Genomic DNA, 72,089 nt, shown 5'->3' on the forward strand with positions numbered 1-72,089 from the left:
AAAAAAACTGAGTGATGTACTTCATAATTTTTAATAGGTTTAAATGTACAAAAGTTTCTTCAATATTGAGGCTACAGTTTGATGAAAGTTCTGAAGCTGTAGCAAGTATGGTTGATTTGTTATGAATTTTCAAAAGGTTTGAACTTTAGACGCTTGCTGTAGCACCACCATCAGGGGGGTATTCCAGAAAGCGGGTTTTGTGAAAACTCTGAGTTTGTTAACCCTGAGATGAGAGAAACTCTGAGTTTTCAGTTCCAGAAAGAGAGATAACTTAAACTCTAGGTCTGTTACCGCGGTAACTGACTCTGTGAACATAACCTGCTCACTGGCAGGTTTACCTGAAGAAACCCTGAGTCTGACGGAGCTGTCTGACAGCGGCTGTCCTTTCCTTCAGTCCGATCATGTTGAAGCAGAAATAATTCACATAGTTTTACACCAGGAGGAGAATTTAGATTAATTTAGATGAGCTCTCACTCCCTGACGAGGACTGAACCGAACAGTAGACAGCTCCTCATCAGTCCGTCATTTATATTCTCCGGCCGCACAGCGAATATCAGGCTACACGTCATCGCTGACGTGCTCTCAGATCTGAACCATCCTCTGCGTTGTTTTTTTTTTGATTTTTTGTTTTTTTAATCACTTCGCAGGTTAATCAATCACCTTCAGCAGCCAGAAGGAGGAGGAGCCATCGTGAGACTGTTTTTATAGGTAGGCCTAGGCTATTTCATTTTCAGCCGATTTAAATTAAATAAAATAGCCTAAAATAAAACATTGAACAACATTCAACCACTTCCCCAAAGGCTAATATGAAAGAAACTGATGTTAAATTCCAAATGAAAAGACGACCGCATCTAAAACTCTGTCAGTGATTTTCATTACGGCCGCAGCCGTGTTACTTTTTTTTTTTTTTTTTTTCCCAGAAAATGTCTGCTTCCTGTTTTCTCCCCTGTTGCCACGGTGAATCACAGTATCGGAGCTCCATTGATGATGGCTTTTTACTAGTCGTCAGGCACGAGCTCAACTCAGAGTTAACATACTCAGAGTCGACTTACCTAACTCAGATCAGCTGTTCTGGAACTGAAAACTCAGAGTTTCACTTCACAGGGTAAGTCAACTCGGAGTTCAGGGATAGACTCAGAGTTTGTTGAACCTCCTTTCTGGAATACCCCCCAGGACTATTGGCTTGGGTTTACAGCTGAGGTAATCTGGCATGAGACTGGACCTTTGTGCAAAATTTGGTTAGCTTTCATCCATGGTCCAGTCCAAGCTCTTTGTTTTTATTTAATTTAGAGGCTTGCTGTGACGCCACCGTCAGGACAATGGTCTTGTGTTTTATGTTGAGAACATCTGACATTTTGATCTGTCATCATCATCATCTTTGCTGGGTCTTGAACCCACAACCCCTGATAACAAACACCAGCTCCTAACTCACTGAGCTAATTGGCTGGAAGTGAGACCTGCTGTGTGGCTTCATTTGTCGACTCAGGGAGTCACTGTCCGGGCAGCTGTTGTCAAGGCAGATTTCAAAATTGATCAAAATGTCAGAAATTCTGTTACCTGAACAAAAATCTGATAATACATAAATTGCATCTTGACAGCATGGAAATGTTGGTGATTTGTTTTTAACTTAAAGTGTTTTGCTTCATAAGAGAAAATTTGATGTTTAAAAATGCCACTCTTACATTGACTCCAGTTGTTCCCATGAGAGCAGAATTCAAAATGTTCTCAAAAATTCAGTTTTTGAGATAAAATTCTGATATTTGCCAAACTCCATCAACCATGACTCCAAAATATTCTCAATTTTTTTCAGGAAGATTGAAAATGTATTTAGCAAGAATTTGATAGTATATGTTTACAGTACTGTTTACAGTCAAACATTTTGATGCACTGTAGGCTTAATTTTTGATAAATCAAAAATCCGAGAAACAAGTTTTGTGGAGGACGGTCTGAAGATGCTCTCTAGCAAGTTTGGTGACAATTGGGCAAAAATTGTGGGAGGAGATAGGTTTTATAAGTTTTACAGGTTTTGAAAAAAACTGAGTGATGGACTTCATAATTTGTAATGAGTTTAAGTGGACTAAAGTTTCAGCAGTATTTGGGGCTACAGTTTGGTGAAAGTTTCAAAACTGTAGCATGTACTGTTGATTTTGTAGGTATTTTTAAAGTTTTTAAATTTAAACGCTTATTGTGCCCCCCCCAGGAGGAATATTGACATGTCCTTGGAATTAAGTAAATCTGGCATGGGGCCGGACATTTCTGTAAAGTTTGGTGAGTTTTCGCCCATGGGAAGTATGACTTCCTCGGAAGAAGAAGAAGAAAGAAAGAAAGAAAGAATTATAGCTGCTGCGCAGCGATGGGTCGGGTCCGGGCTATTTTTGGCAAATTTAGGCAATTCTGAGCAACAAACAGGAGAATAGGAAGACAAGACAGTTGACAACAATGTTCATTTTGGACCACTTGAGTATTGAACCCACAACTTCTGGAACCAAAGACTGTCATCTATCGCTCTGAGCTAATTGGCAAGTGGCAATACAACAGTGGCTTCACAAATTGACTAAGCCATTCACTGTTGTGCAGGCAGATTTGAAACCACTGTAAAAAATTCAGTTATCAAGACAAAAATCTGAAAATACACATATTGCAGCATGGAGATGTTGGTAATTTTAAAAATGATTGATTTGCTCCATAAGTGAATAACTGGTGTTTAGCTATGTCATCATTGCATTGACTCCAGTTGTTCCCATGAAAGAAAAATTTAAAATGCTGTGAAAAATTCAGTTTTTGAGGGTCAATTTTTCATAAATCAAAGGAGGAGAGAGGAAATAGGTTTAAGAAGTTTTACAGTTTTTGAAAAAAAAACTGAGTGATGTACTTCATAATTTTTAATAGGTTTAAATGTACACAAGTTTCTTCAATATTGAGGCTACAGTTTGATAAAAGTTCTGAAGCTGTAGCAAGTATGGTTGATTTGTTATGAATTTTCAAAGGTTTGAACTTTAGACGCTTGCTGTAGCACCACCATCAGGACTATTGGCTTGGGTTTACAGGTGAGGTAATCTGGCATGAGACTGCACCTTTGTGCAAAATTTGGTTAGCTTTCGTCCATGGTCCAGTCCAAGTTATTTGTTTTTATTTAATTTAGAGGCTTGCTGTGATGCCACCGTCAGGACAATGGTCTTGTGTTTCATGTTGAGGACATCTGGATCTGTCATCATCATCATCCTTGCTGGGTCTTGAACCCACAACACCTGACACCAAGCACCAGCTCCTAACTCACTGAGCTAATTGGCTGGAAGTGAGACCTGCTGTGTGGCTTCATTGGTCGACTCAGGGAGTCACTGTCTGGGCAGCTGTTGTCAAGGCAGATTTCAAAAATGGTCAAAATGTCAGAATCCTGTTACCTGAACAAAAATCTGATAAAACATAAATTGCATCTTGACAGCATGGAAATGTTGGTGATTTGTTTTTAACTTAAAGTGTTTTGCTTCATAAGAGAAAATTTGATGTTTAAAAATGCCACTCTTCCATTGACTCCAGCTGTTCCCATGAGAGCAGAATTCAAAATGTTCTCAAAAATTCAGTTTTTGAGATAAAATTCTGATATTTGCCAAACTCCATCAACCATGACTGCAAAATATTCTCAATTTTTTTCAGGAAGATTGAAAATGTATTTAGCAAGAATTTGATAGTATATGTTTACAGTACTGTTTACAGTCAAACATTTTGATGCACTGTAGGCTTAATTTTTGATAAATCAAAAATCCGAGAAACAAGTTTTGTGGAGGACGGTCTGAAGATGCTCTCTAGCAAGTTTGGTGACAATTGGGCAAAAATTGTGGGAGGAGATAGGTTTTATAAGTTTTACAGGTTTTGAAAAAAACTGAGTGATGGACTTCATAATTTGTAATGAGTTTATGAGCAGCTTAGCTGCCCGGACCCTAAAGAAAGAATTCCTAGGAATACAATAGTGTCCTGGCAGCTTAGCTGCCCGGACTCTAACAAGCAGAGACCCTTTATCTTCCATTACAGTTTTATTTATTATATCATGACCTATTTATACTGTTGACTCCCAGTCAGTCTCAGTGGACGGCCCCATACCAACTACACAAACCAGCCTCCTGTGAAAGCTACATAGCTGTTTGAGACTTTAACTTGTGGGAAACAAAATCCACTTAATACAATAACTTTAAAGTGAAGAGAGCCCTCTGCTGAGCTTTATCTTTAACACCAGCGTTGACAAATCAGAGCTTTTCTTTCAATCACACATACAGAGACAGAATGACAATCAGTAACACACATTAAATAACAAACACAAATCAAACAGCAGCTCTTCATTTCAGTTTAAACTGCACATTACAACAAGAAAAGGTTAAAACTCCAGGAGAGAAAGTTAAATCTGTTTAGAAAATATGGACGGTCACAACTGAAAGATTCATTCTTAAAGCAAAAAAAACTTAAGATACAAAAACAACACAAACAGAAACATAACACGAAGTGCATATAGAGGGATCATGTATCACAATATCAAAGAAAATTATCTCTTTACAGATTTCTAATGTTTCAGTGGTTCACAGTTCTTCAGTTCATTTAATGTTTTAACATGTAATTTCTGTTTTGAACTGCTGAATGTTCTCTGCTCTAAAGTTCACCTGATTCTTCTTTACATCCTGCAGGAGGCCAGTACAGGATATACAGGATATACTGTCAATGTCATATCTTATTAAGGGCTAATTCATCATATAGCGCTATAAATGAAAAAGGTAACAACATAAAGTGCACAGAGTCGTTCCACATGGTGTACGAGGTCAACATGTTTAGCAGCATTATCTCAGTAAAGTGAACACAGAACAGATTCATATTCAAATTCATTCAGATGATCCAAAAAAGCTGCTGAATTGAACCTGTTAATAAAGTTCTACTGACTTCTACCCAACCAACTTACCAGAGATGTTGAGCCAACATTCACCAAAGTCCACACCATAGTTTGTCCTCACATCACACATTTAGAGGCCTGAGTCCTCAGTCCTGAGTCTGTACACATAAAGTCTGAGTCGTCTGTATCTGAGGACACCTTTGTCCCACTGGACACGTCCTACAAACTGTTGATCCCAAGACTCTGGGACCACAACACCTCTACGTAGTTCAGACAGGAGTTGGGGGAAGTGTCAGTTGTGGTTGTGAACATCCATTCCAGTGTGATGTTGTGGTTCAGTTGTGTGAATGGGTCCAGTTGAAACGTCCTGAAGAAGAAGAAAGCTGAAACATACAAAGTCAAAACAATTTTTTTGAGGATTGAACTTTACTAAATGTGCAGCAGAATAAAAGACAAACATGTTGAAATCCAGCGGCTGATAGTAAAGTTCAGTAGAGACAAAACAGAGTCAGTTATAGACTTACGACGACTCCATCCCAATCCACATCACTGTCATACAGGACATCAGGAGCTCACAACTGACTGTTTGACTAAATATTGATGAATGAATGTGTTTAACTGTAGATGAAGGTAGAGGTAAATGTCAACACAGACTCTGTTTAGTTTCATCAATAAAATCTTTTTTTTCTTTAAGTGTAAATGATGTTTCTGATAGAATGTCCTTCATACAGCTGACTGACTCATCTGACTTCAACAAACATGATTACTTACAGAGAGGAGCTTCTGATGTCCTTGATCACTGAAACGTTGTGAAGAGACAACAATAGGTGTTGCAAGCATCTACTCTGCAATACAGGACTGTCCATGACAGCTGACAAGGAGGGCCCTTATGTCTTTCAGCAAGTAATGATGCAAATGGAGTGTTGACATCCAACTGCAGAGTTTGTTTTGGGTTATGCAGTGCAAGTGGAGAAGTTGGAAGTCTGGTATACTTGCATGTGACTCAGGAGTAATGACTACTTATTGTTTCTAATGAGTTTTCACTGTCACCAGTCTGACAACCTGACTGTTATGGTACAATGCTACGTGTTCAGGTTTGGAGTAATATCACAGTTGTTTATGTTGTTCCTTTTCCAGCTTCCTCTCGTATATATCGATATGTGTTTGAAGCATCAGAATTAAATCATAAAGACAGCTGCAGATTTTTCTCTTCTCTCCACAGAATACAGTGCATGATGGGAAACATCGACTTTTCCCCTGATGGAAAGAAGTTTGATCTGAAGTTTTCTTTATGTTTAAATGTAACTACATTATTTTATTTGACCCATTAAATGATAACATGATAACATGACAGGATCAACTTTAAACATGAAGAACTGACACATGAAAAGAAACATCTGAATGTTTCGTATTTAATGCTGAATTTACTAGAACGCATCAATGATTTAGAATGTGTTGCGGCTGTTTGACAAAGTTTGTTGACTTTCTCCTCATGAACCAATTCTTAAAATCACATGATTTGTAAGGGGAGTCTGGTGATATTGCCCTCACTGGTCACTTCCCTTTTACCATCCAAATCTGTGACTTTCCCCCACAGATTAAAAGACTCAGGTGGGTACTGCTCCTGCTCCTGCTCCTGCTCTCATCCTCTGCTGGGATGGACTGGGAGACTGAGCGGGCTTGGGGCGCCCTCTGCTGGTCAAGGTTCTCCAGGACCAGGTAGGAGCAGGGTCACAGATGGAGGTGAATTTTAATCTGCTTCCATCAATAATCTCTCTCTTCACGGATGTTTTGTTCAGTTTAAAGACAGTGAGAGTTGTTCTGGCTGAGACAGGGTGAAACACTAGAACTGTCGCAGTATTATAAGAGAGCTGTGCAGTGGGTTAGTGGAGCTGTCTGTGATGAATTAAATAGAAAATGTAACTTACAAAGTATTCTGTTCTTCTTCAAACAGTATTTTGGGAACTTATTTTCCTCTGAGAACAGCTTGTTTATTCACTTATGAATAAAATACATATTTCTGAGTTTGTGTTATTACCTCATTGCAAACCGTCAGTACAGCTGATCCAACTTTACTTTCACTTTGACCAAAATAAACAACACTGCAGCCCAGTGGCGGACTGGCACCAAAAAGAGGCCTTGGCAATTTTGACAGAGAGAGGCCACGTTTGTCTTCTCAGGTCATCTGCAACCAACAGAAACATAAACATTACACTGCCACAGAACATAATAGTATAGCTTAACCAGAACATGAAAAATAAATGTTTTACCTTTAGTTACATTAGCAGGTTGCGCAATAATTTGCTTTTCTCTGTCACTCTATCAATCACATCATCCGAGTCCAGTCTCATGAGGATCTCCTTCTCTGATGCCATCAACATGAAGGCTTCCAAATTTTCCTCTCGCATTCTGCTCCTGAGACGGCTCTTAATGAACTGAAGTGTCGAGAAGCTTCTTTCACATGCCACTTGTGTGCAGGACAAGGTCAACAAAAATTTGTAGGCCAACTGTATTTTGTGGTAGCCTACGCATGTGAAAAAAACTTCAGCTGCTGGAGGAGGAAGTAGCAACTAGGCCTGTCACGATAACACATTTTGCTGGACGATAAATCGTCCTAGAAATTATTGCGATAAACGATAATATTGTCGCTTTGAGACCATTTTTCAACTAATATAATGATAATGGCATAATAATGCAAGTACACCCTTTCAAAGATCAATAAACCTTAATTTCTAAAGAATATTTAACATTGGAACGTGAAGAAGACATTTTAAATATCCAAAGTAAATAAAGATGGAGGTTGTGTCCAGCCAAGATTCCTTATTGCAGCAACAATGTTAGCACCATTGTCTGTAGTGATGCGGAGGCGTGACGATTCACGTGATGATGATGACGTATGTTTTTTCCAAGGTGTTTCCCCGTGTCCCCCTGTTAATCTAAACATGTACCAGCTGTCTGTTTATAATCTTATGATGCTGTTATAATGTGTTGTGATTGAGATCCTGACTCACCAAACATCCTGGAAAGTGACAAAGTTACGTTTTTCTATAATTTACATAATAACATAATCGCCATCAGTAAACAGGACGCTGTCTGACCATTTCACTCGGGGAGTTCACGAAGTTCATTAAGTCTCAGTCTGGAGGGCTGACCGTCAGCCAACAACAAACACTTGGTGAGTTAAAGTTTTCTGCCGGGGACAGACGCTGTTTTTCGGGCAGAGATGTGATGAAGAGTCGGCCGGACCGACAGGCTGACAGACACTTCTCCACGAATAACTGCGGTATTATTTTCCTCATATAAGTTGCCAAAGACACGACCAGTTACTACTGTTGTATGGTAATGTAACGTTGCTTTGTGGGACATTTATCTTTATTTTGTTGAGTGAAGGATCTGTACAGTTATCAGACACCAACACCATCAGACCGACACACCCTCGCTCCGCGCCGCCGGCTCGGTTCGCCGAGTTGTCCTTTACAGGAAAAATAAAAAACGTCATTATTTTTATTTAGTTTAGTATGCCTATTATTTGTCAGAGTCAACAGGCCGTTTTGTTTGTTTGTTTGTTTGCTTTTTTCCCTTTTTTTTGTGGCCGCCTTCAGCTCCGCTTTGGTTTTTATTATTATGCGCCTCGCGGCCGCATCACCGGACGGCCGCAGTGGCATTTGCCCACATTGCCCAATGGCCAGTCCGTCCCTGCTGCAGCCTCATGATCACGAGTTGAGCTGATGCAACAACGCGTAACAACTCTTCCTCCTCACTTCAGACACTTGTTGCTAAAGAGAAGCACTTCTTCCTTCTAGCTCAGAATTAAATACTTCAGCTGACACAAAGTGAGACAGCTCGCTCTCATACAAACACGTAAGTAACTCAAAACATGTTGTGTGCTTTAGTTTGTGTTTTTGTGTTTCATCCACTGTTTGTTTTTATGTGACTGACGCACATCAGTTCACCGACGACACCGATCGGAAAACTGATTCAAATCAGCCTCAAGTTTTTACATTCGCTTCTTTATTCAACTAGTTATTGTTAGAGGGAGAAACCTCCTCCAGGATTGAATATTCACAGTCCAGAGAATTAATAACTGACAGGATACTGCGCACATTCAGCAGGGACAAGAACAATACAACAACAAGGAAGTGCAGCTTTAACGTGATGATTGGCTCCCTTTAACTTCTCAAATAACATTAACTATCTTTACATTTTTATTCATTTCTATTTATAATTTATTTCGTCAGTGTCATAAATACACAAATAACACTGTTGTTTATCTGAGTCAAAAGAGTTCATGGATCCTGAATCTTTAGTCACCAGACTCCCTTACAAAACGCTCAATTTTAAGACTTGGTCAATAGAAGGAACTGTATAAACATTGTGAAACGCAATCTACAACACATTCTTATCTATTTGGGCTTACTTGGTCATTCAGCAAACATTTCACATGAATATATTTCTTTATTTGTGTAAAAAATGTTTGTATCCGTTTGTCCTGGTGCACCTGCTCCACTAGGATCCTGTGTATCTCTGTCCCAACATTTGTTAGGGTTAGGCTTACTTTTACAGACCCCCGCAAAGCTCAGATTATAACTCTAACTCTGGAGAAAAGGTTGTTTATTTGACAATTGTTTGTTATTTCAATGTAATAATTCTGTTTAAAATAAAAAACTGTCATCAGAAATGATCATCACAAGCCTTAAAAGGTATTTATTATCATTATTATTATTATTATTATTATTATTATTATTATTATGTGTAACTCAGTGTAAATGCTGACAACATGAACTGAGTGACCACAGTGCAGCTCTGTGTGTGTTTTCTTCTTCTGTGTTCTTCATCAGTCACTTCCTCCTTCAGAAAATGAACAACTGTTATCTTTCAGTTCAGAATCAGACTGAGGCAATGCATCCAGGAAGTTGCTCAGCAGGAAAACTGTGTCTTCATCTTCTTGTTCATACGCTTGTGGAGGTGTTCATGGTTCCTGGGAGCAGCTGACCGATCGGCACACCTGTAACACAAACACACAAACAGGTGGGGTTTTATTTTAACACTCAGGCTACCGATTGCAATAACTGTACACTGAGATTATATGAAACAAGACACTGCACTCTAACGTTAACAGGTGCTTTTAAATCTAGCAGCTAACAGTATATACAGTATAACAACTAGCCTATAAGGACGACATTGAGTTTATTAATAGAGGACCAGGACTACCAAAATAAAACATAAAAAAGTAGCTCAATAAATAAATTAACATGCCATCAAATACACCAAAATAACTAACAATAAATGTAGAGAATCATTTATCTAATAAATCATTGTTTTTTAATTTACTCATTTATTTATTTGTCTGTTTTAATTTTCCTTTTTATTTACATTCTCAGTTTGTATTTATTGTCATTAAACATTATTTGAAGGTTGAAATTATTTATTGTCTTCAAGCAGATCTGTTAAATTAGAGTCGTGATAACTTATGACTGAGATAAAGTGTGAGAGCTGAAACATTATAAGTTAGTTTATAAGTCTAAGTAAATAAAACGTATTGTCACTTGATCCATTGGGACGTGGGATAGAACACACACTCTCTGAAGTTTAATAGACCCAAAAGTACTTTTTAAATTTTAAAAACAGTTTATAATTTAATCTTTATTATTAAAACCTGTTTGATGAAGTCAAATCTTCTTCCTCTAATAAAACTGTCTCTCCTCTCTGACAGGAAGAAGATGATTTTGATCGTTCTGCTCGTCGTTCTGACCTCCTCTGTCTGTGGTCAGTAGTCCTGCAACTCACAATTAATGTTATTAATAGTTGACTGATAATATTCCTTGATTGATTAATCATCTAATTCTTGCAGTTCTATGTGCTGGTTTAATGTTAAGTACTTTTAAACCATGGTCTGGGTGAATTCTCGGTTCTGATTGGCTGCAGGGTGTCAATAAACCCCTGATAAACCGACACATATGAAACTACTCAAGTAGCTCCAGTGAACGTTTCCATCACAGAAGAACCTTAAGGGATGGTTTGATTGTTCCAGCTATTAGTCAAACCCTCAGGTGATGCCAGGAGGTTATTGTTTATGAAAAACATAATATTGTCATCACAAACTGCCTGAAAATATAAATAAATGATCTTATTTTTATCTTTGGCAAGTGACCAACGTATAACCAGACTAATGCCCTTCAAAGTGTCTGTTCTGGCCTGATAATGGACAGCTCAGCAGGCATTGTCCTATACTTGACTCCTGGTGGACACTATGAAGACACAGTAAAATCTAAATCTAAATTGCTTCATTAGTTCAGACTATAAAGCCATGTGGCTCCAGGATCTCTCAGTTCTTTGATAGAAATGTTTCAGGCTATTATGAGGTAAAGCTTGATGTAACTCCACATGATGTCTCTCTTTGTCCCTCTCTCTTGTCTGCAGAGATGTTTGCTGTGAAAATGGCCACAACCTTCTATCAGGCAGAGGAGGACGATAACATCACCATCAGGTGGGACAGTCGCACCAAAACTGACATGTCTCTCACCAACATGGCTTGTTTCCTGCTGTCAAAGCCTCTGAAGCTTTTGTATGAAATGATTAACGGCGTCGAGGTCCCAGAGTCTCAGGATCAACAGTTTGCGGGACGAGTCCAGTGTGACAAAGACGCCCTCAGAGACGGACGGATCAGACTTCATGTGTCCAGAGTCAGGACTGCAGACTCTGGAATCTACTGGTGTGATCTGGCTGCTAATTATAGCAAGATGACGAGGAGATGGGTGCTGCTGGCGACCACAGGTAAGCTGAACTCTGCTGTAGTGCAGGATGGAAACATGTTACTGCCACACAGGTCACACATCAGAGTCTAACAACCTCCCGATTTACACCCACAGAACATTTTGTCTTGAATGTGACCTCTCATGGAGGAAACAGCAATGTGTTCACACCAGCATTAACTGAAGGTAGGTCACTGTGGTTTCTCATAGAGAAATAATACATCATGGGAAACTGGCACCAATACTGATACCCGACCGACACCTTCAACCATGCAGACTCTCCTGGCTACACCACTCGTTGGTTGTCTGCTACGGGGTTTCAAACTGGACCAACATGGCGGCACGTTTGGAAACTTCCTCCAATATTACAAAAACAGCTCAGTGAAGTGTATTTCTGAAGACATTTAAGCCATGCAGATGCCAAATCTGTCTTCATTTCAACTCGACAAAGGTTAACTTTTATAACATTTTTCAGAGGCAGCGAGTCCTGCTGGATGCTTTAGCAACTTTATGAGTTATTTCTTGCTAAAATGTCTCCAGAAATTCATTTCCTTGAGCTGTTTTTAAGATATAAGAGGAAATTCACAGACGAGCCACCACATTGTAGGAGGTAGTCGATTAAGCGTCCAATGCTGCCACAAGTCCTGTGAGCGTACAGTAACCACAAGTTGTGTAGTGTGCTTCATTCTGAGCCTGATGCCCTGTCTCCATTTTCAGTCCTGTCGTTCAAATTGAAAGTATGTTATGCATGAGAGTTATTTATACAAACACTGTGTCCTATTACTAGAAAAACCTACATAAGGAACCAGCTGGCTGAAGGGAAATCACCTGTTAGTGAAACTTTATGATAAATAAAATGTCTGAAATGTATTTAAAGGTGAAATATGGAAGAATTGGCCACCTGTCAAATTCATACCCAAACCAATAGGGGGCAGAATATCCCTAAAATAACCGCTAACTGCTGCTAACTGTAGCTGTTGTTGGTTCATCCACTCAATTAGCCGTGCAGTGTTTGAAGCATGGGGGGGATGATGGTGATAACGATGCCAGAACAGGAGCTTTGGACTGGGATGGGCCGTTGCTAGCTGGTTAGCATGCTTACAGTAGATATCTCTGCATAACAACATATTGATGTCATAACGTCAAACTGTTATTTCGACATTCTGTTGATAATTTTCGTTATTTTTTTTATGTTAGATTCTTACATATTACACCTTAAATTTCCCAAGGAAAAACTTCTAAATATCACAGTGAAAAAGTAGAAATGTAGGAAGACTCACTCATCTTTTACTTAAGTGGTTAAGTCGCCAATCTGATCTCCAGCACACAGCTAATAGTTACATGCTTTGTTTACATAACTGAATAAATATTTTATGACGTGATGACATGTGTAACGTGTGCTGTGTAGATATCTACTCAAGTTAGCATGCTAACAAGCTAGCAACACCTGTTCCTGCGCAACATTCCTGTGCTAGCGTTGTAAACACAAATCTTCCCCTGATGCTCCAAGCTACTCGAGCTAACTAGCCCACTGCAGTTACAGCTAGCAGCAGTTATCGGTCACTCTGGTAATTTGCTGCCTCCTGTTTTTTTTTATTATGAATTTGACAGGTGGCCAATTCTTAAATATTGCACCTTAAACAGTTGTAGTGTGGACAGCGAGTGTCTGATGCATTTAAAGCAACAAAATGTAACTTCCTGGAGAAAGATGGTTGATTGTTAAGGTTCATCCCCAGTACCCCCCAAGTACTGATGCGTCAACCCAAGTCTCATCTCCAGGTATTTGATGACCTGGAGATGAGACTTAACAATCAGCTATCTTTCTCCAAGAAGTTACATTTTGTTGCTTTAATGTCACTAGTTGACCTTTTATCACATAAACCACTGTACCGTGTAGTTAATATGAACTTCATTGTTAAAGCTATTTTAAAATCTCTGTACACTGATTTTAAAAGTGTATCAACATGAACTTAGAGGAAAAAATATTTAGACTTCCACATTTTGGTGACACGTAGTATAAAACCTGAGGAAGCAGAAACATTACATGAAGCACAAAACGTTGGGTAATTCAATATGAACACGCTGAAATAAATCTCACTTGAGCCAAGTAAAATTCAGAAGAACAAAGTTTGTTTCTGTTCAGCAGGTTTTGGTAAATAAGTCAGTGAATTTGCTACAGTGCCACCATGTGGCCATGTGGTGTAATTTCTGTTATGTGACCAGCAGCTGGTTGTGAGACGGATATTTACTTGTTACCTGTTTATTTAGTCACATATTGTCTCATTTCAACGTTTGCTGACTTGGTATAAATGTTCTTGATGTGGTGGTTTGACTCTGATGTGTTGATGCTCCTGATATCAGATACTAACACTGGTTTTCTGTCTTCATGCAGATGCAGAACACACACCAGGAGGGCTGAAGAAGGGAGTGACATCACACGACTGGAGCAAAGTTAAAACGGTTCTCGGAGTCATTAGCTGTGGAGTTGTCATAGTTGCTGGTCTATTAGTTGTCCTCGCTGAAGCTCAAAGTTATCTGGCAGCTCTCATTCGTCAATGTAATAAAGGTGTGTTTGCTCATCATATTGTTCTGAATGGAACTATTTTGTGTCTTATGATGTGATTGTGTCAGTGCTTTGTTTGAACTTACTTTTCTCTCATGTCAATCACACAGATCAACACCAGGACAGATGTGCCATCACTGAGTTCGTGATAGAGATCAATACAGTTCATCGTCTGAGCAACATACATCCACAGCTGCTCCGATGTGAGCAGATGTAAAAACTCGTCACTTTTTACATTCTGGGTCCCAATTAGGCATCAATTAAAGTATTATGTATTAATTAATCGTTTAAACCATGTAACAAGGGCTGGGCGATACAGCCCTAAAATAAGACTGTAATATTGTTAGGCCGTATGGTGTATCAAATATCACAATATTTTTGATCAAATGACTCAAGGTGGACGACTATTGGTGCTTTCACACAATATTAACATGATGATTTCTGATCAATAATCATCAGTAACGAGAATATAATGACTAAGTGGGTAAAGACAAATATTGGAACAAGTAGAACAGTGTGGTAAGGTCAGAAAATGACATCACTACACTGTAATGCAGCTTTTAAACATGGAAAATAATATTGTAATGGCTAAATGCTAATTCGCTTTACTTACTTAGTTCTTGATACTGATAGTTGTAAATCTCTACCCTCCATCCCACGTAGCATAGCAAAACATTTATCAGCTTTCAATAACTCTGAGATGTTTACAGCTGGATAGCTAACTAGCTTAATTTGCAAGCTTAGGGCTAATAAGGCTAACGTGTGAGTTTAGCTAGGTTGTGCTAAAAGCTTTGTAATTTACTTTGGCCCACTCCGTCCTGGTCAGAAGAGATTTAGTTAATAACAGACCTAAAGATTTAATTTTAATGGGGATACAAACAGCTGTTTTCACTATCAATTAAAATATTGATTAAATATTGATTAATAGTTTATTCCGTGCAACATAGAGTAAAATATCATGTAATTTTGTGTTAAGGCGCTAAGTGAACTACATCATCTCGCTCAACACATGTCACTAACACTAACATGGCCGCCAACTGGGCTCAGAAAAGGTCGTAAACAAGATGGAAATCAAAATAAATCTGCTCACATTGACAACTGCAGTTATGTGAAAGGAGAGCTGCTGATATACAGGAGCAGCTCTACAGTGTTTAAGTTACAGGTTTTGGTGAGCGTTCAATGATACTACGTCACTAATGAGACTGTTGGCTGTGTCGTCTATATAATGACGTATTTTCACAGTCTGATATTTAATTAGTTTGATGATTGACATTGACTAACATCATTTGTGTGATTCATGACTCAATTCAAACAGGACCAGTAAATTATTTGTCTCTCTTCAAACCTGAAGGGATGTGGCGTCAGCTCTCTATAGCGATACACAATATATATCTTGATATTGATATTTATATATTAACATTTATTATATATAATCAAACATCACAACAGAACAAACATCAGTCTTACGTTGAACCAAACATGTTTGTAATGATTTGTTTACTCTAACAAGTTTCTGTAACTTGTTTCTCAAACTGCACTGAAACAAGCTTGTGCTCCATACCAGCACTTTTATCTGCTAACATTGACTTTATTTCATATTATTCTAAGTACACTGTAGTGGTCAGTGTTTGTATATATTTCATATTTAATACAGTAATCATACATGTATGTGAATGTGTCTGACAGCAGGCAGCCCCTTGAAACTGGAGTCAGTGAATGTCGGGTCTCATCATGTTGTACTGCAGCTGTCAGGTCAAAGTGCAGAATGATTTGAAAAGGATCCACTGCATTATGACTCAGCTTAACTGAAACATTAATAGCAGGCATGATATGGAAGCAGTTCACCAGCATAAACACATTAAACACTGTTTAAAACTTGTGATGCACTTAGTTTTGCGATAATTTGTGTAAATCCACAGTTATATTGTGTGGGAATAAAACCACAGAACTCACTTCTGACTCTGTGAAGCACTTTCTAACTTTGTGTTGAAACATGAAATGTGTCTGTTTTATATGATGCTAAAATAAACATTTTCACTGTCAAACTCCTGTGTGTCTAAAGAAAATAACGTTTATCAAATATTAAGAAAAAAGGGATTTTCACAAAACATCCCCAGTCTTGAGGGACTTTTCTAACTTATTTTAACATTTGACATCTGAATATTTAACTCATGTGTAATAATGAACTTGTTGAATGAGTCTAATCCAGGAGGACTGCATTTCTTATGAAGATAATCATTTCTCAGCTTTTGTACTTGATCTCTAATAAAGTCCAGCAGGTCAGCAGGCAGCATCGCTTCTTTGTGTCCTTCAGACCTCAAACACACAGATTCTGTACAGAGAGGAGTGTCCAAGGTCAAACTTTGACAGCCAACAGGAGTGTTTGATCGCAATAATATCTCAAAATAATGACCTGCCCAAAAAGCTGTACCTAAGCATTTACACCAAGTGTATTAAAGAATAAAACATATTGATGATAAACATGTCAAATTTTACAAATACAGTTAACAGTAATTAATAAAAGCTGCTTCCTGTGGTCTGTGGAGAAAGTCACCAGACTCCTTTAAAAAGACGAGAGAAACTTTATAAACCTTGTGAAACGCTGTCTACAACACATTCTTAACTATTACAGCTTTCTTGTTAAAAACATTATGGTGGTAAAAATGAACATGGTCAAATATAATCATCTAGTTACATTTAAACATACAGAAACAGAAAAATCTGCAGCTGCATCAAACACATACAGACCCTTTCCAAAAAATTTGAATATCATGGAAAAGTTTATTTATTTCCATAATTCCATTCAAAAAGTTAAACTTTCATAGATTATAGATTCATGGCCCACAATTTAAACGATTTCAAGTATTTGTTTATTTGTACATAATTTGGGCTTTCAACTCATAAAACCCACAAAAACAGGAATTCAAAAAATTAGAATACTGTGAAGAAATCAGCCCAAATTTTGCAGGGCATGAATGTTTTAAACTGAGTGTCACACACTAATCATCTACTAAACTCAAAGCACCTGCACAGGTTTCCCCAGGTGTCATTAAATTGCTTCACTTTGGTTCAGTTGTCTCAGTTCGGTTCAATATGGGGAAGACTGCAGACTTGACAACTGGCCAGAAGACCATCATTGATACCCTCCATAGGATGGGTGAGCCACAAAAGTTCATAGCTAAGGAGGCTGGCTGTTCACAGAGTGCTGTGTCCAAGCATATCAATGGAAAGTCTAGTGGAAGGGCAAAATGTGGCAGGAGAAGATGCACCAGCAGAAGAGATGACCGTGGGCTTCAGCCGATTATCAAACAGAGAAGATTCAAGAATCTGGCAGAGATCCAGAAAGAGTGGAATGAGGTGGGAATCACAGCTTCAAAAACCACCACATTCAGACGCATCCGGGAGATGGGCTACAACTGTCGGGTTCCTCGGGTCAAGCCACTTCTGAGCCTGAGCCAACGCAGGAAGCGTCTCAACTTGGCCAAGGAGAAGAAGGACTGGACTGTTGGCCAGTGGTCCAAGGTCCTCTTTTTCAATGAAAGTAAAGTGTGCCTTTCATTCGGGAATCAAGGTCCAAGGTTTTGGAGGAAGACGGGTGAGGAACAAAACCCAAGCTGCTTGAGGTCCAGTGTGAAATATCCACAGTCAGTCATGATTTGGAGTGCAATGTCCGGTGCAGGTGTTGGTAAACTCTGCTTTCTTAAAGGGGACATATTATGCAAAACTCACTTTTTCCTTGCTTTCGTATGTATATTTGCGTATCCGGAGTGCCTCCCCACCCCTTAAGCATGAGTTTTGACAACTAAGTCAATATTTTGTACCTGGCAGAGTCAGGAATTGAGTCTCTAAGTGAGCCGTTTGGATTTCACCCGGATTGTTACGTAACAGTCCGGGTGATATGAATAATCCAGCCCCGTCGCTGGGTATCTCCTCCCACATTACGCCAGCTACCTGAACGAGGATTCGCCATTTTCTCGTTCTCGCTAACTTGTACAGGCTGAACTAACATTACATGTGAAGTTATCAACATTGGGCTTACTGGCCGTAGGATTCACGATAATGTTAATGATACGAAACGTTAATTTGTCATATCAGCACTCTTTTAAAACATGACGGTGAATTGAGAAAATGAATTAGGATATTGAGATTTTATCGCTTCTAACCGGCCGGTGAACCACTGCTCGGCCGTGAACATGGGGAGGAGACTGTTCTCTGACCGTTTTCCTGTGTGTTGGTATACATGTAATACATGTGTAGCATTAGCCGTAGCGTTAGCTGTAGGCTACAGCTTACAGTATAACTAATGCTACAGCCTGTAGCGTTAGCTGCTGGCATGAGAGACCAGACCTGAGAGTACCAGAACGTTATCTGCAGTAAAGCAATCACTACTTTATTTTGGAGCCGGAGACAGGGGCTACCTGCTACATGTCTGCTGTGCTACTATTGCGTTGTGTATTGCTTGTTGTTGTTTTTTTGTTTTTTTCTCAACTTTATTGAAAGTTGCTGTGTATCGCTTGTTGCCATGGTCACACGATGCCGTCCTCACGTCTTCCGGCCGGCAGGTGGGAAAGGCACTGAAACCGGCCGCTTAGAGCAGGGCTGTGAAACTGGTGCGTAAACAACCCTGCTGTGCTCAATCCTTCGGTTTTCTCGATCAAAGCATCTTACTATCATTTCATTTAGACATCAAGGACCCATGTCAACAAGCAGAAATGAGCATAATATGTCACCTTTAAATCCAAGGTCACCACAACAGTCTACCAGAATGTTTTAGATGACTTCATGATTCCTTCTGCTGAGGATCTGTATGGAGATGCAGATTTCATCTTCCAGCAGGACCTGGCCCCTGCCCATACCGCCAAAAGCACCAAAACCTGGTTTGATGCCCATGCCATCACAGTGCTTGACTGGCCAGCCAATTCGCCGGACCTAAACCCCATTGAGAATCTATGGGGTATTATCAAGAGGAAAATGAGAGGCACCAGACCCAAAAACAAAGAAGAGCTGACAGCAAGCATCAAGGAAATCTGGGCTTCCATAACTCCCAGGCAATGCCACAGGCTGATTACCTCAATGCCACGGTGCATCCAGGCAGTGATTAAGGCAAAGGGATTCCCAACCAAGTATTGAAGATTGACATATCATCTTGAAAGTACCATATTTTGATTGATTTGATGTGATCCTAATTTTTTTATTTTTTTTTTTTTCTGCAAAAACTGAGAAGTAAATGGTGATTTCTTCACAGTATTCTAATTTTTGGAATTCCTGTTTTCGTGGGTTTTATTTTTTAATTGAGCCCAAATTATGTACAAATAAACAAATAAATACTTGAAATCGTTTAAATTGTGGGCCCTGAATCTATAATCTATTAAAGTTTAACTTTTTGAATGGAATTATGGAAATAAATAAGCTTTTCCATGATATTCTAATTTTTTGGAAAGGGTCTGTATATACCTAATTTTCAGTGCTACTTCCTCCTGAGGAGGGCTCTGTGAGGGCACTCAGTCTTTCGGCCCTGTGAGAGTGGTGAGAGAATCAACTCACTGCCATCAGGTGTGTGTGGCACTGATTGGCTTTGATTAATCCCAGGTGTGGGGAGTCTTCATATACCCTGAGTCTCCAGTGCCCTGTGCTGACTCATTATCTCACCTTCAGAGGTAGTGAGAGGTTCTCCCTGTGCCTTCTCTAGTTGTCGGTGTATTTGCAAACACCAACTCAGAACTGTGTGTGCGTATTTGTGGTCAATTGCCTGTTTACCAGTGAATACTTTGGGGTGCTGGAAAGTTTGTGTGACTCCAGCCTTTTGGGTTACCAAAGGTCTCCTGGGCAGCCTTTGTCTTTCGTTTGGAGTTTTCTGGGTCTCCTGGACAATTTTGGTTTTGAGTCGGCTGCTTGGCAGCGGTGGTTTAGTTAAACATTTTAGGGCTTTATTTCATTAAGGAAGCCCATAGTGCCTCTATATAGTTTCTTTTTTTTCCCCCCCTCCCCTTTCCAATCTATCGTTACTACCTTACCTGTTGCTGTGCTATATAATACTTTTAGCCATTTCACCATCCTGTAACCAAAACCTAACTTTTCTAGCACATTAAACATAAATGTATGCTCCACCCTGTCAAACGCTTTATTAAATCAAGAGACCTAAATCCCTTTCTGCTTTGTTAATTTCAAGTATTCCACCGTATCCCTAATTGTGCCTACTATGTCTGCTGCTTCTCTCCCTGGTACGCTATACGCCTGCGTTGGTGCTATTATCGTATGCCCCACTTGCTTAATCCTGTTTGCGAACACCTTCGTCAAAATCTTATAGTCGGTGTTTAACAGTGTGATTGGCCAAATTGGATCAATCCCCCTTTTTGAAAACCATAGTGATCACTCCCAAAGTCATAGAATTGTACACGTTGTCACTACGCGCCATGTCCTTGTACACAGATAACAAGATCGGCTTCAGCACACTTGCAAAAGCCTTATAAAAATTTGCCGTCAATCCATCACTACCCGGACTTTAATTGGAAACTAGTTGCTTAATTGCAATCTCTAATTCTTCAGTTAAATCCTGATCACATACAAATGTATCACTTTGACAATTTTGCCGTCATATTGGACAGAATGTCCTCCATGACGTCCCTCTCCACACCTTCTGATGAAAACAAATTTTGATTAAAAATTATAAACCCTCTCCACTAAGATTTGTCTCATCTCCTTGCTCATCCCTCAACTTACTGATGTAACACTGTTCCTGTTTTATTTTTTTCTAGGTTTAAAAAAAGGCTGTGCTCCCTTCTCCCTCCACTGCACACTGTGCTCTCATCTCATTTTCTTAACCGCTTTTTCCGTGAGGATCGCAGGGATGTTACCGCTTTATTCCCCCCCTTTCAGGGTGTTGCGGGGGTTACTGGAGCCAATCTCAGTTTTCATATGGGTGAAGGCCAGGGGAAGGCAATTTCGGGGTTCAGTATCTTGCTCAAGGATACGGCATGTAGCTCAGTTCCTCCCAGGGGAGCCAGGGTCACCTCCTCTACCCACTGAGCTACAGCCGCCCCTACATACTGTGCTCTACTCCGCACAATTGCTCCTTCACACTTTCTTTTTTCTATCATTTTAAGCTCTGCATGTAAAACCCCCAACCTGTCGTCGTCGTCGTCGTCGTCAATCCGATCTTGTTCCAATAATTTTGCATTTAAATGCCACAGACCACCTCCTTTTCCTCTTTTAGATTCCCCTAAGTACACAAACAGAAAGGCATGGTCACTTAGGAAATTAAATGTATAGCGCGCGCCATGGAAGCTGTGCATTTGTCCTTGCTTAACCAAACATAAATCGATCCTGCTCCTTCACAGGGATCCTTTCACTGCTTGCTGTCTGGAATAAGTCCTCATGAGTGGGTTTTCACTTCTCCACACTTCACACCAGTCCTGCTGCAACATAGTCTCTTGCCCTGCTGTCTCTCCTCGTCTGACACTGCCTCCTGCCGCCACCGCTGCTCCACTCCTTCTCCCCTGCCTAAGAGTCGCTGTGGGGCTCGTCTCCGAGCTTGGCCGACCGCTGCCCTCCTCCTCCTTATGTCCTTGCCTCTGACAGTGATGACAGAGGAACTCTGGGCAGTCTCTTGCAATGTGCCCAGGCTGCAGGCACAGCCTGCACACCCTCACCTGCTGATCATGCAGGACACGGAAGTATTCGGACCCCTCTACTGTTTCAAACTTAGTGCTGTAAAGCAGTGACGAGATGGCCTCCAGGAACCGGACTTTGAAGAATCTCGTTCCGTCACACACCTCCGTCCCAGACCATTTCCGTCAGCGTATTGCTGACGCCGGCTCCACTCCCCACTGCCGTAACTTGTTCCCGATCTGCTAGTCCGTAATGTACAATGGTAGATTTAGAAAAGACACCACTCTGGTGTCTCTCACCAGCTCAGTCGCCAGCAAGCTGTCCAGCAGCCTTTCTTTTCCCCTCATACTGCTCATAGTCAGCTTCCACCTCTTTTCCGCCTTTATCCTGCATCCCAGCACCTTCCCACAGGTGAAATCAACGGCTTTTAAAAAGGTCCAGCATGGAAATGTTATCGCCCTCGATCTCCACATTGATTACCAGCTCCTTCCGCACCACCTCCCCGCTCCCACCTGCCTCTCACTTTCGTCCCCGCCTCGGTCTCCCCCTCCGCTGCTGCTGGTGCCCTCTGCGTTGCCTCACTATGGCGCTCTCCACTGTGCGGCGTCTCCACCACTCTACCTTCTCCTTTCCTCTCTCCGCTCCTCGGACCACTCTCACCGGCATTCCCCACACCTCCTCTCCTCACTGCCCACCTCAGCCAGCCGCAGGTCTCTCCGCTCCGCCATTTTACTTCTCATTGTCCAGTCCACAGCCAGTTTTGTTTCCGTGTAGTCCGTCTTGGTTTCTCTTTTCCAGGAGACTGTCCCACCTGACAGCATCTGCTGCTGGGGCAACAGTTTCCTCTCACTTTCTTGTTTTTTCCTTTTCTCCAGCACACAGCCACTCTCTCCTCGCTTCTCTCTACACCACGCTGCAGCCACTGGAAGTTACTGGGCGTGTTGTTTTTTTTTTTTTATCTTTTATTATGAAAATATTCTTTATAGCCTACATTGATTATACATCTGTACATTTCTTTTAAAACTCCACGAACAAACAACTTTAAAGACATGAATGTGTTCACAAAAGAATAACTCGGAACTAATTTTTACCATACATTAAGAACCAAAAAGAAAATTATCCAAATGAAAAATGCTCCAAACTTAAATAATGCAAAAAGTGAAAATAAACACATAACACAATGAGTGGAACGGCATTTAGTCATCCCACAAATTGACAAAAAGGAAAATCAAAATCAACCAAAAAAGGTGTGGAGCAGGCTATGAAAGGGGGAAAAAAACAAAGTAAACACAGACTATTTACAAAACATTAAAAAGAAAATGAACAGACTGACAATAAATGCTAAGTTCCAGGGGAGACTGTGTCTCCCCCTTTGCTTAAAGCTATGGTCTACGATTTGAAAGATTTGTTATTATTATTAACATCATTTAGATGGTGGTTATGACCCAATAGTACCACCTACACAATGTGGAGAGTAAAAGGAACCAAAAAAATCCATTCTCTCTAGTGTCTGTAAAACTGAAAAGAAATGGACCAATAGGAACCATCCGGCCCGGATGGCTCCTATTGGATCAATTTTCCGATCCAATCCTCGCTCACTCTCCTGCTCCTGCTCACGTCTGGTCCCGACCCACTTCCGCATTTGAAACTACAAGCGGACAAGAGGTTTGTTTTGCCCTGAGCAGTTCAGCTGCCTCTGCTTGCCCCACCGACAAAGAGTCAAAGAAAGAAAGTCTGTCACTGAAAAGACACAAAGCCAGATGAGAAACAAAGAGGGCTCAAACCGAATAAACATCGGGTCATCGTTTGAACGGCGGCGAAAGGTCCGTGAAGATATGGACCCGGTGCTGATACAGCGGCGTTTCTGTTGAGCAGGTAACCTTCGTCTCTATTGTGGATGTTGTGACACAGATAACTTTCATGCCGATGCTGCTGATGACTGTGAAAGCTGCCGTTAGTTTGTTTCTGTGTTATTAGACGTGTCTGTCTCCGCAGTGTTGTCAACACTTGTTTACTTGTTTGACGGAGACGTTAGCCTCTATGCTAGCATTGTAAGCTAACAACAAGTCTGAGTAGCACCGAACAGCAGCTGGGACACACACAGGTCTGTTTTTCAGCCACAATGTGGAAGTGATCGTTGTGATGAAAGCTGACGGCAGCATCTGTTAGTCTCTTGGCCCTCGGTAACTTTTAGAAGTGGCTAACTTAGCTGTTGTAACTTATAACGTAGCTGTAAGGTAACGTAGCTGTAGCATGCTAATGACGTTACGCTAGCCTGGCTGTGGAGCTTAGCTGTGGACATTGTAATGACTTACAAGATTTACGTTAGTTTCAACGTGCATTGTAATAACTTTATCTGTGAATCCGACATCGTTACTCCGCATTCAAAGCTGGGCTGTATTTGGTTTCTGCCGGCTCGTTGCTCTTGGTGCTTGTTGCGGGACGTATAAAGTTCGTTGAAGAGAAAAAAAAAAAAAAAAAGCTTGTTGCGGGACGTATAAAGTTCGTTGAAGAAAAAAGAAAAAAAAAAAAGCTTGTTGCGGGAGGTATAAAGTTGTTGATGAGAAAAAAAAAAAAAGCTTGCAGCCGGAGGGGGTGTGTCGCGGGACTCCGAGGGGAGAGCGATACAAGCTCGGAGGGGAGGGGTTAAGGAGCACAGAGGGGAGGGGTGTGTGTGTGGGGGGGATGCTTTTTTCAAACCTTTCTCAGATCGTAGACCAGAGCTTTAAACCCAAAATGTAAAAAACACAAAACAGACTCAAATTCCCCTTCACCTGTTACCCAAGACACTCAACTTAATCGAAACAAAAACATAAATCACCCAACTCATTTTTAAAGCAAAATGAACTTCCCTCCACCAGTGCATCCAGTTGCTGCGCGCTCTCCAGGGTCCTGAAATGGCTGCGTGTTGTGATTTTCCAAATTTCAGTGACTTCTGTGTGTCTGTGTTTGTGGAGTGAGTTGTTTCTTCTGATCCATGTGGCTTGCCTGCCCAGTGACAGAATGGTGTTTGCTAGTGTGTTTTTATGTGTGAGTCCGAACAGTAAGTGCCATGGTGTGAGTGAACTGGGTTGGAAATGACAGTGAGCGCGCAGCAACTGCAACAAAAAGGAGTGAAAACTTTTTAGATTGTTACAGTGCACAAACAAATGACATAAATCTTCATCCCCTATCTCACAAACTGCACAGACACCTAGAGAAGAGCTCCCTGTGGATCTGGTGCAGGATGACCCCGGTGTAGACCCTCCTGTGCCTGATCTTGAAATTCAGATCATGGTTGCTATGGGGTACGTTGAAATTTTTCCAGATTGTTTCTACGTCCGAGCCAGGGAAGACCCCCCCCTCCAAGCTGCCTCGGAGGTAGGTCGTCTCCACAGCTCGGACGCAAAGAGCTTATAAAGCACTTTGGTTTTTGCCTCTATGAGAGGCATGGTGGATGTGGGTGATAGGCAGAGGAGGAATCCCAACCGGGGCTCCCGCACCGACCCTCTGGTGCAGAGAGCTCTTCTCCAGGAGTCCGGCAAGGCCCTGTCTACTCTAGCACCGATGCTTCCAATGTGCCCCGGCCTAAAGCTAATCCTCCCCCTAACCAGTGAAGCTTTGGCTCTTTGAAAATCAAAGAGCCCCTCCCCGTCAATCACCTGGCCTAGAGATCAGCGGTCTGCCTCCGTGCTGGAGGAAGGGAGTCTGGAGGAAGGGTAACAGCGCATTGCTACTTCTATTCACTTCCTTTGGCTTGAGGCGGGGCAGCAACTTGCCCCACGCATCTAGCACCTCCTGAAAAAACAGCGGTAGCCGGCCGCAGGCTTTTCTGGGAGGGAGAGTGCACAAGTTGTACACATCCCCCTCACCGTACTGGGCCAAACAGCCAGCCATCGCGCCCTCCCAGGGGTACTGCCTGTCCGGATCGAGAAACTTTCGAATTAATTTCACCCTTAGTGCGTCTTTTTTGGCACTGATATCAATTAGTCCTAAGCCCCCCTCCCGCTTATTACAAATTAACACCTTGTGAGTGATCGAATTTCCCTTCCCTCTCCACAGGAATGTGAAGAGGGTGCTTTGCAAAGCTTTTGATGCCCATTGTGGCAGCTCGCAGGTAACCAACACATTTAATAGGGTGGAAGCTACTAAAGCGTTCCACACTGTTACCTTTCCTCTCAGGCTAAGACCACGAGGCCTCCACCTGTTAACAATGTAATTCACCTTATTAATTACCCCATCCCAATTACTCTTTGTGGCCCTATCCCCGTCTATGCCCACAATAATTCCTAACACTTTCAGTTGCTTATCTACTAAATTAAATCCCCACTTGTTTGCCCCCTCCCTACCTGCCATTAATAAGTTGTTTTTTTTGGTATTTAGTTTTGCCCCCGAGGCTGCCTCGAAGGCTTGAACGTGTTCTATTAGCCTGTCTATTTCCTGTGGCTTTGAGGCGAGGATGGTCACGTCGTCCGCAAACGGGACGACAGTGACCCTCCTCAGCCCTGTTGCCACAGGTAGCCCTGGCATGCGGCCGTCGTTTGCGACTGCGGTCACCAGAGCTTCTATACAGAACGAGAAGAGCAGGGGAGACAGAGGACACCCCTGCCTCACTGACCTGCCTATTTGGAACCCTTTTGTTATTCTTCCATTTAGTTTGAGTTTGGATTTTGCGTTTTGATATAGTAGTTTAATCATTTTAATTATTTTCGGTCCGAAACCTATACTGTTGAGAGCTCCATACATGAAGTTATGGTCTATTCTGTCGAATGCTTTTTCTAAGTCAAGGTTCAGGAGGAGACCTTTACCGGTCTCCTCCATCCCCCTGACCGCTCCTTGCTCCTTGCACCATGATTGAATCAGTTATATCTCTGCCGGGGATGTCGTGACTAGCCTACAGCCGTACAGCATCCCCTCCTTCATCCTGTTGGTGATGATTTTAGCAAAGATTTTATAATCGGAGTTAAGTAGGCTTATTGGCCTGTAGTTTTTTGTCATTTTTATCACCTTTTTTAGAGTAATTTGATTATCCCCCCCACAAAGCCTGTTGGGGTTATGCCCCTATCTATGATTTCATTGTATAGTTGAGTTAATAATGGTGCGAAGTAAAATTCAAATTCTGTATATACTTCTGAGGTGAGGCCGTCTTCCCTCGGGCTTTTGCCCTTTGATAGCCCGGCTATGGCCCTGACGACCTCATCCTCAGTTATCCTTTCTTCTAGATTTTTCCTATCATCTCTTTTAAGCCCGTTTTTGATTCCTTTTAGTAGTTCTTCCCCCTTTTCTTTGTTGACTGTTTGGTTTTTTTAAAAAAGATTTTCATAAAATCTCACCACTGTCTCTTCAATTTCATCTATATTACTTACTGTTGTGCCTGCCTCATTTTTAATTTTATGAATGGTGGTTTTCTTTAAATTTTTCTAACACTAGAAAGTAGGCCGTGTAGTTTTGTCCATGTAAAAGGTCTGTTACTTTGGCCCTGAGTGCAGCTGCTTGGCACTCCATTTTTTTTTAGTTAGTTTTTCTTTTGTTCTTTCTAGTTCCTCCAGTTCTATTTTTGTGGCTGTGTCTATTTTGTTTATTTTTTCTGTTAGAACATTCATTAATTTTTCTTCCTCCCTTTTTTTCCTCCAATTTTTGCTTTTGCTATAGTTTATATGTTACACTTGGTAGGATTTAGTAGGACCCAGAAGCGGACACAGGGCAGGATGAACTGTTATAGGTGCTTTATTTAAGGAACCAGAGGACAGCTTGTGGTGATGAGAGTCCTTGTCCGAGAGGTGGCAGGAGGAGACCAGGTAGCTCTCGGGGCGCTGGCAGCGGTGTGGCGTGTGGCAGCGGAGATGCGGCCGGGGCAGACTGTCCGCTGCAGAGGCGCGGGGAGAGCGGAGTCACAGGCAGAGTTTGGGTCACCGGTGTACACTGGAGGCAGAAACAAAGTATTAGTTAAGGCAATCACAAGACATTAGAAGTTTGGTAACGCTTGGTTCGGGCTGAGCCATCTACCACATCTGGTCGACGTAATCATCTGGCAGCAGGTAGCGTGGAGAGCGGGGTTATAAACAGGCGCTGATTGCCAACCTGCTGCAGGTGTGTGTGTGCAGGTCAATCCTGGAACAGGAGCTGCGGCCCTGTACTACCTGCACCCTGCTGTAGGTTTTTTCCGAGGATTTAAGGCTCTAAAGACATCGATTAAGTTTTGTCTTTCACATAAATCTGCAAGCACAAAGCGGCTGGTGTCATTTTTGAATTTAGATCTTCCCCCCACATCCTTTGGTGTTTAGATTATATTAAAATCTCCTGCTATAATTGTGGTCGGGGTGATCCATTTAGATAGATTTTTAATGAACACTTTGCGTTTTGTTTCTTCATTAGGTGCATAAATGTTTATCAATCTGCCGTTCCATACATTACTCACGATATCCAGAACTAATATTTGTCCCTCAGGATGTGCCCCGGTTGAAGGCACATCCTGCACACTTTCACCTGTCTATCATGAATGACCCTGAATTATTCTGGCCCTAATGCCGTCTCAAATCTTGCAGAGTAAGGCAGGCTCTGGATCTTATCATTGAATTTTACTTTGAGAAACCTGGTGCCGTCAGCTATTCTGGTCCCTGGCCACATCTTCCTCCTAATCGGGGAGACGGCTCCCACCCCCCAGCTCTCTAGTTTTCTGATAATTTTCTCATCAGTAATGTATGCAGGCAGATTCAAAAACGATACAACCAACTTGTCGTTACATAACCCTTTGGCGTGTACCGCTGTCTCACCAATTTTAAAGCCATCTAGGATTCTCTCCTTACCTTTAACATGTGACAGTCACTTCATAGGTGCGGGAGCCCGTGGCACGGCAGGCCACCAAGCCCCCACACAGGCTCCTCACAGCTCGCATCAGCTCCAAGGCCGAGATGTTAACAGTCCCTTGTAGCTCCAGGATCACTGTGAGTACCTTGTCGTATGCCGTTTGTTGTGCTGCAGGCGCCGCAGGCTGGTTCGCCGCGGCTCCTCCGGCCGCGCTCCCAGCCCTCCTCGCAGCTAGCAGAGCGGCCGCTCTCTCCGGCATGCCTCCGGCCGCTGCCTCCCCTGGAGCAGCCGCTGGAGCCCCACCTCGCCCCGCCGATGTCTCCGTCGTTCTGCCATGCGCTCCTTCTAGTCCCGCCGAAATGGAAGCCGGTTCTGCGGCTCCTGCCCTCCATGCCACTGGATGCCCCGGTGCGCCAGCCTTAAATGACACGCTGCGTCCCATTGCGCTCGCGGCCCCTCTTGCAGGCGCAGCGCCTGCCGTGCCAGTCGCTGCCCTGGCTTTCAGCCTCTGTTGCTTGGCTGCCACCTCCGTTCTCTTTTTTTTTTTTTTTTTTTTTGTTTTCCACCGTCTTCCAACCCGGAAGACTGGCGAAATCAGCCTCGCTCGACTCCTGCACTCCTTCCACCACGTTTCCCTCCTTATTTAATCCGTAATCACAAAAACCTTGTTGTTCTACTTTCCCCAGTGAGTCCTTTTCAGGATTCACTGGGAAAGTGCGGGTGCAACCAAATCAGTAAGACTCTTAGCTTTACTCATAGTCATGCCGTTCCGTGTTCTGTTTGCCATGCTGTCAATCAATCAATCAATAAGAGGGTAATTAAGTTATATTAACCTCCCCCGAGCAGTGAGTCCACCGTCGGGGGGGGGGGAATCCACACAAAAATATTAAATCAAAGTGACACGGAAAACAAGGTTTTCGTGAAAAAAGATGGAAAAAAAGATGGAGACCGTGAGCTCCCACACACACAACCTGCTCTCTCTCCGTTCGGCTCCACACTGACGTTCGGGCGTGTTCAGAGTGGTATGGCCATAAGCCACACTTGCACCCCAAAAAAGGCCCATGTTATCTCGCATAGTTCTTTTATTTTACCTCCCTCTTTGTACATCAATACTGGAAATTGACATCCACAATTATAACATTATTTTATTTCTCCATACTTCCGACAAACTCTGTTTCACCACCTGATAATAGTCTCTCATTACCTGTAGTCTTATCGGTTCATTAACTTCCTTAACACATTCCATCACTACACCTTCTGGCAGAAAACCAGGCAACACCTCATATCCTTCACTTGGACTAACTTAGCTCTAATCATATTACTATTATATAGCATTTTACCATCCTTAGTTACCTATTTTTTTTAAATAAATATATAATTCCTTAATTATACACACAGACTCTGCTTCATACTCTACATGTTCCAGGAACTCCGATTGTGCAACAAAAAATTCTCTATAAAAGAGAGGCAAACCTTCGCTCATTGATTTTTTAACTTTCATCAATAGCACTCCATCACCTATATTCATTACCATATTCAGGAAAAACCCCATCAAACTCTTCCAACCATAATCCACTTCACCATATAAATATTTTCTAATCAGCTTCACTCTAAAAGCTTTCATCCTACTCAAAATATCAATTAACTGTAATCCACCCTCACTATATCTACCTATCGTTTTCCTAGCAATCCTTGTTACTTTCGAACCCCAAATAAAGTCCATCACCATTTCATTTACTCCATTTATAACCCATACAGGCAAGTCTAATACGTCTAAAACATAATTCACTTTAGACAAAATCAACATATTCAAAACTATTATTTTCCTGTTCAATTTTAACGACCTCATTTTCCACCAATTTAAAGTGCTTTCCATTTTTTTTTAATACACTTATCCATGTTTCATCCCTCGCCATTACACTATCTGAACCAATATTTAATCCTAGAATCTTAATGTATCTCCTTTTGGATTTTTAATTCCATCTCGCTCTGAGGCGGACTCTCTATATTAATATGTAATACTTCTGACTTCTTTAAATTGATTCTTGCTCCTGATACTTTCCCAAATTTATCTAACATTTCTAACACTCTTCATATATTTTACTAACAATGTCGTGTCATCCACGAACTGTTGTATTAGACACGTTTTCCCTCCTGGCAATTCAATACCCTCAACCTCTTTATCATTCTTTAACATAATACTCAAAGCTTCAACAACAATAGAGTACAACATTGCCGACATCGGGCATCCTTGCCTTACCGATCTATCTAACTTGAACACATCAGTCAACATTCCATTAATCTTAACCCTTCCTCTTGCACTATTATACACCAACTTGAGCCAATTTCTCAGTCTAACTCCGAAACCCATTTTTCCTAACATTCCAAACATAAACTTATGCTTGACTCTGTCAAAAGCTTTTTCAAAATCAATTGACATCAGCACTCCTTTACTGTTTGTTAGCTTCAAGAAATCTACCGTATCCTTCACAGTCCTTATAATGTCCGATGCCTCTCTACCAGGAATACTATAAGCCTGAGATGGCGCTATGATTGATCCTATAACAGATTTAATTCTATTTGCTAATATTTTCATAAATATTTTATAATCAGTATTTAGCAACGATATTGGCCTATAATTCCTCGAAATCGTTCCTCTCACCTTTTTTTAAATATCAAAACTATTATTGCTAACGACATGGACTCCGACATTCTTAATTAACATTCCATTTCTACGAACACCTTCAACAAAATCGGCTTAAGCACCTTAGCAAAAACCTTATAAAAAATTCCAGTCAGACCATCACTCCCTGGACTCCTGTTCGGCCTCAACTGGTTAATCACATCCTCTCTCTGTCCCAGCTGCTGTCTGAGTAGCACCAGACAGCAGCTAGGACACACACAGCTGCTCCGAGACTCACACAGACCGCAACACAAACGTGTCCGTAAACCGTAATCTCTTGTTTATGACAGATAAGACACACAAATACACACATCGTAACGCGTTTATGATAATCCATCATATTGATTTAGCAAAGGCTTCGTTGAAAACAAACGGACAAGACCGGGAGGAGGGTTAGCAAAACAGCCGAGCAGTGACCGGGCGGGAGGTTGTTATGGAGAAATAAATCCGGACAAATAAGATAAAAAACCGGAAATAAATCCGAAACCCCTCCGCTTTGCGTTGGGATTTCATCCATCCCTTCATTCATCTTACTTGCTGCTTCATTTAGCTGCCACGAGCAAATAAATAGGCTGATTTGGTGTGAACATGTTAGCAATGTTAGCTTACAATGCTAGCATAGAGGCTAACGTCTCCGTCGAACAAGTAAACAAGTGTTGACAATACTGCAGAGACAGACACCGTCTAATAACACAGAAACAAACTAACGACAGCTTTCACAGTCATAAGCAGCATCGGCATGAAAGTTATCTGTGTCACAACATCCACAATAAAGACAAAGGTTACCTGCTCAACAGAAACGCCGCTGTATCAGCACCGGGTCCATATCTTCACGGACCTTTCGCCACCGTTCAAATGATGACGATGTTTATTCGGTTTGAGCCCTCTTTGTTTCACATCTCGCTTTGTGTCTTTTCAGTGACAGACTTTCTTTCTTTGACTCTTTGCCGGTGGGGCGAGCAGAGGCAGCTGAACTGCTCAGGGCAAAACAAACCTCTTGTCCGCTTGTAGTTTCAAATGCGGAAGTGGGTCGGGACCAGGCAGGAGCAGGAGAGTGAGCGAGGATTGGATCGGAAAATTGATCCAATAGGAGCCATCCGGGCCGGATGGCTCCTATTGGTCAATTTCTTTTCAGTTTTACAGACACTAGAGAGAATGGATTTTTTTGGTTCCTTTTACTCTCCACATTGTGTGGGTGGTACTATTGGGTCATAACCACCATCTAAATGATGTTAATAATAATAACAAATCTTTCAAATCGTAGACCATAGCTTTAACATTCTTTGTCTCATCAGAGATCTGGAGGCATCAGCCTTCCACTCGCCACCCTCATTCCCATCCAACAAACAGTTTGACAATAAAGTCACCCATTACTATATCACTTGTTTTTGCATTTTCAAACATATCCTTAAAAAAAATAACACGCTCCTTTTCAGTATTTGGCGCATATATATTCATTAGCACATAACTTTTTAAAAATTGTATTTTTAACCACCTTCCTTCATTGTCTTTATTTAACATAACCGTATCCATTTCCTGTTTACCTCTTTTAATCAACACACTCACACCTCTAGCCCTACTAGAGCCAAAGCTCAAATACTTGACCTCTCCATAATTTCTTCATTTGACATTCAATTTCATTGTCCCAGTGCGTCTCCTGCAGACACACTATATCTGCATTACATAACACCATTAGTCTTTCGAACTTGTCGTAACTCCGTAGTCCATTTGCATTGAACAAGGCCAACAATATTGTCATTCAAATGGTGAAGCGAAGCACGAACTTATTTTCCACTGTCATTTCACCACTTCATTTTATTTTACCTCTGGTCTCGCTCTTCCTTCTTTCCTCTTTTCGAGTCATTGGTTCATTTTGATTTTCAGTTATCTCCATCTCCTCCTTTCCCCTGAGGGCACTCCTGCTGCGACTTCTGCTCTCCTTTATCTTGATCCTCTCCTCATCAAGTCTTTGTCTATCGCCCTCCCTCCTTACTTTTGCCTTTCCTGAGGCAACAGCACTTTCGTCTCCTCCTTCTCCTCTCTCCATCACTCCTTTTTTCTGCCGCTGTTCTCGTCTCCTCTCCAAGCTCTCCATCACAGGTGTCTCTGTCCTCACCACCATCCTCCTCAGTCCTCTCCTCGTCAGCTAACTCCGCAGGCTTGTCAGCACACGCTTCCTCTTCATGATCCTCATCACTTTCTTCCTCTTTGCACTCTCTTGCGTAGTGTCCTTGTTTTTTTTTACATCTGAAACACTGAAACTCAGGGCATTCCCTTAGAATATGCCCCGGCTGCAGACACACGCGACACACACGCACCTGATGGTCGTGCAGCACTCTGAAATATACTAAACCCTCCAGAGTTTCAAACCTTACACTGTAAGGCAGAGACAAAACATTGTCCGGGAATTTCACCTTCATAAAGCGTGTCCCATCATCTCAGTTCCCGTCCATTTCCTCCTGCGGATCTCCGAAACTGGCTCCACTCCCCACTGATGCAACTTGTCCTTTATCTGCTCGTCAGCTATGTACAGCGGCAGATTCAGAAAAGACACCACCTTCATAATTTCAGATGCCATCACTTTTGAGTTCTTTATTTTAAATCCACCCAGCAATCTCTCTTTACCTCTTGGATGACTCATTGTCAGCTCCCAGCGTTTTCCAGCTTTCACTCTACATCCCACTACTCTCCCACAGATGAGCTCCACAGCTTTCAACAACTCAGTCATGGAAATTATATCGTCCCCCACGATTTCAACGTTCACAACCAATTATTTTTTTAATAGTTCATCAGCTTTTTTCTTTTCCACTCTCGCCGCCTCTCCTGCTCCACTCCCCACTGCCATTACCGATCTCCTCGTCTCTCCGCTACTGCTTCCTCCTCGGCGCGTTTCCTCCGTCTCTTTCTCCTTCTCCTCCTCACCTCTCCTCGTCAGCTTTCCACCATCCACCGCCTCCTCTTCTTCTCCTCCGCCAACTTCTATCACCGTCTTCTTTCTCTCTTCACTCCTCTCATTCGCCCACAGGCTTCTCCACTGTCCTTTTCCTTTGTCCACCATTCCTTCACTTGTTGTCGTTATCAGTCCCGTCATTTCCATATCGACCATCCTCTTTCTGTACACCGCTTTCCCCCTGGCAGCTTTTGCTGCTGGGGTCAGACGCCACTTTATCAATTCTCCTTTTCTGCTTGTTCTTAATTTTCTTTTCCTCCGTCTCCTCTCCTCTCTCAACCACGCACATAACTCACACACCTGCACAGAAGTGGGCGTGTTCAGAGTGGTGTGGCCGTAAGCCAAACCCTAACCCTGTTAATGATTATTTTTGCGAAAATTTTGTAATCGGTATTTAAAAGACTAATTGGTCTGTAGTTTTGTATATTTTTCTTTTCCCCTTTTTTAAAAAGTAATTTAATTATCCCCCCCGAGAAGCAGAGGAGGATTAAGGTAGTCATGGGCCCCTAGGCTATTTTTCATGTGGGCCCCCCCTTATGCATCATGCTCTCCCAGAAAAAATTTAATTTTGCACCATGTGTAACAGTGCAGGAGAATATTTGGCAAACATGATCCACACACACTCCAGTTAACACACAGGTAGGTCGAATCGATGAGCTTGATTGGATGAGGTGACCCTTGTCTGCCCAATCAGTGCTGTTTTGTTTGCTTATTACCCCATGCACCAATAGAGGTGTATTGTGTGTAAAGTGTATTTAAATTTCTAAAAAATAATCTGACCAATTCAAGGACCCCTCCACAGGGGTGGAGCAGCAATTTTAAATGTGGGGGGGTTCTGGGGTAGCACATGATCACCGCAACCACCTTTGGCCCCTGTTTCAGTCTCCAAAACTAATGCTATGCATTTCTAGATTTTCTTCACTAGAAAGAAGGTTTTAAGCTCCAACAAATAGCTGGAACATAGCAAGTTATGTAAATGAACACCTACATGGCATTAATGCAAGAATATGAATGTACTACTATAAAATTGAATTAGTGCATTTATGGAGTTTCCTATGGAGCTATAATTGGTGCAAAACGATTTGCAAATGCGTATCTCAATCTGTGTGTGTGTGTGTGTGTGTGTGTGTAGTCAGATCTGTGTATGCGTATCGCAATCTGTGTGTGTGTAGTCAGATCTGTGTGTGCGTATTCAGATCGGTGTGTGCGTATTCAGATCTGTGTGTGTAAAAAATCAGTATGTCTGTATTCAGATTTGCAAGTGAAGACAAATCTACAAATGCATGCAAAGATCTGTGAATGCGTACACAGATCTGTAAGTGTACATAAATCCGTAAGTGTGTAAACAGATCTGTAAATGCGTACATAGATCTGTAAATGTCTGTCATCAGTTACAACTCAGGCAGGAGCTCTCGATTGGCTGTCTTTTCACACGTGACTTTTGCTACACTTCTGCCGTGGCAGATCCGCAAATGTGTAGAAAAGATTTGTCTGTAACTTCACTTTTCCTTTGCCCTGAGCTCAGGCTCACAGGCTCACGCTGCCTGGCTGCAGTAGCAGTACAGCCTACACACCACGAGTCGGCGCGTAGCACCCTGATGTCACTGTTGGGGTCACACATGAGCGTTGCGCGTCGTGATGTTGAGAGGCAGACCACAATGGATTCTCGATTGTTTGCTGAAAGTAAAAGTTCATGTTTTAGCAGTAACTTAGTTGTCAGAAGTAGTATTGCCTTCTTAAAATGAATTATCGGTAATGTTATTTATGAACAAGTTACGTTTGCTCAGCTTGTGTGTCACTGAGCAAATATATCAAGTAACGTTTGCACTACAAGCTAGCTAAGTTAACTGCTCCCATTAACGTTGGCTGAAAATGTTGTTGCCCACACAGGAGGTCATAGGAGGGTGAATTGTGTGTCAGATGGGTGCTGTTAATGACACAGGCCAGTCGTTTGGATCTTCGAAAAACTCGTGGGTGAGTAAACGTTTGTTTTTCTTAAATAAACGCAATGTAAAGTCAGCCCGCATGTGTAATTACTGAAGCGGGCTAAAAAACTAAAGGAGCTTCTCATTTATTTGAACCAATGCACAGAGTTGTTCATTACTAGCTGTTAGCTTGTTTCCCTCGGTCTTTTAGGTGAAGGCGCAATGTAAGTAGCAATACTAGTCCATAGGCTGTATTATTGTGACATCCTTTGTCAATTTTAAATGGTACAGTGTTAGTCATCACTCATGAGTCATGACACACATTTACTTAATTATGATCACTGCTACAGGTGTTGTAAGGCAAGGCAAGGCAAGGCAAGTTTATTTGTATAGCACAATTCAGACACAAGGCAACTCAAAGTGCTTTACAGGCGCATACAATTACAGTAAAAGCATTTAAAATACATTAAAACGAATCATTAAAACAAGTTAAGAAATAGACATTTAAACGAAAAATTAAAACAAGTTAAGAAATGGACATTAAAACAAAACATTAAGACAAGTTAAGAAATAGGAAAGTAGGCTAAAATATCAGAGAAAAAATAAAAGTCACAGTGCAGTTCAAAGTCTTAAAATTGCTTCAGTGAAAGGCTGTGGCAAACAGGTCTTCAGCCTTGATTTAAAAGAGGTGAGAGTCGGTGCAGTTTTCTGGGAGTTTGTTCCAGATGTGTGGCGCATAATAACTGAACGCTGCTTCTCCATGTCTAGTTTTGACTCTAGGGACTGAAAGCAGACCTGAGTCTGATGACCTCAGAGGTCTGGATGGTTCATAACGTGGCAGCAGATCAGAAATATATTTTGGCCCAAAACCATTCAGTGCTTTATAAACCAACAACAGGATTTTGAAATCTATTCTTTGACTGACAGGAAGCCAGTGTAAAGATCTGAGAACTGGAGTGATGTGATCTACTTTTTTGGTTCTTGTTAGGACTCGAGCAGCAGCGTTCTGAATCAGCTGCAGCTGTCTGATGGATTTTTTAGAGAGTCCTGTAAAGACACCGTTACAGTAGTCGAGTCTGCTGAAGATAAATGCATGGATAAGTTTTTCTAAATCCTGCTGAGACATAAGTCCTTTTATCCTGGATATATTTTTAAGATGATAGTAGGCCAACTTTGTAATTGACTTAATGTGGTTGCTGAAGTTCAGGTCTGAGTCCATTATTACACCGAGGTTTCTGGCTTGGTTTGCAGTTTTCAACATTATAGATTGAAGCTGAGCAGAGACTGTGAGTCGTTCTTCCTTGGCTCCAAAAACAATTATTTCAGTCTCATCTTTGTTTAACTGAAGAAAACTCTGACACATCCAATCATTGATTTGTTCAATGCATCTACTTAGCATTTGTATGGGATTATAGTCCCCTGGTGAGATGATTATGTAAATTTGTGTGTCATCTGCATAACTATGGTAACATATTTTGTTGTTTTCCATTATCTGAGCTAGAGGAATCATGTAAATGTTGAATAGTAGAGGCCCCAGAATGGAGCCCTGGGGTACTCCGCTTGTCATTTTCATCCGTTCAGATGTGTAATTACCAATAGACACAAAGTAGTCTCTATCATTTAGATAGGATTTAAACCAGTTTAGTGCTGTACCAGAGAGTCCCACCCAGTTTTCCAGTCGGTCCAGTAGTATGTTGTGGTCAACTGTGTCAAACGCAGCACTGAGATCCAGTAATACTAAGACTGAAATTTTGCCATTGTCCGTGTTTAAATGAATGTCATTGAGGACCTTGACTAGAGCAGTCTCAGTGCTATGATGTGGTCGAAATCCTGATTGGAAGACATCAAAACAGCCATTTACTATTAAGTAATTGTTCAGCTGTTGAAAAACAGCTTTTTCAATGATTTTACTTAAAATTGGGAGGTTCGATATGGGCCTATAATTATTCATTACTGATGTGTCTAGATTGTTCTTCTTCAGGAGTGGTTTAATAACTGCAGTTTTCATGGCTTGGGGGAAGACGCCTGAAAGTAGAGACATGTTGACAATCTGTAGCAGATCTGGAGTCATGCAGTCTGAAACTTTTTTGAAGAACCCTGCTGGTAAAATATCAAGGCAGCATGAGGAAGATTTCAAATGTTGTATTATCTCTTGCAGGTTTTTGTCATTGATTTGGTCAAATTGTGTCATGGTGTTAGAGTTGGTTTTCGGTGGACACATGGATAACACGCCTCCTGTACCAGGTACGGTGGCACAGACCGCTTGTCTAATTTTCTGAATTTTGTCAGTGAAGAAGGATGCAAATTCATTACAGGCCCTGGTAGATAGATGTTCAGAGGCTACTGGCACAGGAGGGTTTGTTAGCCTGTCGACAGTAGCAAACAGGGCACGTGCATTATTATTGTTTTTGGTGATAATGTCTGAAAAGAAGGACTGCCTTGACTTTTTCAGTTCTAAATTAAAAATGTAAAGTCTTTCTTTATAAATGTCAAAATGAACTTGGAGCTTAGTTTTTCGCCACCTGTGCTCTGCTTTTCGGCATTCCTTTTTTTCCATTTTGACAAGCGCGGCATTTCTCCAAGGATATTTTTTCTTACCAGAGACCACCTTCACTTTAGTGGGTGCAATGGCATCATTAACATTTGTAACTTTAGAACTGAAGTGATGTACAAGGTCATTGACGGAGAACCTGGAGAGGGGAGGTGTGGAGGAGAAAGCCTCAATGAATATGTCACTGGTGTTTTCAGTGATGTAACGCTTTGAGACGACCTCAGTTTGAACATTTGTGTACACAGATATATCACTCTCAAAGAAAACACAGTAATGATCAGAGAGAGCAACATCAGATACCAGAACCTTAGAAATGTTCAGACCCTTGGAGATAACCAAGTCTAGGATGTGGCCCCTGTTGTGTGTGGGCTGCGTCACATGCTGAGTGAGTCCAAAGTTATCAAGGACACGACACAGTTCTGTAGTCCATCTGTCCTCAGGTTTGTCGACATGGATGTTAAAGTCACATACAATTAACACACAATCAAAGTCAGTGCAGATAAGAGACAGTAACTCAACAAGGTCATCAAAAAAATCTGTACAGTATTTAGGTGGCCTGTAGATGTTTAGAAATATAGCCCGAGAAGATGAGTTTAACTGAAGAGCCACATATTCAAAAGAAGTAAAATTTCCATAAAACATTTGCTTGCATTTGAGTAACTCATTAAACAGAATACTAACACCTCCTCCTTTTTTATGCTTTCTAGTCTCACTTATGAAAGAGAAGTTTGGAGGGCTTGATTCAATGTGAACAGCTGCACTGTTGTCTTGGTCTAACCAGGTTTCAGTTAAAAACATAAAATTTAAGATTGTGTTTGATGATAAAATCATGTATTAAAAAAGAGTCAAAACCAGCTGTGCAATCTTTTGTGACAGTTTGTGGCTGACGAGGAATGGGAGCTAAATTTAATAGATTGGCAGATTTATTAAGGCACTTCCTGTGTCTCAGCAAATTCACCATTTTTCTATTACCTGTAAATACAGGAATCGAGGAGACTACCTGAACTCCAAGGGGCCCCGGCTTTTCTGGGGGGAAGACATTAAAGATATCAACTTCGTAGCCTGGACCCGGAATGAATGTTAAATTTGACATTACCCTCTTTCTTGGCAATTTAAACATTCCTTTTCTATTACCGATCATAACATGAACTGAAGAAGCTTCCAGTACACTGGGCCCCGACTTTCGCTAGGAATAGTCAGGAGTGACGTCTTTAGAGCCTGGACCCATAAAACATCAGCAGTAAGAGACAGAAAGATCTAAGTGTGCTGAGCTCTTATCAGCTTGGGGAGGATGATGCCTGTGTGAAAGGGGTGGGGGTGGAGTGTGTCTTAACTTCACCGAAGGCTGAGGGTGTTTCAGGGGAATGAGAGGAGAGAAAATTGCAGTAGGGTGGGGGGTAAACTGTGTCCCAGCGATGACCAGCTTGTTCATTTGGTCAGTGAACTCCATGAGGGGTGACGAAGGCGACAACATGCCCACAGTAGATGGTGAACTGGGTGGGGTTTGGGGTGGTGTAGACAGTTGAACCTCACAGAGAGAATCCTCTTCCTGTTCACCCTGACGTCTCTCATGAGTGGAGCTCACTTCAGCTGGGGGTTGTGCTCGGTTTCCTTTGTGATTATCTCCTGTTTGTTTCGGCCTGTCTTGCCTCTTGTCCTTGGTGGAGGGAAGAGATTGGTGACGCAGGCAGAAAGATATGTTGGACATAAACAATTTGACTCCTGACCTATTTAGGAAGAGTCCATCTTGCTTAAAAAGATGTCTGCGGTCCCAAAAGAAATTGAAGTTGTCCAAAAAATGCATAGAATGGACATTACATGCTTTGGAAAGCCATGTGTTCAGTGCCATCAATCTGCTGAATCTCTCAGCACCTCTTCTGACTGGTGGAAGCCACTGATTAAAACCTCAACATCCAGGGAGCTGACTGTGTTCAACAGATCAGTAAAATCTTGTTTGAGCATTTCAGACTGCTGCTTCACAATGTCATTCATCCCTGTATGCAAAATGATCTTTTTGACAGTTGGATTTGCTGCAACAATACCAGGGATTCTCGCTGTCATGTCAGGAACCATATCCTTTGGAAAACAGAGAACCTTCATGTTTTCACCGCACATGAATCTCACATCTTTAACATTGGCATCTCCCACAATCAGAGTTTGGGGCCCAGTCGTTAGCTTTGCCTGCGGCCTGTTAGCTTCTGATTTACGTTCAGACCTTACCCTTCTCTGTGGCGATGAGTGGTACAGGTCATCAGATGGAGATGCGGAATCTCGGCGTAGTGGAGCAAATCTGTTTTGCATTTTGATAGTTTGTTGTACGGGATGTTTGCTGTTGGTCTTTCCTTGCAGAGCAGGACCACGGCTGTGTCCTGCTCTGCATTGGAGTAGAGGAGGAGGAGGATGGTAGTGCTGGCCAGCCGGTAGCATCAGAGATCTCCGGGTGGACGGTTCTTCCTGTTATTCTTCCACCCATGTTCCAAGGAGCAGAGTTCTTCTTTGGCTTTGCCCCAAGAGTGTTCCAGGGAGGACTTCCATGTGAAGATTTACTGCGGAGATCACGGCTCTCCCGTTTCTTATCAGTGCTAGGTAGCTGTGTGTTAGCGTTCTCTTTTCCGCTGAAAGGAAGAGTCGTTTCATTTCCACACAGTCCGTTAACCTCCACATTAACATCAACAAAGTGATCTTCTGCATGAGTTTGTGGAAATCGTCAGTGGTGAAGGGTGGCATCCTGTTGCTAACAGGCTTGTGCTACCTCTTAGGCCTCGTTCAGAAAGTGTTGAAGAGTTCGGAAAACATTTTGAAATGAGCCAGCAATGTACTTTATCTCCAATAAATTATGCTCCCAGTTGTTTCTAAATATCCAGGAGTCACTGCCTGTAATCTCTCAGTGAAGAAAAAAAAGAATAATAGTGGAAAAAAGGCAAGCAGAAGCGAGAGCAAGCGGAAAAGCGTCTGCACCCAAGCAGATACAACGCAGAGTCATCAAATAATGTATCAAATAATGTTTCCTTGACCACATACAGATTGTTAAACTTTGCCAGGACAATGGGCCTCAATCACTAATTTGTGTGTGGAAATGTTCTTACTTTTAAAATTACTGTAGGATTCATGAAGTTTCCACAGTGGCCAATTTTGTTCTTACCACCGTTGTTATGTTAGTGAGTCAGAATCATTCTAAATTGACAGCCGTGTGTCTACTATCAGTCATTAGCACACTTCACATTTCTCCATATGAACTGTCAGACTGTCTCTGAGGAACAGGCTGCTGGTTAAATTAATGGCAAATCATTTATCTTTGGCAGGTTCTGCTTCGTCGCTACATCCTTGAGCGGTTACATTCTCGGCTGCTACATGTGTTAAATCACAGGCCATTGGATTTGGACCGCATGGAATTTGTTTGTACTCAAGACCTGGTGTTCTGTAGTGCCATTTCAAGTAGCATTGACATTCCAGTATGCATCATGGACACACTATCTGAACTGTGTAGGTTGATCAGGGATGAAAGGGAGCATGTCCAAAATTTGGAACCAAATCTTCAGGTGCAAACACATGCAGAACATGCAGGGCGCCCAAAGCTTTATATTAGCCCTGAGTACCTTCAGCATCTTCTTGAAATACCTTTATCTGTCACAACCATTGCAAGCCTGTTGGGAGTGTCGAGACATACAGTCCACAGAAGACTACCAGAAAACAACATGTCAGTGACTTCACTGTATAGTCAAATGACAGATGAGGAGTTGGATGCCATGGTTGCTGACATAAAGTTCACAATGCCACACTGTGGGTACCGAATGATGAAAGGGTACCTTAAATCCAGGGGGTGCCTGGTTCAGTGGGAGCCTGTAAGGGCTTCATTGCACAGAGTGGACACCGTAGGTGTGCTGACAAGACTGACCTCAATGGGGTGTACTGTGAGACGCACATATTCGGTGCCCAAGGTCTCTTGTTCATATTGACACGAACCACAAGCTGATTCGGTAAGAATGATTTTGTGCGTTTATACAATGTAACTGAAAACTATAGATAAGTAAAGCACATTAAGCTTTAAAAAATATTTAAGTCTTTACATTCCAATCTCTCCATGTTAACCTATGTTCATTCATTTAATCATTTTTGTTCTTCTCACAACAGATATAACATTGTAATTTTCGGGGGAGTGGATGGATATTCCAGGAAGGTGGGTTTGTGTAAAATATATAATTGTTTTTGTTGTTTTTAATAGATATTCTGAGTCAGTAATGATGCATGTCCTTCATAGGTTTCTTCCAAAATGTATGCCGAATTAGGGATGTCCCGATCAATTTTTTTTTGCCTCCAAGTCATTTGATTTTGAGTATCTGCCGATACCGAGTCCCGATCCGATCCTTTGGCAATGTTGTAAAAAAATGAAAGAACACATTCAAGTTGTCCTTTTTAAGTTTTTTTTTTTTATTATTGTAATGAAATGGGCCACGTTACTGTTATGTGTGTTATAAGAAAGAGAGAGAGATTACGCTAGATCCTGTTCTGTTCAGTTGAAGTACTCATATTTCCGAGTGTTAGTGAATGTTAAAGCAATGGTCTACGTTGTCAAAGATTGATCATTATTATTAACATCATTTTAGATGGTGGCTATGGCCCAATAGTACAACCTACACAATGTGAAGAGCAAAAGGAACCACATGAATCCATTCTCTCTAACGCCTGCAAAACTGCAAAGAAATTGACTAATAGCAGCCATCCGGTCCGCATGGCTGCTATTGGTCGGACCCTTCAATCCAATCCCCTCGCTCACTACCCTGTTCCTGGTCATGCCTCGTCCCAACCCACTTCACAGGTTTGCCACTCGTGTTGCCTGAACAGTACGCCCACTCATAGAAATATACAGTAGTAGAAGCCTCGTTGCCTACTTGTTGACATTGAATATGCACCATAGAGCCTTAATGACTCAACTACTGTAGCACTAGTCAACTGTATATTTCTATGCGCCCACTCTACAAATGTGTAGTGTTTACAACATGGACGTATGGACAACGTAACGTTAAATTTTTGATACATCAGTGGTCCTGATCTTTTCCACCCGATTCCGATCCTTTGAAAACGTTTTGATTTCTGATCGGATCGGGACATCCCTATTGCCTATATAGTTCACTATACTCTATGTATATCCAGTCTACTAAAGTTTTTGTCCAAAACCACTGTCCCATTCACTCATTCAGTACTCCCTATATAATATACACTAAATCGTTTATTCATTAGTGAGCAGTAAATAGACATTTTGGACATAAAAATCATTACCATTTTACATAATCACTGTAGTGTGTACATATCAGGCTCTACTTTTAAGAAGGCACTACATAATTGATAAATTGACTTTCTTTTGGACACTAAAACAAAATGACTGTATATGTAGAGCACTGTTTTAATAAGTAGGGAATTATTTTGGACACAGCCATGGTGTCCATAGCAGGCACACCAATTCCTGCTAATAATCCCACAATGCAACGCACCACATTTTATAGATGACAACATTTCCATCTTGCGACTTCACATCTGTCAGTAATGACAACAAATAATGATTATTAAGCAGTGTTAAGGCAGTTACAGTAATTGGTTACATATCTTATTTTATTTTTGTTACTCGGCACAGCTCCATCCAAAGTTCCTCAAAACAGCTAAAACCTACACACTCACGACTCGTATTCTGGACCTTTGTTAAAATAGAAAATTAAAATTTTTTTGTAGTAATTGTCTGAAATCTCTATTCACTACTGAGTTAACAAATCAGTGTTGATTTTACAGGAGTGATTTTGGACACAGCCATAGACATGTTTTAAATTATATATATTTTTTAATTATGGCTCTTTTTGTTTCAGATAATGTACCTTGGAGCTGCAAATAACAATCTGTCATCTACAACCCTGGCCTTTTTCCAAGAGTCTGTGGAAAAATATGGCTTCCCACTGAGGTACAATGTACATGATAATATTGCTAAGTAACTACAACAATATACTGGACCCAGCAACAAGAGTTCTGTCTACAGTACAAGCACATTAAGAGTAAAAGTACAGGATCATGGGCCGTATTCAATAGGGATGCAACAGTAGAGTTTACCCACAGTTCGGTATGCATCACAGTTTTTGGGCCACGGTAACGGTACGGTTTCGATATCTTAATATAAAACTACTCACACTAGCAAAGGCAATATTGCATGTAAAAATAATTAAAAGCACAGATATAGTCAAACCACAAACCTTATTATAAAAATTTAACACTCATCTTAATTGCCTTCCATAAAAAACATATATACAGTATCCAATCACGTTAAACAGCAAACATTATTGTAGTATTGTTTGCCTTTAAACATAACAGGGTGTATTGAACAGTTCGATAAAATATTGAATATTGTTGCATTCCTAGTATTCACAAAGTATCTTATCTTACCACTTGGAGTCTTCCAAAATGATGCTAAGATTTCCTCTTGAGACCTTGTCACAAAGCTGCTGAGGGACAATTTTAGCAAAGAAAAGATAATGCCTAAACTAAGAAAATGGGCAGGGTTGACCCCTTTTCTATGGAGGACATCATTTTTCATGAATGAACTTGAGTTTTGGTTGAGAGGTTACAGGTCTGTGGTTGTACTCTAAACATATAAACAAATTGGGCTCATTTTGGTTTGATGAATAATTTGGACAAACGGCAGAGATATGTTCATCAGGGCTGCAAACAGTTTATTGTTTTGACTTGTTGGTGAGCCAACTGGGTACTAACTTGCCACAATGAAAAATTGTTCTTAAAAGTTAGTTATAGAAATGTTTTTCCAAACACTTGACGTGATGAGTTGCATTACCAAAAAGCTAACTAACTGATTGTGAGCAGGTCTTGGTTCTGAGGTGACTTAGGAGTCCTCTCAGCTTCCTCTTACTATTCACAGGCATTAGAGCTTCTTTTAGTGTTAAAATGTTTCAAGATGTACTCTTAAACCAAAAATTTAGGAGTCCTTAAGGTAGGGCAGACACACCTCCTTATTTTTAGGATATAAATCTTAAATCTTGCAGTTAGGAGTTACTATAGGTTTAAGATATTGTGTGAATATGGCCCCACAACTGATAACTTCACATAAGGCAGGGTAATTCATATGGTGACCTATGTTGCACAGGTAATCAAGTTAATTCAGACAATCGATATCAAAATGTGTCAACCAACTGACTACTGACCAATTAGGTCACTGTAAAAATTGGCTATAAAGGGCGTTCACCATTCAACTGACTACCGGCTGGACCATTACTGCATGTCATTCCCCCACTCGCTTTCCCCAAGTTTCCCCTGTCTACTCACTGTCCTGTGATATGTAAAAAAAAAGAAAAGGAAAAAACTTGACTATAAAAATTTAATACGTTCCTTAATTGCTATGCATTGATCTTTGTATAACATAACATTTTTTTGTGTTACACAAAATTCCATGAAAATTGTGTTGTATTTATGTACATTTTTCAGGATAAGAGCTGATCAAGGAGTCGAAAATGTTGGTGTAGCACGTCTCATGTTCTCAATTCGTGGCACTGGAATTGGGAGTTTTATCTCTGGCAAGAGTGTTCACAATCAAAGGTATTTTTTAACATGTCATCCACCACAATTTACACCGAAACACCTACAATGTCTTGCAAGATATCATAAAGCACCTGGGTTACTTTAACAGCCATCTATTAACCAGTAGCCATGTATTTCGTCATGTAATATAACTCACTAAAAACGTGGTTTTATCCGCCTATGACAACCTAGCAATGCTTTAGAAAACATTGCTGATATTCTTGCAATCACCTACAGAGATCAAAGTTAGCAGAGGGTCTTAAAATACTAGTGCTGGGACATCTGTTTAAGTAACTGAAGCATTATGTCTTGTTCTCTCTCTTTCATCTGTCAAATAACTAGATAGTCCATTGTTATAATCCAAAAAGTTGAATGTTGAATAAAATGTTTAACTTGGAAAAAATCATTTAACAGCTCTGGCCAGCAACCTCCACTATCTGTTTCACATGAGTCAGCCTCATTGCAAAGGACTGCTTTGATTCAATGGCATCCAACACCACACAAAAAATCGGCTGTGATCGACAAAGTATTGAGATCCTTTATGTTTAGTCCACTGGTTCCCAACATAAGGGTCAGGTCCCACCAAAGGGTCAGCAGATACATCTGAGGGGTGGTGAGATGATGAATGGGAGAGGAAAGAAGAAACTGTACTGATACACGAATCTGTTTCAGTTTTTGGACTTAATCTCTGATTTTTGCTGAAATATTGGATCATTTGAACATTTATTGAAATGAAAGCATATGAAAATTTTAGAGGGAAAAATCACTATTTGGTGGCGCTGTTAACAACTCATAGACATCTGAAATGTAAGCCCGACTACACACTGCTTTTTGGTTTCATCTTTAACAATGTGTTGTTTTTTAAAAGGTTGTTATATTATCCATTGTGTCAAATCTTCATCTGAAAAGTAACTAAAGCTGTCAAATAAATGTAGTGGAGTAGAAAGTACAACATTTCCCTCTAAAATGTAGTGGAGTGGAAGGATAAAGTAGCAAGTGCCTCAAAATTGTACCTAACTAAGCTACAAGTAAATGTTACTTTCCACCACTGATTATGGTTGATGGACCACTGTTGTCTTAGCTTGGTTTATCAGATGAACTCCAGTAAGTTGTAGATAACCCGCTGTCTGGCATTTTGTCTGTATAAATGTTGCCCTTATCAAACTGGATGGGACAACCATCCATTGAGATCAGAACAGAACTTGTCACCCAACCAACTGTGGGAAGTGGGACAAATGCTGTGTCCTGTTCCAGACCCTGAAGTCTCAGGTGTATGTAAAATATACTTTTTTTGTCCCACAGTAGTACCATCAACCTAATTTTAGTAAATGTATAGAATTAAGATATTTATTATGTTTTTCACAATTTAGTTTTGAGTCATATTAACATACCTTCCGTTGTAGAAGCAGTTGGGAAAATTTCTGCTCTTAATGTTAATAAATTAATAAATACATAGATAGATTCACTTTATTGATCCCAAACTGGGTAATTGTGTTACCGCAGCATATGATATGGACACTTAAAAATACACACACTATACAGTATAAAGCAGAAAGTATAAATGGCATAGAATACTGCAGCATCTATACAGTAAAAACTATGAGCAGATAAAAAATATATACAGAAAAAGTAAACAATAGAAGAATATATGTATGTATGTATGTGTGTGTATATATGTATGTGTGTGTGTATATATATATATATATATATATATATAAATATATATATATATATATATATACATATGTATATGTGTGTATGTGTATATATATATATATATATATATATATATATGTACGTATATGTGTGTGTGTGTGTGTGTGTGTGTGTGTGTGTGTGTGTATATATATATATATAGTAGACCATCACATTTTATTAAATAGACTCAGACATCTGGTCGGCTTCTCTGGTACTGTTTTAAACTGGTTTTGCTCTTATCTCACAGACCGATGCTTTTATGTAAGTATGGATACATGTTCCTCAGGAACCCATGAAAGTGGATGTGGGGTTCCCCAAGGGTCAATTTTAGGTCCACTCCTTTTTAATCTTTACATGCTTCCTCTTGGGGACGTCATCAGGAGACACGGCATCAGCTTCCATAGTTACGCTGATGACACACAACTGTACATTGCCGTGTCTCCTGATGACACAGGGCCAATTGATGCCCTTTTAACCTGCATTGTAGACATCAAGTCATGGATGGCAGTGAATTTCCTACAGCTCAACCAGGACAAAACTGAGGTTTTAGTTATAGGTCCTGAAGGCCAGAGAGAGAAACTTTTACCAAAACTACAAGATCTTAAACCAACACAATCCGTAAAAAATCTGGGCGTGATTTTTGATTCTGAGCTGAATTTTATTCCACATATTAAAAACATGACAAAAACAGGTTTTTATCATCTTAAGAACATAGCCAGAGTCCGCCCGTTTCTCTCCCAGGCCAGTACGGAGGTGCTAATGCATGCCTTCATTTCCTGTCGCCTAGATTACTGTAATGCTCTGCTCTCTGGTCTTCCCAAAAAGAGTATTTATAATCTCCAATTATTACAAAACTCAGCAGCACGTGTGCTGACGAGGACCAGAGGGCGGGAGCACATTACACCGGTTTTAGAGTTGCTGCATTGGCTCCCCGTCCGCTTCAGGATCGATTTTAAGGTTCTTTTACTGGTTTTTAAATGTCTTAACGGCCTTGCGCCCTCATATTTATCTGACCTGCTTTTACCATATCAACCCTCGCAGACCCTGAGGTCCTCCGGCACCGGCCTTTTAGCCATACCAAAACCAAGAACGAAAACCCACGGTGAGGCGGCATTTAGCCACTATGGCCCCCACCTGTGGAACAGCCTGCCGGAGAACCTCAGGTGTGCAGAGACTGTTGATATTTTTAAGGGAAGGTTAAAGACACACCTTTTTAATCAGGCTTTTAACTAATATTTTAAATTCTTCTTACGTTCTTATGTGGTTTCATCTCATTTTACGTTGTTTCTTTTATCTTGTTTTTTAATCTTAATATAAAATAATTGTATTTGTTGATTTATCCTTCGGTGCCATTTTATTTATTATCTTACATATTTTAATCTTTTTAACTGTTCACTCTTATATTCATCTCTTGTCAGGCTTTTTATTCTATCTTATGTTTTTAGTTTTTTAGGTTAAACTCCAGTGTTTTCCCCAGGGGGGTCCCCCGCACTGGGAGTTGTGCCTGGGCTGCTGCTGGGGGTGCTGTCCTGGGTTCCTTCGGCCCTGCCAACTTTTGTCTGTCGGGGTCGGGGGGCCGGGGCACTGGTGCCCCCTGTGGCACAGCCTGTCACTCCTCCCAGTGCGGACGGCCCCGAAGGTGGCGTTTCCTCAATCCTCGGTGCCATGCCATGTCTCCCTATTGTCAGTAGTGAGAGTGTGTGTGTGTGTGTGTGTGTGTGCGTGTGTGCGTGTGTGCGTGTGCGTGTGCGTGCGCTGTCAGACCGGGCTGTCCAGGCAAAGAGATCCAACGGCTGATCACTCTGGTGTCTCCACACATCCAGAGAGCAACCCGCTGCAATTTTGGCCTCAGCCCGGAGGTGCAGCACAGAGTGATCAGCCGTTGGATCTCCGCACGTGGCAGCCGGTACTTTGCCTGGACAGCCCGGTCTGACAGCACGTCCAGTGGGGAGAAGTGCTGACGCACGTATGCATTTATGTAAACCGTCTAGCTTCGCGCACGTGTGTGCTGTATTGCAGCCGTGGTTTCTCACACGCTTGGACTTTGGCAACGCATTTATATACTGTAGAGTAGCAGGTGGAGCCTCTCTGGATGAGGTTCAGCTGAGTTTAATACATCTGTTCCCTTGATATCTGTGAAATGCCACAGGGTTGTTGTTTTTTTTATGTGTAGTACTATAAACTCATATATGCAGATGTTGCGGAAAACTTACACGTGTAATTCAATAAAAAGGTTTTTTTTTCATCTACCATTTTCTATTTTTTTTTCTTGCGCCAGTGGTCCGCAGCTATGAGCGCATTTCAACATTGAGCATTGTTTTATTATTTCGCAAAGTGGAGGATATAAATTTCCCTGACGCGGCTTGATCACTGAGCATTTGGTCGCTAAGAAGGCTGTTAAGAGTGGGTCAGCTCGATCTTACATTTCCTTCTTAGTGAAAGATCTTCTTAAGCTAAGAGCGACTCTGGGAAACGCATCCTTCTTTCACAGCGTTCTTAAGAGCGCTCCTAAGAAGATCTTAGCACTTAAGAGCTTCTTAACGAATCTGGGAAACGCGGCCATTTTCATTTATCAGAGCAACATTCAGATAATTGTGCAGCTTATTGCCACCTTAACAGTTATTTCTTTCTATAGGAACTGCACGTGCCAGATATTGAGTGGGAGTGCAGTGGAATTCAAGGTGACAACAGCCAAGGTGTCCATGTTCCAGTCCTTGAGAATTCTCTGGATGAATTGGAGATGGAGCAGCTTAAAAGATCCATAGATCCTCTTGGCCCCTCTGATTGTCATGGAATGGACATTTACATGGCCACAGTTGAATGTGTGCAGAGCATCGTCAACCGTCAGCTGTAAGCAATATGCCTGTCTGACTCCCAACTGACTAATTCTCATGAGGACTGCGACAAAAAAAATGATTATTTTTATTACTGATTGATGCAGGGCTGTCGCAAGAAATGTAATATTGCAATACTATTGACAAGGCTAACCATATGGGATTGCAAATGCCACTGTCACTATGTGAGTTGGATATTGTAATGAAAAGGAGAAATGCAGAGTGTCTGTTTCTACAGTAGGCCCAAGTCATCTGCTGAGTGTTGGATGTATTTTTTTTTTTTTTTTTTTTACATTTCTGCTTTACAATTCAACAACTATAAAATAATGTTTCTGTCATTCCCTCTTTTTTACAGCTGCTCTGTCTTCATAGTCTCTGTTTGCTTGCTCAACTCTGTCACACTCTCTTGTTCTCTCGTCCTTTTTTAAAAATGTGTTGGGAAGCCAACAACAGAGCCTAACTTTAATTATAACGTTAAACAAAGAGAGGTATTCTCAGTTAGTCCTAAACTGGTCCTACTACTGGTGTAGTTCTTCATCTCATTTTAGGGGGCAGTAACTTGAAATAAAATATTTTTGCTTCTTAATGGATTCTTGAATTTTTAATGAAGACAAAAGAAATGTGATTTTAATGTTAATAATACTTTCTCTAGTAGGAAAACCATATCTAACACACACTGTTGTTCCAAGCAGAGCACGACAGGTATTCTTGACCTAAAATTATATTGTGACACTATATTTTTGTGTTGATTAGATCATAAATGGATTCCTCATTGGAATCAAGATTTGTAAAATTATTTTGTGAAATCTAAGTTTCCAACGACTGTAATAGTTAGCACATTAAGGTCTAATTTTTGTAGTAACACAATAAAGGCTACTCTAAAGTCCTATAGGTCTAATAGCTGTCATACCCGCAGTCTTGCCCATTGTAGAACTGACAACTGTCTTCAGGATAAAAGAAAATTTGCACCTAGGTAATATGGGTTAGCATAAGATTCTAATTTATGGAAGTTATAAATAAATATCAGTATCTCAAAATCACAATGGCCACACTGCTGTTCTTAACATACTTTATTGTCAATGTTGAACAAGGCAAGAGAAAAACAGTAAAAATATTAACAGCACCGGTAGTACCACAATTAATGTATGAGGTTTAAAAGGTGTAAACCTTTAGAGTGCAAAACGGTTAACTTGACTGGATTAACAGCTGACAATTAACTGCTCTCTGTGGGTTGAAATATTTTGAGCAGTTGTACTGGCCATACCCAAGTTAGCAATATGGCAGGAACTTAACCAGGATAACAACAGCTTTAGAAGTGCAGACATCAAGAACTAACTGTAAACACTGCACATTGATAAAAAACATTACTTTCTGTGAACTGCTCTAATCCTGTGTTAAAGGAATTCACAGCAGTAAACTTAAACTCTTACCAAGTATATTTGTGTTATTTCTAGTCAAAATGTCTAATTTCTAGTCAAAACAAACCTCATTACACTTTTAATAAGACATCTAAAAAGTAACTCATTTTTAGACAGTTTTCACTTATTTCAAATGATAATTTGCTTGAAACAAGTGGAAAAAACGGTGAAAAACGGTGTACCAAGTATTTTTATTACTTACTTATTATTTTAGTATTTTATTACAAGAAAAAAATCTTGCTCCACTGGCAGATTTTTCTACTTGTTTTTAGACAATTTACACTTGTTTCAAGCTAATTTTCACTAGAAACAAGTTACTTTTTAGGTGTCCTATTAAAAGTGTAATGAGATTTGTTTTGACTAGAAATTACACATTTTGACTAGAAATAACACAAATATACTTGGTAAGAGTTTGAGTTAACTGCAGTGAATACAAAATTATCAGGAGAGGACTCATAATAAAACATTAGAACCACTAAGAACTTTCAAGATGAATGTCCAGCATCTTTCTTTTTGTGCCTTTAAACAAGACCAAACCCTGTGTCACAGGTTCTAATGGCAGCGACCAAGTCGGACTCAAAGTCTCTGTAGGTTGTGTAATGGTGAGGCAACTTGATGGTCTCAAAGCATGTCAAGGCCCTGGGAAGGCGGCCACTTGCTACCTTCATAATCAGTTCCTTCGGTGGGACTTCCCAGCCCACCCAGAACCGCAGCAGATTTTTCAGATGCTCTGAAGACGCTGTTAAAGATAGTACAGACCTGTGAGATATGTGCTTTCTACTCAGGCATCACATTTTTACTTTCACAGTTTAATAATGAAGTGTCATTCAATAGAAAAGGCAGACAAGGAGGAAAGAAGGCAAGCAGGAGAAAGGAAGGAAGGGAGTGTCATTCAATGGAAAAACTAAAATGCATTTGCGGAAAGCAATGTTGAAATAACACACCACTTTCAATAAAAGTCCTGAAGTAAGCCATGACCTGAGTGACAGCCTCGACAGAGACATCATCTTCATCTTCATCTTCATCAGATTCTGGATTCAGCGTGGGCCATGTAACGTGTGCAAGGATCATCTGCAAAGACAGAGAATGGATTTAAGACTTAAAAAGCATATTGCAGGTTAAACTTTTTACAAAATGTATATGTAATTTTGTCTAAAAAATACCATTTGAAAAGTTAATGGAGGATTGAAAATGTTTTTCAAGACATGAGGGCACAAATTTAACTTTAAAAGTGATTGTTTTGAGCAAAGCCTCTTAACGCTTTTTTTCCCAACATCGCATCATATTACGTAACAAGAGGGAGTTGCATGCTAGGCTCTGCGATAGCTCAGTGTGGAGAGTAGGTAGTAATCAGTCAGAGCGGTCCTGTTGTAGAGAGCCAGTGTGTCATGGCCAAGAAAGCTGGCGGTGTTTAAATGTCTTGTCTATGTTGTCTTATGGTTTCCTGTTTTATTTTGAAATTCTACTCTCCTCTCGTTTCAGGTAACCTGCCCTTCCCCTTGTGTTTTTCCCTCCAGTCTGATTGTCTTCCCTGCCCTGATTGTTTCCACCTGTTCCCCATTACCCTGTGTATATATGGTCTGCATCTCCCTTTGTCTGTTGCCAGTTTGTCTTGTCTGTGTGCCAGTGAACCAGCGCCATGCCATTGTTGCGTCAAGAACTTTCAGCCTTTGTTCCAAGCCCGTCTTGTCAGGTTTTGTACTTTTATTTGCTACTTTGTCAAGCCTTTGGTTTTGTTAGTAGATTTCCTGTTTATTAGCTGTTTAAGTGACTTTTTTCCTCCTTGTGAGTGATTTTCTGTTGTACTTTAAATAATAAAAGATTTGTTTATTTTTTAACTTTGCCTCCAGAGTCGAGCATTTGGGTTCAAGTCCTTGTTCAGTTGTGACACAGTGTGTCTTCAGTAGTTTTGTATTGCATTCATTTATCATCGTCATGGTAAATTATTGCTCTTGTGGTGCTTGCACAAACTCCAGCCTGTCAGGACATGGAGTCCACAGCCTTATAACACGGAAAAAACAGCGCTATCCTCCGAGCCTGGGTGCACTTAAACAATTTCCCCCCGGGGATTAATAAAGTCTTCTGATTCTGATTTTGTGCAGCTGAGGAGACCGGACTTCACCGTGGCGTCAGCTACGAAAACGCAGTCGTGTGTGGTGCTCACTTTAGACCGGAGGATTATCATCCCTGGCTAACGTGTCTACAAGCTAACACCGGTCCCTCACCAAGACATTGATTGTCCTGACACCACAGCGCAATCTCTCTCCTCTGACCATTAATTCTCCTCCTGGTCTCTCCCTGCTCTCTGGGGCGCATAGCAGGCTCATAGTTGTAGGGCTGCGGTCTGTCATATGTGTAATTATACACATTTAAAGTCTCCTCTGCGTCAGCACTTGTGTTAGGATCCATTGTTTTAATACAGGTCAAGTTGACCGGACTCCCTCTTGTTACGTCACTTCCGGTTCGTCTTTTTCAGATTCAGATTTCAGAAAATTTTCTCACAAAAACGTCTCCAAAAGACTCAATAGTGTATTTATAAGTAGTTCCTACATTATTTTTAAACATTAAATGAATGGGGTCTCTAACCTGCAATATGCTCTTTAATCATACTGAATGGGACTTATAATTAATGTACAAAAACTAATCTCATCTACCTGGGGTGTAATCTCAGCTTCATTCTCAGAAGGGAAAAGCAGCTTTACCACATCTGCTCTATTGGAGAGAAGTGGCCAAATGCCAGTCTCCTTCAGTCCCTTTCTCAACTGCTTCACTTGTTAAGCTGATCGCCCCAGAACCTGTGTAAAACAGCATTGTAAGTCTGGATATACTCCAGATTTCTTTTGTTTATAAACAAAAACACCAATATCACCAAATTATGTAAAACTAAAAATCAAGATATTAACACTGCAAATGACTATTTTACTGAATGCAGCAGCAGCTTGTCATGGAGCCACTTCATGTTTAGAGTTGGAAGTGGAAGGTCCCACGCCATGCAAAGGCTGACAACACGGTCACATTGTTCATCTTCAAGTGCAGATTTCTCTGTCAACTTGAGACCGATAGGAAGGAAGGAAGGCAGGCGGGAAAAGAGGTAGGAAGAAAGAAAAAAAAAAATGAAAGAGAAGGACAGTCCAATTAGTGCAAGTCACAGGTCTTAATATATTCCAGGAGCACAAATCTTTACTGATGTTATTTTTCTACTTCCTAAGTGTAACATCCCTGCTGTTCAGTATCCAGACCTTTGCAAACATTACAGATCAAAATGTGACTTTACATCATGAGCCAGGTTTATTAGGTCATGTACAGAATCTATAGTAATCCTTGGTTAAAGAGGTTTTGCCTGTTTTGAAAAGCTATGCAAAGAATATTACAAAATCTAAAAGGAATATTAAATTACTCATGATGCAAAAACTTGGAAAGTAGAAGTACTCCAGAAATTCTCTACAAACTTAATAGCCCTTGCTTTAACAATGTTGAACAAGGCGAAAACAAGGCTTTCTCTAACAATATGCAGTAAAATCAAGGTCGCTAAACTTACCAGCAGGATTGTTTCACGGATGTCTAAATCAGGACAGTCTTCAATCATGACTGTGGTAGTGTCGATGGATCCACCACACAGAACATGTGTAATGGCTGGGCTGAGCCCAGGGAAAGCAGGACCTCCATACAAGAAGCAATGCCCCATCATTCGCCCTGCCATCAGGAAAGGCTCACTCTCCACCATCACAGCAGAGTTGGCAGGCACCAAGTGGTCTGACTGACCCTCGAAAATCTTTGTGATTGCACCGTTTCCTATTTGAAAATTATATTTATAACAGCTTATAATTATGACAGCATTTTTGCCATAAAGTAGCCCAAACAATACCTACAGTGCTTGGACGTTTGAAATGTTAGAAATGGAGTGCTGTGTAAACACTGACCAAGATTGAGTTGGAATCCAGTTCTCAGCTTCAGCATCATGGTTGACATAACATGTCGGTTAACACCGAGTCCTACAGCAGCATCGCCTTTTGGAAAGATGGAGACAACTTGGCATATTTAAGTATTAAACAGCAATACCCTAATGTGGAAACAAGTTTAGAAAATAACCAAATTATGTATTAATAATTATTAGTTACTTTAACTTTCACAAACAGCGCACCTTCAAGTGTGCATCTCAGTGGCGACGCCCACTCCACGTTTCTGCGATTATAGAAGCTAACATAGGACCTGTCCTGTTCTTCCTGGTCTTTCCTCAAGTCCACTGAGAAATGATTCTCTTCAGAACCGTTCTTATTGTTCAGCACCTCTTGGGTAAATAGCCAAACAGCTCTCTTGGGATCTGCAACAGTCTTCCAGTCTGACAGGGCAAAGAAAATGTCAGTATAGAAATCTATTTTTACAACAAATCAAAAATAGAGAACACAATAAGTTTAAATGTAGGTGCATGCTGGAGGGACAGAGTGGGACATGTTCCCTTCCACTGACATACCTCCTGATGTGCTTGCTGCTGTTCTTGGTGGAGATGGTGCTACAGTATTGACATTAGAGATGCTGCCAAAAAAAAAAAAGTGGGTTCGGCAAACATTCTTGATACTCCTAATTTTTTGAATTTCCCTTTGAGGATGAATAAAGTAATTTTATCTTGTTTTAACACCTGTGATAAGTAATTATTAGACAAGTACCTTTCTCCACAGAAACTTGCATGCACCTCCAGACTGTGCGTAGGATACAACTGGCTACAGATGGGGCAGGAAGCCATGGATGACAATGCGGCCGTGGAACATGTGTTCATCTTCACAGAATAGATAGAAAAAAAAATAGTTGTTATTCAACTATTTTCCCAAAAAATAATGTTAAAAGTTTATCTGCTCTCCAGCTGTGAAACAAGAGAGAGATTGATACACACTGGAGTCAGTGTATGCCTGAGTGTGACAGATCCATGATCAAATAATTCCAGAGAAAAAATACACAGATTAAGAAATAGTGTAAACCATTTATAGTGATCACGGTTACAGTGATCTACAGTTTATATGGATCAAGAAGCTTAGGACAGAATAATTACTTAACAAATGCTTTTTAAATAATTTGCTTATAGTATTCAAGTAGTCCACTTACAGTGATCATTATGGGTCTTCTCATACATGAAAACATATGGAAAACACATTAAAACCACTGTTATTTTATTTCTTAAAGCTTTATACAAGCGACTGCTGCACGATGCAGCTTCAGCAGTCGTGTTGCCTCGCAACATGTCTGCTTCCAGCTCGTTACCTGAGACATGCTGCTGCCTGCACAATGAAATCATGACGGGGAGAAAAGACAGTCATTTTCTTTCAATGAAAAATGTAGTCTTCACAAAGCTATCATATGATCTATACACATGAATTAAACACAGTACAGACAGACAATGCATATCAAGCAGCTGCTCCAGCGTTTGAAACAGCTGTACTGTATTTTAAAAAGTCGATAAAATTCAGTAAACAGTGAAGCTATCTGTTTCATTACTTTTTATTAATGTAATAAATATACAAATGCCAATTAGTTGGTAATCTGCATGATAAATGAAGAAAAATAAAAATTTAGTAATAATAATAATAATAATAATAATAATAATAATAATAATAATCTGTTTAGTGATCAAACTGACCCAGACAAATGTGATCACTATAAGCAGATTCCACTGTATATTAAACAGGCAAGAGCATACTCAACAAACAACAATAATTACTAAGAAGAAAGAAAGACAGTATGGGATTTTCAAGCTACTTCTACTGAAGATGTACTTAGATCTTTAGAGGATGTGGATTTTGTGGCCGTGACGGCATCGGTATCATCGGCTGACGAGTTATACATGGAGACACACTCAACATCTGAGTTAGAGTCCTGGTCCTGGTTACACAACAAATAAAATAGGTTACTCAAATACTCAATGTCATCATGAAGGCCAAATGAAATGTAAGAACACAACTTACTTCACAGTCTTTGTTGTCTGTACAACTATCAACATGGAGGGCCAAAAGATGTAATGGCATTGTCTCCTGACAATTGCCACAGGTTGCCTTTGGCATTTTAGAAAATTCTGAGGCATTTGTGGCAAGGGGGGTAGCATCTAATTCACTCTTTAATGGGGCTATGTATAGCATGTTTTTTCCACCATTTGATGCCCTCTTCAATTGAGCGGTGGTGTAGCCTTCCACCTGGGGGCTGATAACTGTCAGCCGCCTTCGTCCACTTCCCCCTGAAACATAAAAATCACAGTCAACACTGACGTTTGCTAATGACATGACTTAGGGTGCAGCAAGAACAAATTACAAAAGTGTAATGGAAGCACAAAAAGTAGCTTGGAAATTTAAAAAATACTGCCAAATAAAACTGTACAAACTTTATGCATATTTAGGTTTCTGATGTGAACAACAGCAATGCACCACAGTATGACAATGAATAGACTTCAAAGTCTAAAAAAACAAAAGTGCTATATATTACGTCAGTGGATGTGTTTACCTGCAGCCTTGTAAAACATCCAGGAGCCTTTCAGGCTCTGTAGTTTAGGGTACTCATGGTAAAGTACTTCAGATATCTACAGAAAGACAGTAACATGGCAAACATTGATCGTCAACTTACTGTTGATAATGACAAAACTCATTTAATGTCTATTTCTTTTTTGAGGTTTGCTTAAAATCACTTCAACTTGATGATTGCCATGTGTACATGAGTAGGTCTGCATATGACAACCAGTCATTAGCCTAATATAAGGCTACCTGCTGCACTACAGGTCTTTTTCATAGTGTACATTTTGGCTTGTCACAGTAGGAAATACACCGGTGATGTAGGGCCTTTTGAGGCTGGGCTGGTACAATGTGAATATTGGCTGCATCACTTTGTATTTACACCCATCACTGCAAATTTTTGTTTATTTCTGTGACACATTATAGATAATTCAGAACAAAATCACTTGGAAAAGGGAGACTGTCTGTACATGGCATGAATTTTTTATGCGAGAGAAAAACTGAAATCGAAGAACACTGGTAGATGTGACAGGTTCTCTTAAATCACTCAAGCCTGACACTTAATACAAAGCTGTTCATAATAGTGGTCTTTGCACAAGGTCTGCTGTCTTTTAAATACCATAAAATTACAGTCTGTTATGCTATGGAAAACTACATCTGAACTCATGGATTAAAGCAAAAAAAAAAAATCTTTTGACTGAAATGTATTTTCGAGCTGTAGCCAAGTCAACTTCCCAATTTGTAATTTGTAAAAACATGTTAAAGGGCATTTTACTTGACACATGCTAAAAAAATAAGATAAGATTTACAGCCTCACCCCACACCATGTTCTCTAATGCAGACATCAAGTTTAAATATTTGAGCGTTTTTTACAGGAGGATGATCTGAACAGCTGTTCTATTCACACTTAAAATGTTTTTTTGTCTTTTCAATGTAATTTTCAATCTATGAAAGCAAACTGTGTCTTTATTTTTGCCAAGCTTCTCTCAAGTTTTACTCTTTCAAATAATCAACTTTTCAGTACGCTATTTTTCTACTTCTCATCATCATCATTAATTATTATTATTAATAATATTGTTTAAAGTGAGCCTCTTATCGTTTAACAGAAAAATACATCATACAAACAGCAACTTTTGCAGCCTTGTCAGTCTGATGGCAGTTATCACCTTTCTGTCATCACTAACATACTGTTAGTAATCAAAGAAGCTCTGAGGCTTTGTTCTATATGTTATAATACAAGATTTCAGCATTGAGCTACAATCAGGCAACATTCATGATTCTGTACAGACAAACTAACCAAAAACTTATTATTAATCATCATTATAAAGTTTCAGGGCATTCCTGTAACCATGGTAACCCACGGTGCCAGAGGGGAGGGAGAGACGCTGAATGAAGCCATTTACACAGATACACTGCAGACAAAGTCCAGACTAGAGTTGTTATTTCACACATGTAGCACACAACAGGAGACTCTCCGTGTCAGACGAGTTCTCACGTGCTGACTAAACTCAATTGGCTTTATGCACAGCTGCACTATTTCCTGAATTTCAGCCACCTCCTTTGTTTCCTGTCTGCCATTATTGGACAAACTGATTAATCCAGGTGTGTCTGATTATTGTTGTTGTGACTACTGAGGTCAGGCACACCTGGATTAATCAGTTTGTCCAATCAAATAAATCAAATAACCAATTGGAGGAGAGCCCTTCTAGCCAATCAGAGGCGAAAAAGGCGGTACCTTCCCCTACCATCCTGGGAAAAAAAATATCGCATCCTGCCCTGTGTGGGTCACACTGTCATTGGTCAGGCGAGCACACGCTGTAATCGATACCATTGGCTGTAGAGTGTGACAATCTGTCAATAAAAATCAGCCAACAGTTCTCCTCCGATCTACATTGATCTCACAAGTCGCCTCTGTTAAGTTTGAATGACGGAAATCCGTCGTAGCGACGAAGAACTTTAATCCATGTGAACTTATGACTAATATACAATAAAGTGATTGGTATAAAACACTACTGCACCTGACCTGATCATGAGCTGCATCCTCTGGCAATGAGACCATTCTCATACCTAGTCCTGCCTGGCAAAACCTTAGCTCCTCATCTCCTTTTGGAGTCACGGTTGCAGGACAGGGAAGGACATAAAGCTGAAAACACTGCAATTTGCGAGTGACTGTCTGTGGTGGGGTTGCAAACCTCCTCCTTCCCCTGAAAAGACCTGGAAATGATCTGTGACAAACATAAAGGATTAAAACAATATTTACAATTACCATTGGTCATATTTTTAGATATCACTCAGTTCTATTTATTGATACAACTCTACAAGGCCAGTCCAATGTTATATGTATTAGATTTCCAAATTGTGCATGTGTGTATGTACAGAACTGCAACTTTAAACTATTAAACTACCTTTGCATTTCTGATGACACCGATGTTTGCATAGTGGTAGCTGTCCTGGATGAAGGGTTGAAGATGGCAGCTGCCCTGTGTGGAGGATTGAAGTCAGTGGCTGCTCTTGGTGAGGGGTTTGCAGATGCTCTTCCTTCACTACTGCCCCCAAGATTTTGTTGGATGAGTGTAATCAGGTTTCTGGCCACACTCTCCACATCCTTCTCTGGGCCTGGACTCTGATCCTACAGAAACAAGACAAACACGAGTTTTAACTCAAATAGCGACATTTTTAACTAAGATTATTATGAAGAACTCAAATAGGAAAGAAAACATACATAAACAGACGATAACAGATAGCTAACGTTACTCCTTAAGTTAATAATTTACTTCTAAATTACTGTCCCGCTGACTTATCAGTACACTTATTTGTCAGAGGCCCTTATAAGTTTGCTACGCTAATTCAGACGTTGTAACGTAACTCTAACATTAACATTTGGCGCATTTGGCGAATTCACAGCTAATAGGAGGGTGAATTAAATGTTATTTAGTTGTAAGCATGGTGCAAAGGCGATTCCCTCTATGACCTTTACAACATTTTCAGCCAACGTTAATGGGAGCAGTTAACTTAGCTAGCTTGTAGTGCTAACGTTACTTGATATATTTGCTCAGTGACACACAAGCTGAGCAAACGTAACTTGTTCATAAATAACATTACCGATAATTCATTTTAAGAAGGCAATACTACTTCTGACAACTAAGTTACTGCTAAAACATGAACCTTTACTTACAGCAAACAATCGAGAATCCATTGTGGTCTGCCTCTCAACATCACGACGCGCAACGCTCATGTGTGACCCCAACAGTGACATCAGGGTGCTACGCGCCGACTCGTGGTGTGTAGGCTGTAGTGCTACTGCAGCCAGGCAGCGTGAGCCTGTGAGCCTGAGAGCCTGAGCTCAGGGCAAAGGAAAAGTGAAGTTACAGACAAATCTTTTCTACACATTTGCGGATCTGCCACGGCAGAAGTGTAGCAAAAGTCACGTGTGAAAAGACAGCCAATCGAGAGCTCCTGCCTGAGTTGTAACTGATGACAGATATTTACAGATCTATGTACGCATTTACAGATCTGTTTACACACTTACAGATTTATGTAGACTTACAGATCTGTGTACGCATTCACAGATCTTTGCATGCATTTGTAGATTTGTCTTCACTTGAAAATCTGAATACAGACATACGGATTTTTTTACCAGTCTTTTCTCCAGGTTGCCAGGGGCGACCAGCCTTTTCTACAGGTTGCCATGGGTGACTTGCCTTTTCTCCAGTTTGGCAGGGGTTGTAAGTTTCATCCTCTCAAGGGTGCAAGGTAATCTGGTGTAGAACTAAGTTGCTGAAGAATACCAAAGTCCCCGATCTCCAACAGTTACAATTGTTAAGTTTTGGGCACCTGGGTTGGGTATAAAGTGGCTGATTCTTTCCCTTTCGAAATTCCCTCCAAGGAGGTCAGGTGCACCAAAGTGCCCGGTATTTAGTTCAAAGTGCCTCAAAGTGCCCTGTTTCTACTGTTGCAGTCCAATGGGCAACAAAGTGCCCGATATCCAATCAAAGGAGGTCAGGTTTGGGCTGCCCGTGTAAAGCTTGTGATTTTCGGGCACCTGGGCTGGGTATAAAGTGGCTGATTCCCTACAAAGAGGTCAGGTGCACAAAAGTTACGTGCCCCAAATCCACCTGGGGCTCTATGGGTTCGAATCCCACCTGGGGACCTCTGGGCTCCAACAGGTCACTTTGGGTCACTTTGCACCCCGTGAAAGTGCCCCATATCCACCTGGGGCACTCTGGGCTCCAACAGTTCACTTTGGGGCACTTTGGACCCCTTGAAAGTGCCCCATATCCACCTGGGGCACTCTGGGCTCCAACCGGGCACTTTGGGGCACTTTGGAACCTGTGAAAGTGCCTCATATCCACCTGGGGCACTCTGGGCTCCAACAGTTCACTTTGGGGCACTTTGGAACCTGTGAAAGTGCCTCATATCCACCTGGGGCACTCTGGGCTCCAACCAGGCACTTTGGGGCACTTTGGAACCCCATTAAGTGCCCCATATCCGCCTGGGGCACTCTGGGCTCCAACAGTTCACTTTGGGGCACTTTGGACCCTGTGAAAGTGCCTCATATCCACCTGGGGCACTCTGGGCTCCAACCGGGCACTTTGGGGCACTTTGGAACCTGTGAAAGTGCCTCATATCCACCTGGGGCACTCTGGGCTCCAACAGTTCACTTTGGGGCACTTTGGAACCTGTGAAAGTGCCTCATATCCACCTGGGGCACTCTGGGCTCCAACCAGGCACTTTGGGGCACTTTGGAACAGAATCAACCGGGCACTTTGGGGCGCTTTGGGTCACTTTCACCTATAATGAAGTCTCCCTTGCTTACCGGGCCCCCATTGGCCACCGGTGGGTGGCACGTGTCTGACAGTCAAACTACTGGACGGGAATGGCCTCCTGAATAACAATCACGTTTCAGCCTTCTATCTCGAAGCGTTGACGAGCTATTGGGCTTAATTGAATGGAAGGCGGCAGGGTTGGGGATGGGCGACGGTGACCGTCTCCACTGAATCCACTGTTTGTCAGTTTTTGAGTCAGTGACTCGGCCAGGAAAAGGACAAAGTGTGGGCGATTCATTTTCAGGAACTTTGTAATTTGACAATGTTGATGGTAATTAACGTTGACCTTTTCACCGCTTTTCAAGGTCACGGGGGTCTGAGAGTGGACTTGGTGGATGGCCCAGTAGCCCCTGATGAACATATTAAATGTACAGGCTTATAACCCAAGTAGCTCCACGGTGGTCCAATCGCAACGGGACTAGGATTTTCTGATACTAGGCCATCTGATGAGCAACTTATTCCAATTTCGTAGTCCTAGATGAAAAAAATTGTAAGCTATTAACCCTCGTGTTGTCTTTACATTTCACCACACACAGAGGGTCACAGTGACCCCCCAGGACAGGACAATGGCAGGGGCGGCTTTGGTGTCTTATCGTTATAGCGCCGCCTAGGGACTATATACAGTATTGCAGCAGTAAATCTAATATGATTGTAGAGGGCAGTGGGTCACAGTGACCCCCCAGGACAATGGCAGGGGCGGGTTTGGTGTCTTATCGTTATAGCGCCGCCTAGGGACTATATACAGTATTGCAGCAGTAAATCTAATATGATTGTAGAGAGCAGTGGGTCACAGTGACCCCACAGGACAATGGCAGGGGCAGGGCCAGGGCCAGGGCTGGTGTCCACAACAGAGGGTCACAGAGACCCCCCAGGACAATGGCAGGGCGGGTTTGGTGTCTTATCGTTATAGCGCTACCTAGGGACTATACACAGTATTGCAGCAGTAAATCTAGTATGATTGTAGAGGGCAGAGGGTCACAGTGACCCACCCAGGACAATGGCAGGGGCGGGTTTGGTGTCTTATCGTTATAGCGCTACCTAGGGACTATACACAGTATTGCAGCAGTAAATCTAATATGATTGTAGAGGGCAGAGGGTCACAGTGACCCACCCAGGACAATGGCAGGGGCGGGTTTGGTGTCTTATCGTTATAGCGCTACCTAGGGACTATACACAGTATTGCAGCAGTAAATCTACTATGATTGTAGAGGGCAGAGGGTCACAGTGACCCCCCAGGACAATGGCAATGTGGCAGGGACAGGGGCAGGGCTGGTTGGTTTCTTATCTTTGTAGCGCCGCCTTTGGACTATATACAGTATTGCAGCAGTAAATCTAATATGATTGAAGAGGGTAGAGGGTCACAGGGACCCCTTAGGACAATGGTAATGTGGCAGGGGCCAGGGCCAGGGCCAGGGCCAGGGCTGGTGTCCACAACAGAGGGTCACAGAGACCCCTCCCAGGACAATGGCAATGTGGCAGGGCTGGTGTCTTATCGTTATAGTGCCGCCTAGGGACTATACACGGTATTGCAGCAGTAAATCTAATATGATTGTAGAGGGCAGTGGGTCACAGTGACCCCCCAGGACAATGGCAGGGGCAGGGACAGGGGCAGGACTGGTGTCTTATCATTGTAGCGCCGCCTTTGGACTATATACAGTATTGCAGCAGTAAATCTAATATGATTGTAGAGAGCAGTGGGTCACAGGGACCCCTTAGGACAATGGCAATGTGGCAGGGGCAAGGCCAATGGCTGATGTCCACAAGAGGGTCACAGAGACCCCCCCCACCCCAGGACAATGGCAATGTGGCAGGGCCAGGGCTGGTGTCTTATCATTGTAGCGCCATTTAGGGACTATACACAGTATTTCAGTCATATGTCAGTGAGTCAGTCAGTCAGTCAGTCAGCCAGCCAGCCAGCCCGTCAGCCAACATGTCCTGTCCTTCTATCTTCTATCTCCACCACTAATCTCAGCTCCTAAACTGAAATGAGCACAGGTCGGACAGAATGGCAGTGTACATCCTTTGCATATAAATGTCTTGCAACCAAAGCACAAAGTCTGTGTTTTACGGTCCATCTTTGGTGGGCATATCTGACACCTCTTCCTCTTGCTATGTATTCCAGGTGAGCTGACAGCTGATGAGGTGGTGGTGGTGGTGGTGGTCATGGGCTGCCGCTGCTGCTGCTGCTGCTGCTGCTGCTCTCTTTGTTGTTGTTGTTGCTGTCGTTGTCGTTCTTCTTTTTCTGCTTCTGCAGCCTCTACATCCTCATTCTTATCCTCCTCCTCCTCCTCCTCCTCCTCCTCAGGTAGATCACGACATTTAGCGCTACTTGTTCTTCTCTGAACAGCTCTCACGACCGAGGCAGACGCTGCCGTGCGAGGTAGACGCTCCCTGCTTTGGATGAGTGGAGTCACCAGCGCCTTTCCCAGTTGTTCCAGGAACATCCTCCTTTTGTTTCGTTTACCCGACAGCCAGCCAGGTTTGATCTCTCGCCATAACACAAAGGCATTGTACGAAGAAACGTCGATGATGTTGTGAAAGATGACCAAGGGCCAGCGCGCTGTCATTCTTCTACAGCTGTATGTTCCAATCACCTTATCCAAGTTGTCCACACCTCCTTTGTTGCTGTTGTAGTCTAGAACGATGGCCGGTTTCTTGTCTTTGCGATGGCCGCCGCCGCCGCCGCCGCCAACGTCGTTGTCGTCGTCTTTGTCGTCGTCGTGGGGAGCCTCCGTGTGCAACGTGCTCATGAGCATAACGTTCTTGTTTTTCTTTGCCATGTAGGACACCAAAGTGGTGGTGGACGTGAATGCAAACTTTGAGGACAAGACTCGTCTGTTCTTGGATGTCAGCAGCGCCGGCGGGAGTTCGGGCTTGTTTTTTCTAACCGTACCGACCATGGCGATGTTCCTCTCTAAGAGGCGCTGTCCGAGCTCGTAAGAGGTAAAGAAATTGTCACACGTGACGGTTCTGCCGTTGCCGCCCGTCAGTCCCTCCGTGACATCGAGCACAACCCTCATCCCCTGGTTTTTCTCCGAAGCGCCAGAGGTCGGCTTCCCGGTGTAGACTTGCATTTTCCACGCGTAGCTCGACTTTGCATCACACGCCACCCACGTCTTGATTCCATACCTGGCCGGCTTGCTCGGTATATACTGTCGGAAAGGACAACGACCTTTTGTGTGTGTGTGTGTGTGTGTGTGTGTGTGTGTGTGTGTGTGTGTGTAAGAAGGAGACAAAGGGTGGGAAAAAAAAGAATAAGAATAAGAATAACAAACCAAAAAATTCATCTCAAACTCGCTCACACACACACACACACACACACACACACACACACACACACACACACACACAAAAGCATTTATTGTATGCCAACAACTACTACTACTACTACTACTACTACTACTACCTCTGAAGGGAACCAGTTGCTCATCCACCGTTATGTCAGGCCCTGGGTTGTAGAGGTAGGGAAGCCGCTCGGTCCATTTGTCCCACACCTCTCTTACGGCTGCCAGTTTGTCAGCGGCGCGTCTCTCGGGTCTCGACTCGCGATCGTCAAAGCGTAGCATTCTCGAGTAAATGTGAAACACTTTGAGAGGCATGGTGGCACGGAAAATCGCCCTACCGCTCTCCGCGTCCCATAGACTGGCCGCGGCCTCGCCTCGAGACCTGTATACGCCTGCTAGGATCAGCAGCCCTATGTAGGCGTGCAAGTCGATTCGACGCATGTCTTTCCAGCCGTCTCCGTACTTTCGAAAACCCTCCAGATTTGTCATATCTAGCACAATTTTGTCTATCGCCGGTGTGAGAAACATTTGAAACGTTGACACGATGTCGTGGGCATTGGCAACGGCGTACGCGGTGGGTCCCGGTGCCGGTGAGTTTGCTTCTTCTGCTGCTGCTGCTGCTGTTGTTGTTGTTTCCCTTCTTCCCCTCCTCATATATCTGACATCGTCGACATCATCGGCATCGGCATCGTCATCGACATCGGCATCGACATCGGCATCGTGCTGCGCTATTACCCTGCGATGTTTGTAAAATGCCACTGAGGACCATTTGATAGTGTTGTTCTTGGACATGTATATTTCTCCTTGTTCTTGTTCTTGTTCTTGTTCTTCTTCTTCTTCTTCTTCGTCTTCTTCTTCTTCTCCTTCTTCTTCAGCCGCAGCCTCAGCCTCTTCTCCCGCGCGACGACCGTCTTCCTCGCCTTCCTCCCCCGCATCCGATTCTTCCGACACGTCCTCTTCAGAATCAGAGTAGCGTCGCCCGGCGTTTGAGGAAATCTCGTCCAACACCTGTTTAGCCGTGAAACCCGCAGTCGCGGGCGGGTGACATCGCGTTAGTGGAACAGAACAGTACCGATTGGATAATGTCTCCTCAGTTGGACTCGACAGTACTGGTTGGATAACAACGTTACGGTTGGACACAACAGTACTAGCCGGATGCAATCGCGTCAGTCGAACAGAACAGTACCGATCGGATAACATGGCATCAGTTGGACAAAAGAGTACTGGTTGTGTAAGACCATCGATCCAATAGGGGATATACCGTTTAGAGTGTCCGACTGCCGACCGTTCCTCTAACCGGTGATACTGGACTGTACAGAGTGTCTGTCAAGTCTTCCGTTGGGTTGGGTTGGGTTGGGTTAGGTTGCTTGGCCACCCCCAGCAAATGTGTGTGTGTGTATATATATATATATATATACTGTATGTGTAAATAGACAGCAGAACAGCTCCGTTTATTCACAACCCTTCTTCTTCTTCTTCTTCTTCTTCTTCTTCTTCTTCTTCTTCTGTGTACAGAGTCTGCGTACTGCACCAAAGCCCATGACCATGGCGTGCCCTGTCCCCGTGTACACGGTGGTGGATAAAGTGTTGGAAGAAATGCTGAAGGTGGAAGCGGACAAAGCCCGCAGCCCGGGCTCGATCGAGTGGACTTCGCGCGTCCAGATGTTGGAGGCGTACAAGCACGACGTAGCAGAGAGACACCGGTGTATCGGAGGTTATCTGGATCGCTTACTTCCAGAAGATTCGCACGTCCCTCTCCTCTGGTCTTACTATCAAAGTAAGATGAATCCGGTCGAGTTGATGCACAAAGTCATCGATCGCTACCTCGAGAGCGAGGAAAGCGCAATGAAATTCCTACGGGTCTTATTTCAGGTGGACGAGCACTTGTACGCAGAGCTGCTGGAACGCGGACCCCGGGGGAAGTTTGGTGAGTGTTGTGTTGTGTGCTGCTACTGAGCTCATTAATCGGGGCCTGGATGGAATACGATCAGCCACACGCCGTTTGACTAAAGTCTAAAATAATATTTCTGCACGTTTGTTTGTTTGTTTGTTTGTACGTACGGTCTCTTTCAGTCAGGAGAGATCCTCCCCTTGTGGAATTGACAGAGAAGGTGCGTTCTGCGCTCGGCGACAAGGTGGCGCTTCTCAAGACCGTGACGACGACGCCGCTTTACAGGAACAAGATCGTGAACGTCAAGTGCGCCCTGGATGTACTGAAGACACACGGTCAGCTGCTTCCAGAGGAATATGCCGAGTTCGGGTTAAACGAATGCAATACCCTCGCTATGACTCGGATACTGCACAAACTGTGCAGCGACACTACCGTCCCTCGAGCCAACCGGGAGTTCATCTCGTTGGTGGTGGCCTCCTTTAACATGCACGCCTTTGACCTTCTAGGGATGTCTATGAAAGATGTGCTAGTGTTTGTCAAGTAAAAAAAAAAAGAAATGAATAAAATCTCACTGTACTAATCTACATGTCATGATGTCGATGTGTGTTACAAATGAAATAAAACTATATTGTTGAACTGAAGAAACTTGACTGGTTGCGTCATTTGGACAGTATAAAATCAGTCTCAGCAGACAGAGATATCTCAGTCTCAGCATTCTGTCTCTCATTCAGAGAGCTTAATTCTACTCTTGGACGTGTTTTCGTCTGTTATAATGGACAAGTTTGTCGAGACCAAGTTGAGAGAGTGGGGTTTTGAGTGTCATATCCCAAACTTTACATCTGAAGAGATTGACACACAAACGTTCCTGAGTCTGACAGAGGAAAGCAACAGACCCTTGCTGAACAAGTTGTGCGGAAAGATCGGACCCTCTGCATTGCTTAGAAAACGTATCCAACGCTTCAAAATGGAAAGCGACGGGCATGACAATGACATGAATACAGAAGACTGAGGAGGTAAGACTCAGAGTAACAACCTGTGCTTGTGATGTGTAATTGTTACCCTCGATCCTTGATCGTAAAACAAGTCATCTCCGTATTTTATTTGTTTTTTTATTTTATTTTTATTTTTTTTAACTACAGCTCCCAGCTCTAAGAAGCCTCTCGGGTCGCCCTAAGAAGCCTCTCGGGTCGCCCTAAGAAAGCCACTCGGGCCGTGCTGAGAAGCCACTCGTGTCTCAAGTATTGTGTAATGTGATGTGATGTGATGTGCTTTGCTGAACTGAATAAAAACAAAAAAACTCTACCACTTTTGGCCTCGTATTTTATTCTTCAGTGTTCTTCTTCTTCTTCTTCAAACACAGGGGAAACTTTGGTATCTGGAGAGGAATTGAACTGGGGAGGTTGGGTGCCTGGAGATCAGATGATGGGGGGGGGGGGGGGGGGGGGGGGGGCGATTTGGGTGATGGCAAACTTTGGGTCTCACACTACAGCTCCCAGCTCTAAGAAGCCTCTCGGGTCGCCCTAAGAAGCCTCTCGTGTCTCAAGTATTATGTGATGTGATGTGATGTGATGTGATGTGCTTTGCTGAACTGAATAAAAGCAAAACTCTTTGGCCTCGTATTTTATTCTTCAGTGTTCTTCTTCTTCTTCTTCTTCAAACACAGGGGAAACTTTGGCATCTGGAGATAATTTAACCGGGGAGGTCGGGTGCCTGGAGATCAGACGAAGGGGGGAGAATTTGGGTGATGGCAAAGTTTGAGTCTCACTGGAAAATGGTCAAAAAAATGTAGACGGGATAAAAAAGGGGGGGGGGGGGGGGTCTTTTTAAAATCCACATCCGAACCTGTCCAGGTCCACAAGGCCGTGTGCAGGTCCACAAGGCCGTGTGCAGCCTGTGTGTATTGGCTGAGAACTTTTCTGTTGCGTTTTCAAGCACCCTTCTACTTTCTCGGCCACCAGATGTCGCTGTGTGTCATGTCATTCGGTTTACCGGGGACGTTGGGTGTCAAAAGGGTGACAAAAGGCAGAGGGGGGGTGGGGGTAATGGCCGCCTCTGCCAGACACACCACGTGGTAATTATTAAGGGGGGGTGGGTCACCCCGACCCGAAGGGGGGTGACAAAAGGCAGAGGGGGGGTGGGGGTAATGGCCGCCTCTGCCAGACACACCACGTGGTAATTATTAAGGGGGGGGTGGGTCACCCCGACCCGAAGGGGGGTGACAAAAGGCAGAGGGGGGGTGGGGGTAATGGCCGCCTCTGCCGGACACACCACGTGGTAATTATTAAGGGGGGGGGGGGGTGGGTCACCCTGACCCGAAGGGCAACCAACGGTCGTTGACAGTCGTTTGGGAGACGCGCGGTCATTATTACGGGGGGGGGGGGGGGGCATTGGAGGGTCCCTGGAGATCAGAGGCAGTGTGACAGATGTGTTTTATTCATGCGCTACCACTCATCGACTCTCAACGGTCATGCGTGACAAAAAGGCAGAGGGGGTAATAGCGGCCTCTACCGGACACACGCGGTAATCATTAAGGGGGAGGGCCACCCTGACCCGAAGGGCAACGCAAGGGTTAACCGGATGCCATGACATAGCGACATCTGCTGCCCCAAAAAGGAGGAGGGTGCGCGAAAATGCAACACAAAAATCCTCACCAAATACACATACGCTGTGTACTGGCTTGTGTACCTGGTTGGTCAGAAGGTGGTTTCTGAGCAAAGGAAAAAGGCCCTGTAAACGCATGAAATGTGCCATATTATCCCTGACATAATTACCAAGCATGTCTGTCTCTACCATTGAATGTACCAAAAGCCAAAGCTCAGGCTCATCCCCAGAATCACAATCGGGACCCTTTGCTGAACATGTAGGTTGCACTACAGGTTTATCCGTCACATTGGAGGGTCCCTGGAGATCAGAGGCAGTGTGACAGATGTGTTTTATTCATGCGCTACCACTCATCGACTCTCAACGGTCATGCGTGACAAAAAGGCAGAGGGGGTAATAGCGGCCTCTACCGGACACACGCGGTAATCATTAAGGGGGAGGGCCACCCTGACCCGAAGGGCAACGCAAGGGTTAACCAGATGCCATGACATAGCGACATCTGCTGCCCCAAAAAGGAGGAGGGTGCGCGAAAATGCAACACAAAAATCCTCACCAAATACACATACGCTGTGTGCTGGCTTGTGTACCTGGTTGGTCAGAAGGTGGTTTCTGAGCAAAGGAAAAAGGCCCTGTAAACGCATGAAATGTGCCATATTATCCCTGACATAATTACCAAGCATGTCTGTCTCTACCATTGAATGTACCAAAAGCCAAAGCTCAGGCTCATCCCCAGAATCACAATCGGGACCCTTTGCTGAACATGTAGGTTGCACTACAGGTTTATCCGTC

General features: G+C 42.1%; 2 protein-coding genes and 1 long non-coding RNA gene across 6 annotated transcripts; 2 read left to right on the forward strand and 1 right to left on the reverse strand.

Moving 5' to 3' along the window:
- Positions 1-7,858: 7,858 nt before the first annotated feature.
- Positions 7,859-16,474, forward strand: LOC311273862 (uncharacterized protein). 3 transcript variants are annotated; one of them, XM_084381146.1, is made up of 7 exons: positions 7,859-8,048; positions 9,753-9,901; positions 10,587-10,639; positions 11,294-11,647; positions 11,743-11,811; positions 14,018-14,191; positions 14,299-16,474. In XM_084381146.1, the coding sequence occupies exons 3-7, from the start codon at positions 10,594-10,596 to the stop codon at positions 14,403-14,405; spliced, it is 750 nt and encodes a 249-aa protein (XP_084237272.1). In that variant the 5' UTR covers positions 7,859-8,048; positions 9,753-9,901; positions 10,587-10,593; the 3' UTR covers positions 14,406-16,474. The 3 variants fall into 3 exon arrangements, with proteins under 3 accessions (XP_084237272.1, XP_084237271.1, XP_084237273.1); XM_084381145.1 differs by lacking the exon at positions 7,859-8,048 and adding an exon at positions 8,540-8,734; XM_084381147.1 differs by lacking the exons at positions 7,859-8,048; positions 11,743-11,811 and adding an exon at positions 8,560-8,734.
- Positions 16,475-23,179: 6,705 nt separating this feature from the next.
- Positions 23,180-51,377, forward strand: LOC311273922 (uncharacterized protein). 2 transcript variants are annotated; one of them, XM_084381216.1, is made up of 6 exons: positions 23,180-23,671; positions 36,106-36,189; positions 42,823-42,868; positions 44,547-44,638; positions 46,168-46,278; positions 50,594-51,377. In XM_084381216.1, exons 2-6 carry the CDS (start codon positions 36,149-36,151, stop codon positions 50,721-50,723), a joined length of 420 nt encoding a protein of 139 aa, XP_084237342.1. In that variant the 5' UTR covers positions 23,180-23,671; positions 36,106-36,148; the 3' UTR covers positions 50,724-51,377. The 2 variants fall into 2 exon arrangements, with proteins under 2 accessions (XP_084237342.1, XP_084237343.1); XM_084381217.1 differs by lacking the exon at positions 23,180-23,671 and adding an exon at positions 23,865-23,900.
- On the reverse strand, positions 27,487-27,871 carry LOC311273864. The gene is made up of 2 exons (XR_014624709.1): positions 27,782-27,871; positions 27,487-27,697 (listed from the first exon to the last, which is right to left on the reverse strand). It is a non-coding gene; the product is annotated as an uncharacterized lncRNA (long non-coding RNA).
- Positions 51,378-72,089: the final 20,712 nt, after the last annotated feature.

Source organism: Pagrus pagrus, assembly GCF_965226575.1.
Source record: "Pagrus pagrus genome assembly, chromosome: 18".
In the NCBI taxonomy this organism is placed as follows: Eukaryota; Metazoa; Chordata; class Actinopteri; order Spariformes; family Sparidae; genus Pagrus; species Pagrus pagrus.

Coding starts and splice junctions, on each gene's coding strand:
- LOC311273862 (XM_084381146.1), top strand. CDS start 10,594: ATGATTTTGATCGTTCTGCTCGTCGTTCTGACCTCCTCTGTCTGTG. Junction 10,640..11,293: donor TCTGACCTCCTCTGTCTGTG/GTCAGTAGTCCT, acceptor TCTTGTCTGCAG/AGATGTTTGCTGTGAAAATG. Junction 11,812..14,017: donor CACACCAGCATTAACTGAAG/GTAGGTCACTGT, acceptor GTCTTCATGCAG/ATGCAGAACACACACCAGGA.
- LOC311273922 (XM_084381216.1), top strand. CDS start 36,149: ATGACACAGGCCAGTCGTTTGGATCTTCGAAAAACTCGTGG. Junction 42,869..44,546: donor TGGATGGATATTCCAGGAAG/GTGGGTTTGTGT, acceptor TTTTTGTTTCAG/ATAATGTACCTTGGAGCTGC. Junction 44,639..46,167: donor AAATATGGCTTCCCACTGAG/GTACAATGTACA, acceptor TACATTTTTCAG/GATAAGAGCTGATCAAGGAG.